Source organism: Ranitomeya imitator, chromosome 3, assembly GCF_032444005.1.
Source record: "Ranitomeya imitator isolate aRanImi1 chromosome 3, aRanImi1.pri, whole genome shotgun sequence".
In the NCBI taxonomy this organism is placed as follows: Eukaryota; Metazoa; Chordata; class Amphibia; order Anura; family Dendrobatidae; genus Ranitomeya; species Ranitomeya imitator.
In genome coordinates, this window is record NC_091284.1 from 719543844 (window position 1) to 719615932 (window position 72089).

A 72089-nucleotide genomic window follows, 5' to 3' on the forward strand; every position below is an offset into this window, starting at 1 on the left:
TTTTGAGTGTCTGCGGGCTGCTACATTTAGGCTACTTACCAGCCTGAGAATACCAGCTTCCAGCTGTTTGCTTTAGAAAGGCTGGTTGTCAAAAATGGGGGGAAAGGATGCTGTTTTTTTAAATTATTTTTTTAAATAATTAAAAAATACCCCAGCAGAATTTTTGCTTTCTTGGCCTTTTTTCAGAGAATAGGAATGATAACGCCAACATTTTTTCTCCACCCATGGTTGGGTGAGGGGAAGGGGGGGGGGGCGGAGGTGCTTCTGAGACATTGCAATGTGCAGAGTGGTGAAGATGTAGGAAGAGTTAGGAAAATGAAGGTCCACAGGCAGAGGAGAGGAGAGCAGCACACTCTCCCTAGTAGGACAAGCTGCATGAGGCAGGGTATTGGTCCCTAGAGCATAGACTTCCAGGGTCTATGCTAAACTGAAAGGCTGCTCGGTTTTCAAATAACGAGCTATAGTGTGCTTTTGCCTAGGAGCTCAGCAGCGCTTACAATCAGGGACACTGCTGCAAGAGAAAGTGGTTTTCACAGGATTTGAGATGCTTGCTCACTGGAAGGTATCACAGATCCATAACTGTTTACCTTGTACCCCTGTGGGTCCAAGGAATCATTTACCAGAGGTATAATTAACAGCAGGAAGGCTACACTACAGGGAAACTGAACTCTCACCATGCCAGCCTGATCAAAACCCTGTATGTGAATTGTATGAAAACTTCTGGAACTGATTGAAGAACTTCAGTAAAAATTACCAACTGATCTTTACCCTGTCTAATGCTGATTATTCTCTGCTGCACCATTCCTGTTCCAACTCCCCTGGGAGCCAGCCCTATTTGGGAATGGGTTAATCATCTGGCACTGGCCATCACAATCTAATTTCCAGGGACTCTCATCAGTGCCCAACCACACCAGGCCAAACATCCCAACTGGTGCCACAAACCTTTTAATTATTTTTATTATTAACCTCACAATTGACAAAGTCTAGTGTGCGCCCCCAGTCGGACTTGACCAGCACTTGGACTGCCATGACCCAATATCATTAATGCAGCGGCCTGGCTGGGGCGGCACATATACGTCACAGGAGACACTGAGGGCACATATATCACAGTAGGGCCTGGGATCACACATACATTACAGGAGGGACTGGAGACCTATATACATCACAGGAGGGACTTGGGGTCTATATAAATTACATGAGAGGCAGGGACTTCCATTGCTCTCGTGGTCTGTGGACTGGAGTGCACTGACTCTGCCGACAAATCATATCCTGACTTGATTCCACGTGTTGCAGTGTCCAGTAATGAATGCTGTATGTGTGTGCAGTGCACGCAGTATCAGTGGCAATTAAAAAGCTAGCGGCTGGCCTGAGTACAATGGTCTCTGGGAATCTGATTGAAGGCCAATGAAAATGTATGTGTGTGCAGTGCACGCAGTATCAGTAGCAATTAAAAAGCTAGCGGCTGGCCTGAGCACAATGGTCCCCGGGAATCTGATTGAAGGCCAGTGAAAACTACAGAGGTTCCCCACCCTTGCTGTAAGCAAATTCTGATGCAGAAGATTACTCAAAAGAAGTATTGAGTTCCTTTGAAAGGCACTGGTTTTTGGCCACATGAGGACTCCATAGTCTGGAGTAAATTACATCACATGCCTCTTTAGTACGTGCATTGTGGTTCCAAGGATGCTTGAGCACCCTGTACCCTGTGCACCACCAGCACATCAAACGATCTACGGTGAGACACTCCCACAAGGACTTACCTATACAGGACTTTTATTCATTCAGCAGCACACTGACTTTTGAGTGGTCTATTCATCATCAGTAACAAGCTTTCAATAATTGGAGATCTCAGCATATCTGTTTTATAATGCAGTGTCATTGTTCACTGTTCTATCAGGCTCCTTTCCGGCATTGCTCAGTGGCTGTGTTAACAGGTACGGGGATGCAACGGCACAGACAATGAGGAGGCAGTAGTATCCAACCAACAACTATTTTATTAGCTAACACAGAGATATATATTATATACAAGATGGTGGCCCGATTCTAACGCATTGGGTATTCTAGAATAAGTATGTAGTTTATTTATGAAGTTTTCAGAATAATGCAATTTATACACAGGATTTGGCCGGGCGCGACCAATTAGCGAAGCGTGGTTCAAATTCCGCCCCAATTCGCGGCCAGACTGTGCCTGTCGCTGATTGGTCACGCCTGGCCGGCCACAAACAATCAGTGAAGTCAGGGCTGTCTCCAGGTTTTTGAGGGCCCCGGGCAAAAGAGTCTCAGTGGGCCCCCCTTTTTAAACACATACCATGATTCATGATGCACAGATACAACAGAGAAATATACCACAGCCAAGTAGCATATAACAGCCCACATAGCATAGAGCACAGCCACGTAGCATATAACACAGCCCACATAGCATATAGCCCAGCCACGTAGCATATAGCACAGGCCACATAGTATATAGCACAGGCCACATAGTATATAATACAGCCCATGTAGCATAGCACAGCCACGTAGCATATAACACAGCCATGTAGCATATAACACAGCCACGTAGCATATAACACAGCCACGTAGTATAAGCACAGCCACGTAGTATATAGCACAGCCCACATAGTATATAGCACAGCCCACATAGAATATAGCACAGCCCACGCAGTATATAACACAGCCCATGCAGTGTATAACACAGCCCACATAGTATATAGCACTGCCCATGCAGTGTATAACACAGACCACGCAGTATATAGCACAGCCCACGTAGTATATAACACAGCCCACATGGTATATAACACAGGCCACGTAGTATATAACACAAGCCCATGTAGTATATAACACAGTCACGTAGTATATAGCACAGCTCACGCAGTATATAACACAGCCACGTAGTATACTGCCCAGCCACGTAATATATTGCACAGCTACGTAGTATATAGCACAGCTCACATAATAATAATAATAATTTTTATTTATATAGCGCCAACATATTCCGCAGCGCTTTACAAATTATAGAGGGGACTTGTACAGGCAATAGACATTACAGCATAACAGAAATACAGTTCAAAACAGATACCAGGAGGAATGAGGGCCCTGATCGCAAGCTTACAAACTATGAGGAAAAGGGGAGACACGAGAGGTGGATGGATATAGTATATACATAGTATATAGCACAGCTCACATAGTATATAGCACAGCACACGCAGTATATAACACAGCCACGTAGTATATTGCCCAGCCACGTAATATATTGCTCAGCCCATGTAGTATAAACGCAGTATATAACACAGCTCACGCAGTATATAACACAGCCCACGTAGTATATAGCATAGCCCACGTAGTATATAGCACAGCCCACGTAGTATATAACACAACCCACATAGTATATAGCACAGCCCACGTAGTATATAGCAATGTGGGCACCATATCCCTGCTAAAAAAAAAGAATTAAAATAAAAAATAGTTATATACTCACCTTCCGGTGGCCCTCGGATCCAGGCGAGGCATTTAGCAATGCTCCTCGCGACGCTCCGGTCCCAAGAATACATTGTGGTCTCGCGAGATGATGACATAGCAGTCTCACGAGACTGCTACGTCATCATCTCGCGAGACCTCAATGCCTGGCCCGGAGCATCGCGAAGAGCGGGAAAGGCGCCGGAAGGTGAGTATATAATGATTTTTTTTTAATTATTATTTTTAACATTAGATCTTTTTACTATTGATGCTGCATAGGCAGCATCAATAGTAAAAAGTTGGTCACACAGGGTTAATAGCAGCGATAACGGACTGCGTTACACCGCGGCATAACGCAGCCATTAACCCTGAGTGAGCGCTGACTGGAGAGGAGTATGGAGGGGGCACTGACAGAGAGTAGGAAGGGGCAAATTGCCGGCCACGACCAATCAGTAACGCGGGATTTTCATGACAGAAAGACAAACAGACAAACAGACGGAAGTGCCCCTTAGACGATTATATATATAGATAGACACACACATGCACATAGTCAAGGGAAAAAGTGAACAATGACATTACAGTAAATTGTGGCACAATCAGAACATGGTAATACAACTAAACAGGATATGTACACAATGTTATATACAGTTATATGAAAAAGTTTGGGCACCCCTATTAATCTTAAGCTTAATGTTTTCTAATAATTGTTTTTTTTTTTTGCAACAGCTATTTCAGTTTCATATATCTAATAACTGTTGGACACAGTAATGTTTCTGCCTTGAAATGAGGTTTATTGTACTAACAGAAAATGTGCAATCTGCATTCAAACAAAATTTGACAGGTGCATAAGTATGGGGACCCTTATCATTTTCTTGTTTTAAATACTCCTACCTACTTTTTACTGACTTACTAAACCGCTTTTTTTGGCTTTCTAACCTCATTGAGCTTTGATCTTCATAGCCAGGTGTATGCAATCATGAGAAAAGCTACTTAAAGTGGCCACTTGCAAGTTGTTCTCCTGTTTGAATCTCCTCTGAAGAGTGGCATCATGGGCTCCTCAAAACAACTGTCTAATGATCAGAAAACAAAGATTATTCAACATAGTTGTTCAGGGGAAGGATACAAAAAGCTGTCTCAGAGATTTAACCTAAAAAAGTAAAAAAGAGCAGTAAGACCGCACCCTACAATCACAGCATCTCTGTGGACATAAGGGTGCACGTCAGTACCAGGGGGTCCATCCCAGATAAAAAGTCCATATCCAGAGATTTAACCTGTCAATTTCCACTGTGAGGAACAGAGTAAGGAAATGGAAGAACACAGGTACAGTTCTTGTTAAGGCCAGAAGTGACAGGCCAAGAAAAACATCAGAAAGGCAGAGAAGAATGGTGAGATTATTATTATTATTATTTATTTATATTTATATAGCACCATTAATTCCATGGTACTGTACATGAGAAAGGGGGTTACATATAGAGTTATAGATATCGTTTACAGTAAACAAATTTACAGTGACAGACTGGTACAGAGGGGAGAGGACCCTGTCCTTGCGGACTTACATTCCATGGGATAGTGGGGAAGAGACAGAAGGTAGGGGCGAGGCTGCGGCTCTGGCGATGGCGAGGCGGCAGAATGGTTATTGCAGGCTGTAGGCTTTCTTGAAAAGATGGGTTTTCAGGTTCCGTCTGAAGGAGCCGAGGGTGGTGGATAGTCGGACGTGTTGAGGCATGGAATTCCAGAGGATGGGGGATATTCAGGAGAAATCTTGGAGGCGGTTGTGTGAGGAACGAATAAGTGTGGAGGAGAGTAGGAGGTCTTGGGAGGATCGGAGATTATGTGAGGGAAGATATTGGGAGATTAGTTCAGAGATATAGGGAGGGGACAGGTTGTGGATGGCTTTGTAGATCAGTGTTAGTAGTTTGAACTGGATTCATTGGGGAATTGGGAGCCAGTGGAGGGATTTGCAGAGGGGAGAAGCACACGAGTAGCGAGGAGAGGTGGATTAGCCGGGCAGCAGAGTTGAGGACAGACTGGAGTGGTGCAAGAGAGTTAGCGGGGAGGCCACAGAGGAGGGTGTTGCAGTAGTCGAGGCAGGAGATGATAATGGCATGCACAAGAGTTTTGGTAGATTGTGGACTGAGGAAGGAACGGATTTTGGCAATATTTTTGAGTTGGAGGCGACAGGAGGTGGCAAGAGTTTGGACGTGCAGTTTGAAGGACAGGGCAGAGTCGAGAGTTACCCCGAGGCAGCGGATTTCAGGTGCGGGAGAGAGCGTGATGCCATTTACCATAATAGATAGGTCAGGTAGGGGGGATACGTGAGATGGGAGAAAGATGATGAGTTCGGTTTTGTCTACATTGAGTTTTAGGAAGCGAGAGGTGAAGAAGGAGGATATGGCTGACAGACACTTCGGGATTTTGGACAGCAGAGAGGTGACATCTGGGCCAGAGAGGTAGATCTGAGTGTCGTCCGCATACAGGTGGTACTGGAAACCGTGGGACTTTGAGTTGTCCTAGGCCAAGAGTATAGATGGAAAAAAGTAAGGGCCCTAGGACAGAGCCCTGAGGGACTCCAACAGAGAGAGGGCGGGATGAGGAGGTGGTGTGGGAGTGGGAAACGCTAAATGTGCGGTCGGAAAGATATGAGGCAATCCAGGACAGGGCAAGGTCTTTGATGCCAAAGGAAGACTGTGTCGAAAGCAGAGGACAGGTCAAGAAGGAGAAGGATGGAGAACTGTCTGTTAGCTTTGGCTGTGAGTAAGTCATTAGTAATTTTTGTCAGGGCAGTTTCGGTGGAGTGGTGGGGGCAGAACCCTGGATGCTTGTCGAAGTTATTTTGTGAGATTGTTATGCCAAGGTTGCCTTTTGGTTCGTCGCACTGTGCCATGCATGAGAGGGGCGACTGAGTCTATGGCTGATGTGAGGGTGGAGTTATAGAAAGCGGTGGCACTGTCCGTGTCGTGGAGTGAAGATATGGAGGACAGAGGTAGGAGAGAGTCTGAGAGTCTGTGAATGTCTAGGTGTGCGAGGTTTCTGCGAGGATGTGGTAATGGCTGGACATGGGGGGCAGGTGAGGAGGACAAGGATGAGAAGGTGAGTAGATGGTGGTCAGATAGGGGGAAGGGAGAGGTCGTGAGATTAGATAAGGAACAGAGGCGGGTGAAGATGAGGTCTAGTGTATGTCCCTCTGTGTGGGTGGCTGTGGAGGACCACTGAGTGAGTCCAAAAGATGAAGTAAGGGCCAGGAGCTTGGAGGCTGCTGGCTGGCAGGTGTCAGTAGGGATATTAAAGTCACCCATGATGATGGTGGGGATGTCAGCAGAGAGAAAGTGAAGGAGCCAGGTGGAGAATTAGTCAATGAAGGCAGTGGCTGAGCCCGGTGGTCGGTATATGACAGCCATTTGGAGATTGGAGGGAGAGTAGATACGGACAGAGTGAACCTCAAAAGAAGGGAGGATAAGGGAGGGTGGGGGTTGGATAGGGTTGAAGGAACAGTTTTTAGAAAGAAGGATACCCACTCCTCCACCATGTCTGTTGCCAGAGCGAGGAGTGTGGGTAAATTGGAGGCCACCGTAGCTCAGTGTTGCAGGCGAGGCCGTGTCAGGGGGCGTCAGCCAGGTCTCAGTGAGGGCCAGGAAGGAAAGGTTTCGGGAAGTAAAGAGATCGTGGATCACATGGAGCTTGTTGTATATAGAGCGGGCATTCCAAAGTGCCCCAGAGAGAGGAAGCAGGTGGGTGGGGGTCAGTGGCACAGATTTTAAGTGTGAGGGGTTGCGATAGTTTCTCATAGTGTGAGAAGGATAGGGGTGAGGATTAGTGATGAATGAGGCGGGGGGGCAGGAATGGGGGATGTGTCACCAGCAGTGAGAATAAGCAGAGAAAGGGAAACAGGTGGGTGAAGGAGAGTGATTGGCTTATATTATATTTTGGTGGTAGAAGTCTGAGGTTATAGAGCAGGTCTGCAGATGAAGCGAGGTGGGGGGTAAGAGAGAGGGGGAGATAGTTATGTGGTTTGAGGGTGCAAAGGTATGGGGTTAGTGGAGGAGAGTGAGGATTAGTGGAGAAAAAACAGTGGGGGAAATGTGAGCATGGTTAAAGAGTAGGGGAAAAAAGGAAAGGCAAGTAAACTTAGAAGACAGTGTTTAGTCTTACTATCTGGCCGATTTCTGGACCATTTCTGGTATATTTCAGATGACACACTTAAAATATGTCACTTGAAATTATGTCACATCTGACTGAAGTCAGATCTGACCCACACCATGCAACTTATACCATTCAAAATTAGTGAGATCAGTCAAGGACAATCCTCAGACCACCCCTAGAGAGCTGCAGCATCAACTTGCTGCAGATGGTGTCACTGTGCATCGGTCAACTATACAACGCACTTTGCACAAGGAGAAACTGTATGGGAGAGTGATGCGAAAGAAGCCATTTCTGCAAGCACGCCACAAACAGAGTTGGTGGAGGTATGCAAAAGCACATTTGGAGAAGCCAATTTCTTTTTGGAAGAAGGTCCTGTGGACTGATGAAACCAAGATTGAGTTGCTTGGTCATACAAAAAGGCGTTATGCATGGCGGCCAAAAAACACAGCATTCCAAAAAAAAAACACTTGCTACCCACAGTAAAATTTGGTGGAGTTTCCATCATGCTTTGGGGCTGTGTGGCCAATGCCAGCACCGGGAATCTTGTTAAAGTTGAGGGACGCATGGATTCCTCTCAGTATCAGCAGATTCTTGACAATAATGTTCATGAATCAGTGACAAAGTTGAAGTTACGCAGGGGATGGATCTTTCAGCAAGACAATAATCCAAAACACCGCTCCAAATCTACTCAGGCATTCATGCAGAGGAACAATTACACTGTTCTGGAATGGCCATCCCAGTCCCCAGACCTGAATATCATTGAACATCTGTGGGATCATTTGAAGAGGGCTGTCCATGCTCAGCGACTATCAAACTTAACTGAACTGGAATTGTTTGGTGAAGAGGAATGGTCAAAAATACCTTCATCCAGGATCCAGGAACTAATTAAAAGCTACAGGAAGCGACTAGAGGCTGTTATTTTTGCAAAAGCAGGATCTACTAAATATTAATGTCACTTTTCTGATGAGGTGCCCATACTTATGCACCTGTCAAATTTTGTTTGAATGCAGATTGCACATTTTCTGTTCGTACAATAAACCTCATTTCAAGGCAGAAACATTACTGTGTCCAACAGTTATTAGATATATAAAACTGAAATAGCTGTTGCCAAAAAAACAATTTTTAGAAAACATTAAGCTTAAGATTAATAGGGGTGCCCATATTTTTCATATAACTGTACAAATTATCTTCTATAATTACAGTCAAATGGCTATTACCATCAATGGAGTGTTGTCCTCATACTCAAATTAATGGACGTCACTCTCACTACTGGTCCTGTCACCATCGTCCCTCTCTATGCTGCACAGAACATCACACAGGCCCTAATAGGAGTTGACAATACTACCTGCTAGTCCGGAAATCTCAAATTGGTGAGTTACTCGGTGTATGGTACACTCGTTATAATGGCCATCTTCGTTCTCTGAAGCACGGCCCCGATTTAACTCTGTACCATACTAACTAACCTGAAAGAAACGGCTCACACAAATGTCTTTCCTCTACGGCAAGCTCTCACTCACATTTTCTGGATTTCGTCTCTCATCTATGACCTTGGCTCGGCTCACATCACCCAGATCTGGTTTTTCGTCTCTGGCTTTGGCTTGGCTCACTTGACTCGGATGTCCCAGATCTGGCTTTAGCTCAACTCACTTGGCTCAGATCTCCCGGATCTGGTCTCTCATCTCTGGCCTTGCTCACACGGATTTTTTCTCTCTGCTTTTCACTCACATCTGACTATTCGGGTCAGCTCTTCACTCATATCTGGTCTCTCATAATGGCAGCTGTAAGCCAGCTCACTATACCTCATGTCCATCTTGCTACATGGCTGAGTACCAACTCCTCCCCTTAAAGGGAACCTGTCACCCCCCCCAGGCGTTTTTAACTAAAAGAGCCACCTTGCGCAGCAGTAATGCTGCATTCTGACAAGGTGGCTCTTTTAGTTCTGGGTGTGTAACTGCCGAAATAATCAGTTTTGTAATTTTTCCTAAATACCTTCTCTTCAGTCAAGGAGGCAGGTCTTTCCCTCCTGCTGCAGACGCCACACAGCCGTCACTCAAATCTTCTTGGTGCCAGGCGCCGCCTACTCACCACTGTTTTGAAATGGGCCGGTGCCTGCGCTCTTTTCTCCTGCCTTGGGCAGGCACAGTGAGCGCTGCCCGTCTGTCCTCGTATGCAGTCCAGCTGACTGCGCCTGTGCGGACGCCATGCCTGTGAATCCCAGCCCCGCAGTGTCTTCTTATTTATTCATACTACGGGGCTGGGATTCACAAGAAAAGAGCGCAGGCGCCGGCTCAGTTCAAAACAGCGCTGAGGAGGCGGCGCCCGGCGCCAAGAAGATTTGAATCACAGCTGTGTGGCATCTGCAGCAGGGGGGAAAGGCCTGCCTCCTTGACTGAAGAAAAGGTATTTAGGACAAATTACAAAACTGATTATTTCAGCAGTTACAGCACCGAGAACTAAAAGAGCCACCTTGTCAGAATGCAGCATTACTGCTGCACAAGGTGGCTCTTTTAGTTTCATACGCCTGGGGGGTGACTGGTTCCCTTTAACTGCACTCCTGGGCCTTTTATAATTACTAACTGCACCACAGCTCAGAGTTCCTACTAATGCAATTCTTTTTGCCTTCACCTTCTTTTTCTACTGTATGCATCTTCTCACTTGTCCATCTCCTTACAGCTGCATACACAAACCTCTTCCTCTGCTGTTAGCTTATGGTATTTGCTTTATTTTGCATCATAAATTTCATCGTGGTTGCTCCATTTACATCTAGTGCTATGCAGGGTGTCAGTGATTGATGCAGGAAGCATTTCTTTGTATTATTGCAATCTTCTGCCCCTAGCACTGGTATTCAAATTTGGATTGTCTGTGATAGTGCGGTAGTTTGTCTAGTATATTGTTTTTTTTCCCTAAAGTTGTTTCGCCAATTTTTTTTCAACACCAATCTACTGGAGAAAGAATTGCGACTTTTTCTAAAGTTGCAATTTATAAATCTGGCCTACAGCTATTCACCTGAATAACCACAGCCATTAATACACACCAAAATGGGTGAGAGCAGTGTAAAATCTGAAATTGTTGGGGCAGTATGCTGACTCAGTGGTTAGCATTATTGCCTTGCAGCACTGAGGTCCTGGATTCAAATTCCACAAAAGACAACATCTGCAAGGAGTTTGTATGTTTTCCCCTTGTTTCTGTGGGTTTCCTCTGGGAACCAATGTGATTCAATGGGTCAGTGTGGATTTTTTTTTTTCACTGACCGAAGATACATGTGAAAAATAAATAAATAAAAAATTGCAGCATGCACTAGCTTCTTCTGAGTCGCCCGCCAGGGCCGTGGGGTACTCGGTACCGGGTCCGGTGTTCACAGGGGGATGTCACGGTGGCGACCCGGTCCGTGGCCCTGGGCGCCCATGTAAAAGGAAAGGTCTTTAAAGGGAATAAAGTTTATGTTCGTGATGCCACCTGTGGTATTCGGTCACTGGGGACCGACACTGCTTTAAGGGGTCCTCTGGGGTGATGTTATGGCAGCTAGATGGTATAACTTCCCACAGGTGAAGTATGTCCCCAGAGGGCTCCCAGTGTGTAGATGGAAGTTGGTGAATGGTGCAGTAAAGAATAAGGACACAGGTTTGCATTGTCTTTACCTTGTTTACTGAAGTCTTCAGGCAGCCACAGTCCAGGGCACCAGATCACAGGGCAGGCAGGGTCCGGCCGGCTTGGAGGCAAGTTAGGAGTCCCCTTATCCAGGTGGAAATCAAAGCCTTCCTCTAACGCGGTGGTGTTGTAGTCCCTTACTGCCTATGGCTTTAGATAAGGTCCTCACAGATGTTCTCTCTGTCCCCGTATAGGATAGGACACAACCCGTATGACTGGTGACTTGAGCCTGTTTATAGGGACTCTAGCATGCCACGGGCTCTATGTCACCGTGCCTCCTGGGTATTAAGGCAGACAGGTAACTTGGAGTTCAGCTGTCCTGCCGGTCTCTGATGTAAGTCATAGAGGCCCTTACAACCTCGGTGTCCGGCTACCGGTCTCTTTGCCTCAGAAGGAGGCAGCCTGCTCGGGGCAGGTCTCTCGCTGGTATCCTCTCCTGTGCTTCGCTCTCCTACACGCTCACTGCAATATATTCGGCTTTCTGTATAATCTCTTCCCAGGAGCTGCAGCACTGCAGCTACACAGCTCCGTAAACCCTCTTCTGTGTCAGACTGCTCCAGTCTGTTTCCTGGCAAGAACTAACTTTCCCTACAAACTACCATATATATGGGGAGTCACCTAGTGAATAAGATCAAAAGCTCCCCCCGGTGGCCTGGAGTGTGAATGTGTTGCATGTTTGTGTTTACCTGGTGGCAGTTATCTGTCTTTGCCTCCAAGCGTAATATCACTCTCACCGTGTGGAAAGCAATGTTACTGTGATGACCAGGACCCTGGGGCGCCACACGTCCATAAGACAAATGAGATTCATTAATTCAAGTCTATGGGTTAGCAAAAACAAATTGTATGCCTTATGGAGACACAGTATAACAACAGGTTTTTACGTATAGTTTAGTTCTATAATATAGAAACTGTAACTGGTCTTGTAAATGGTTAATAGCAGCTACTGTAAAAAACGGATTGTATACAGACTGCACATGGATCAAAAGTGAGAGAAAAAAATGTTTTCTGGTGAACAATATTTTATACATTCGTATGAAAAGCGGTAATGCTTATAGTGGCCTCCCAACTCTCCCCCGACAGATGACATTGGGTGAGAGAAGGATCGGCACACTGCATGTCATTCCTTTTATTCTCCAGAAGATAAAGCTGCTAATAGCGGAGTCTGGCAGTGGCTCCCATAGAGAACACAGGAGCTGCTAGCCAAGCCGAACATTCCTGTATATGGGGGAGTCGGACAAGAGAGACCTTCAGCTTACAGCTATCCAATATATTCGGGAACCTTTAACCTCAGTTCTAGACCAATTTCATTCTTTCATTCGCACTTTGCTTTAGGCTTTGCACCCGGGATGTTTTTGATGTTGTGTATTTTTGCTGCATCAAAAATAGCAATGTGAATTGGATTTATAAAAATATACTGCCCACTGTGCATTTTTCCACTCAGTGTAAACTGACCTGCGGTGCGAGTTTCAAATCGGCAACATGTCAATTTTTCTTGCGGGTACGCTTAGTTTTAAGTGGAGATGTTTCCAATAGATTTGCATTTAGTGTGCAAAAGCAGGTAAAAATCTGTTTCTGCACATATCTTTTTAGGACATAATCCATGACAGAGACGCATTAAAAGTGCATGTAATTAGCACATGACTGAATCAATAAAGTTGTCAAAGCCAATACCAGGAAATATAAAAACGCAATGAAAAAACGCAAGCAACCGAATTTAAAGAATAGGTACAGATTTTGTGCGACACTTTTGGAATATTAAAAACTCACCAAAAGCTCATTGTGGGAACATAGTCTTAGGATGTATAAGAGCAGTCAAACCTTTACCAAAATGTTATGTAAAAGTGGCCATAAACATGAAGAGAAGAAGAATAGTGATGAGCGAGCATGCTTGTGTCCTAATTGAATTTATTTGGTGTGCTCGAAAAATATGGTCGAGTGCCGCGGCTCCATCTCTCGCGGCTGCTTGACAGCCGCCACACATGCAGGGGTAGCCTGTCCAACAGCCGAGAGACCTGCAGCCGTGGCCACTTGAGCATATTCTTCAAGCACATGGAAAATGCTCGATTGGGACACGAGCAAGCTCAGATAACACCTTACCCAAGCACAATCGCTCATCACTAATGAAGACCTGAGCTAAGAGACAAGACCAGTAATCAGGAATTTCCCCATCAACATCCCCTCCCCAACCCCTTCTATAACCTCTATCTGCCCCTTAGCCAGAAACTGGTTTACAGTCAGACAGGGCCGAGTTATGCAATACGCCATTAATGCAGCACTTCACCTTCCTGTCTAAAGAAGACTGAAAGCTTCAAAATAAGTTCCTTGAATTTCCCAAGTTGTGAGTCAGATAAGACGGCACTACACGCCCTGTTGTATAAGGTGAGCCTTCCATACCATCACTTCCTGAAACTGAATGGGTTAATGATGTGGCAACATAGTTTGTCTCCATTCCAGATTCTGTACCTGCCCATTACACTGAGGTATTGGAAGTATTTCCTCCCACTGTCCTGCGGGAAGGCAGAAGAAGAGCAGCAGGACAGAGAGCGCCTAGGACTCGCCTGTCTGTGATCTGGTGAGTCTTATGGGGATGTGTGAGGTGTGTATGGAGTCTGCAGCTGGAAGGAAAACGGAATTACCTTCAATTATTGTATTTTTTTTTCTTAACACTTTGTTAAAGAATACCCAAATTACAAGGGGGATAAAAAATCCTACTACTTAGACCAGGAGTCCACTGGGACATATTGATCCCAATAATCGCACGAGTGTGCACCCGGGAAGACACATTGTGAAATTGTATGTAATTTTTTTCTATGTAATTGGGTGACATCAAGTGTATACATGTGATGCCACACGTCTGCAATATTGTGCTTGTACTTATCACATAAGACAATTATTTTCCCCATCTTAGAACTATCCCCATCTTGGCTTTAACATTGTATGAAGTCACCGTTGAGAATTAAGGGCATGTTCACACCGGCTTCTCTTACATGGCTTTAGAAGTGAATGAAAAATCTACATAGAACAAAGATCTTACCGCACTGCACATATCTGCCATCACAAAATCATTAATGGCACAAAAGTGATAATCTCCCATTCCCCCATTACTTTGTGAAATTTGAAAAAAAAATTCTCATAATTCCATCAAATTACCTCGTGCCCTAAGACATAATTTATCAAAAGTATGGACCGCTTGGAACACAAGTTTTCCTCCATATCTATCTAAACAGTTTTTCTTTTCTTTGCCAGACTTCATGTTAATACTATATGTCAAATATTAATACATTAGAAGAATTGAAAATTTCTCATACAATGTTTTTCTTATAATTTTCCCATGAAGATGTTGTGCTCAGATGATCCTCATTTTGTTTTCCTTCTTTTTCCCTTCGTTATTTCCTCCTTTCCCTTCCGCTTTCCTATTTTCCTTTCCTATGTCCCTTTCTTTACAGAAATCTATATTACCCTAATAAACCATCTTCTCCTATCCCCGTTCCCATACATTCTCTCCTGTTACAGCTTTTACATAAGTAATACTGCTTCAATCTTATTTATAAAAGTTGCTCTTTCATATTTTTATCCCTTCCCCCTTATATAGTAAAATTCCCCTTAATAAAAAGAATTTTGATTTAAAAAAAATCTACATAAAAAAACCTCTGTGTAAACCTACCTCTAAATAGTTGTATGTGTTCTACGAATCTCACCACAGAGGTGGCAAATTATCCATCAATGATATTCAGCTGATAACTGTCATGCTAAGGGTTCATTTAGACATCCGAATTTTCAAAGAAAAAAAAAAAACTAGACCAATTATTCTGCTCAGACTTTGATCAGGGTGCGTCCGGAGTCTGATCTGAGGGTGGTCCGAGTGACATTTGTTTTTCTCATACTTGCATTACTGATTTTGATCCGATCAAAATTGGACATGTCTGCACGTTTTTTGGTGGACTTCAAAGTCCACAAAAATTCCCAGCCATCTGAATGGCTCCATTCACTGTCACACAATACGAGTGCTAGCCATGAATATTCCGGACAGCACTCCTACACAAAAATCAGACATCTGTATGAGCCCCAAAGTAATTGGTGACAGGAAAGTTTATTCACAATCAGAACATATATTTACGGGTCCGTGCCACGTTCAGTAATTGGCAGCACATGTCTGCTGCTTCCAAAGAGCAGGTGATTCTCCATGTGTTCATTGAACCGTGCGGAATAACTGAGTCCAATATATTGTACGGGTGACATTTATCTTGTGGAGACTCGCGTCTTCGCAAGATAAATTGACCTGCTGCAGTCTGGAAAGACGCGACACATGTCCGTCTCTGCAGGTGATCCGCGGGGCTCAGTGCACACATAGTGGACATGGGGTTTCTTGAAATCCCATTCACTATTCTGTAACATTTGGATGCTGCGACTGTACACAGCGCCAACCCGCAGCGTTTACTGACCGTGGGAACATGCCCTAAGAGTTTTGCCCTTTGCAAGTTTCCTGCTACTAACTGCTTAATTACCTTCTAATATATTCTGTGCATGATATCTAGTGAAAATATATTAAGGAGGTTTTTTTTTCTCTTTAAGTAAATATTAGCACCTGACACATGTAGCCTGCGGAGTACCAAGATGCATGGAGACCACATGATGCCCAAATAGTCTCATGCAAGTACGCGACTATGGGCTCGCACTTCTGTATAACACGGCGAGTGCTACCTGATGTTTTATCGGATAGCACTCGTCCCAATGTTATTCTATGGGGCAGTAGGGCCCGGTTCCGCATATGAAAACAATGGCAGCATGCTGCAAGTGCATCTGAGAACCAGATCACACACACCCATAGACTTGTATGAAACAATGGACTGCACTCGGTTGGCGTCTGAGTGCAGCCTGATAAGTCAGCAATGGAGAAATTACTTTCTCCTTCTCATCCGCACCTGTGCTGCAATGTTCTCATGTGAGAGGATCGCAGCACAGTGAACTGACACTCAGCTCACGCCTGCAGCAGAGCTGGAGCCGAGTGTCATTAGCATATCCAGCCCAATTCTCTCACATGAGAGAACATACGGCAGTGTGAGCCAACGCACATAATAATAGCACCCTGCATGTGCCAAACAGTGCGGTACATACATTCTCCTTTCCACAACAATCTCAGCCTCTTGTTTTTTCCTAATGCCACATGCATCAACAAGGCGTGTGCCCTTATAATTAGTGTGGCACATGGAGCACAGCACTTGTCAATCTTCTCTTTGTTTCCATGCCTCACCATTTTCTAGATCTCTGCTTGCTGAAAGTTGTTTGTGTTTTCATCCGTCTGTTAGGCCGGGAGTTGTTTTTTTTTTGTTTTAATTTTTTCAATTTGCTAGATCAAGTTTTGATTCAGTTTTTAAATTTCTTACTGTATAAAAAAAAATGTTCTTAGTGGTTTTCACTTATCAAACTGTAAAACATGGCGAGTTTGATCAGACAAACACACGACCGAGGTGGGCAATCAGTCTGCAAAAAAAAAAGGGAACTTGAAAAGGCCCAGTGATTGCAATATGACCATGATTTAATTGTAAAAATAATAAGGATAGCACACCTACCAAGAAAACAAATGATTGAAAGAGACGTTAATTTGCAACGATCTATGAAACAATTTGCAATGTTTTCTAAATCTATCAGTGTCGAGTTCAGACAGCGGCTCACAGGTGATTATCCAGACTGGATACAACTATGTCTATCTTCCAGCTGGTAAAAAAGCTTTCAGCCTGGATGTCCACAAGCGTGTCAAGCATCCACTGACCGCAATCAAAGACCTAGAAAATGGTTAGAAACTAGAACACGAAGGGCCAGATTTCTATGTATCTGTTATTCACTTCGTGCCACTATTTTGACAGCCTTGAAAAGTGTCCACGAACATATAAGGTCTGATTCAATGCTGCATTTTTTTTTTCTATTTTTTTTGTGTTTTATTTTTCATTTGCACTTTAGTTAAAGTCTATTTTGTGTTTTGTTTTGTTTTGTTTTTTTTGCTTGTGTTTTTTATTCTTAGGGTATGTGCACACGTCAGGATTTTTAGCGTTTTTTTTGCGGAATTTCGCCATAAAAACGCTATAAATCCGGTAAAAAAATGAAACGCTAACATTATGCATCCTATCTTTTAGAATGCATTCCGCATTTTTTGTGCAGATGTTAGCTTTATTTCCGCAAAAAAAAACGCATACCGCAAAAACCGGACATGCTCTATCTTTTTCCGGATTTTTTGCGGATTTCCTATCAAAAAGGTCATTCCGGGAAAAAAAAAAAACGCAAAAAATCCGCAAAAAATCAGCGCAAAAAACGCGCAAATTCCGCGCGAAAAAAGCACGCGGATTTCTGGCAGAATTCTCAGGATTTTGTCAGGAAAAAATCCTGACGTGTGCACATACCCTTATCATTGCGGTTGAGATTTCAAGATATTTTGGATCGATTCATTAATTGCACTTTCTAAAAAAGTTACAACAATTTTGTACAAATTTACTCCAATCTCTCCTGGAATAATTTTATGTACACTAGAAACTTTTGTGCAAATGTTGTGATATTTAGCAAAATGTGCGACTTTCTGAAATTCGCAAAGAAGGCTGAAAGCAATGATAAAGAGCTCTTTTGATTTTGCCCAACGTTTATAAACTTCTTTGCTATTTTTAAGAATTTGACTCAAAAAAAAGTCAATGAATACCACAAGACAAAAACTGTAAAGTGACTTTAAGAAAATGACAAAACAAGCCCTTAGTGCCCTACAGTATTCAGTTTCTGGACACGGGCGCAGTCTGTAATAGGGCTCCCACCTAACTCATGCCATAAGTAATATTAGTGTTATGAGTGACGGGATTTTTCTCTTTTTGCTTACAAGGACCATAGTGTTTTGTTCTTATATATATTAGGGTATAGGCATGCTTTGAGGTTTCTTTCAGGAAACAGTGGTATTTTTTTTTCTCCCAGAAGTGTAATTTTTGGTGTCTTTTTCGGCGACTTGTTTTAAATTTTAATAGCATAAACTAGTAAGCAGCTTCCAAGTATAAAGGTCTGAAGAATGGGCAGGTCAATATTTTAAAAAGTCGTGGGTCCTATTAGTCATGAATGGCGTTGTTCAAACCAGTCTTGATTCGGAGGTGTGCTGGAGTCAGACGCTCCTGATTCAGGAAGCGGTGCACGCCTCTTCGCGAATCTGAAGCATCTGACTAGAGTTGTTTGCCTCCGTGTGCTACTCCAGAAATCTCTGACCGGAGTTAGACCTCTGACGTATGGACACCACAGTGTGTAACGAATTAGGCGAGCTGCGCTTCATGACCCCGGGCGCCCCAGCTCCATCCATTTCACAACTGGGAAAAACTATTTTGACGTTGCCAAAGGTCTCAATTTCTGCACAACTCTGAGTTGCGCCTAAATTTTGTGGCTCTTCTACAAAGAATTCTGGCATGAAAGCTTTGATGAATTGGGCCCTTAGTGTCCACGGAAAAATGAAGCTCCAAAACTGAAAATATGCACAGCAAATAATTAGATCCGAGACACATATATGAGTCCTCAGATGGACAGAACAACACTCCAAAAATAGTATATAACATCCGAAAAAAGGAGTCACGGAACTGCCACTTCAAGTATATAAAAATAACACCATTTATTAATAACCTTTAAAAAGCTCAATACACATACACAAATATAATCATAAATAGAGTAATTATTGTGAATCACGAATAGGGTAACAAGACCAACAAACACAACCAAATCAACGGCTTGAGGTCTCAGGTTCACTAGAAGCACATGTGTAATGAATAGTATTCCATAACTAGTCCAGCTAAGGACCCGTAGAGACATATAAATCTAAATAATCATACTGCCCCCGGAAGAAGCCTACGCGAAACGCGCGTAGGGGCTGGCGTGACTACCTACACAACTCAGCTGACATGGGTGAGGTCGAGTCTTGTATGTTTATTTAGATTTATATGTCTCTACGGGTCCTTAGCTGGACTAGTTATGGAATACTATTCATTACACATGTGCTTCTAGTGAACCTGAGACCTCAAGCCGTTGATTTGGTTGTGTTTGTTGGTCTTGTTACCCTATTCGTGATTCACAATAATTACTCTATTTATGATTATATTTGTGTATGTGTATTGAGCTTTTTAAAGGTTATTAATAAATGGTGTTATTTTTATATACTTGAAGTGGCAGTTTCGTGACTCCTTTTTTCGGATGTTATATAAAATATGCACAGCAAGTAGCTTTACCATTGCAGTACAAATGTTATATTTTTTTGTGTTTAGAGCTTTTTCAGGTGGATCAGAGTGTACCCACTTGAAAGACATTGTGTGCACGTATCCTTTAAGACTCATTCAGACGAGCGTGTTTACATTGTGGAAAACATCCAGATATCACATGGACCAATCGTAGACAAATTACTAGGCATTTTTCCACTCAACAATTTACAATGATCTGTGTGTAAATAAAAGAAGTTGCAGCATGCATTATTCTGGTCTGTTTTACTGACCTCATGAGTGTATTCAATAGAAGGAAACTCCTGCACTTGTCCGCAATATGGACGAGTGTAAGGCCGGGATCACACATACGCGAGATACGGCGGAGTCTCGCAGGTGAAAACCCAGCTCTGGCGCCGGCACTCCAGCTGCACAGCAATACATGGAGCTGCACGCTCCGCTCCGGAGTGCCGGCGCCAGACCTGGGTTTTCACCTGCGAGACTCGGCCGTATCTCACGTACAGTGGGGCAAAAAAGTATTTAGTCAATCAGCAATAGTGCAAGTTCCACCACTTAAAAAGATGAGAGGCGTCTGTAATTTACATCATAGGTAGACCTCAACTATGGGAGACAAACTGAGAAAAAAAAATCCAGAAAATCACATTGTCTGTTTTTTTAACATTTTATTTGCATATTATGGTGGAAAATAAGTATTTGGTCAGAAACAAAATTTCATCTCAATACTTTGTAATATATCCTTTGTTGGCAATGACAGAGGTCAAACATTTTCTGTAAGTCTTCACAAGGTTGCCACACACTGTTGTTGGTATGTTGGCCCATTCCTCCATGCAGATCTCCTCTAGAGCAATGATGTTTTTTTTCTTTTCGCTTGGCAACACGGACTTTCAACTCCCTCCAAAGGTTTTCTATAGGGTTGAGATCTGGAGACTGGCTAGGCCACTCCAGGACCTTGAAATGCTTCTTACGAAGCCACTCCTTCGTTGCCCTCGCGGTGTGCTTTGGATCATTGTCATGTTGAAAGACCCAGCCACATTTCATCTTCAATGCCCTTGCTGATGGAAGGAGGTTTGCACTCAAAATCTCACGATACATGGCCCCATTCATTCTTTCATGTACCCGGATCAGTCGTCCTGGCCCCTTTGCAGAGAAACAGCCCCAAAGCATGATGTTTCCACCACCATGCTTTACAGTAGGTATGGTGTTTGAGGGATGCAACTCAGTATTCTTTTTCCTCCAAACACGACAAGTTGTGTTTCTACCAAACATTTCCAGTTTGGTTTCATCAGACCATAGGACATTCTCCCAAAACTCCTCTGGATCATCCAAATGCTCTCTAGCAAACTTCAGACAGGCCCGGACATGTACTGGCTTAAGCAGTGGGACACGTCTGGCACTGCAGGATCTGAGTCCATGGTGGCGAAGTGTGTTACTTATGGTAGGCCTTGTTACATTGGTCCCAGCTCTCTGCAGTTCATTCACTAGGTCCCCCTGCGTGGTTCTGGGATTTTTGCTCACCGTTCTTGTGATCATTCTGACCCCACGGGGTGGGATTTTGCGTGGAGCCCCAGATCGAGGGAGATTATCAGTGGTCTTGTATGTCTTCCATTTTCTAATTATTGCTCCCACTGTTGATTTCTTCACTCCAAGCTGGTTGGCTATTGCAGATTCAGTCTTCCCAGCCTGGTGCAGGGCTACAATTTTGTTTCTGGTGTCCTTTGACAGCTCTTTGGTCTTCACCATAGTGGAGTTTGGAGTCAGACTGTTTGAGGGTGTGCACAGGTGTCTTTTTATACTGATAACAAGTTTAAACAGGTGCCATTACTACAGGTAATGAGTGGAGGAAAGAGGAGACTCTTAAAGAAGAAGTTACAGGTCTGTGAGAGCCAGAAATCTTGATTGTTTGTTTCTGACCAAATACTTATTTTCCACCATAAAATGCAAAAAAAATGTTAAAAAAACAGACAATGTGATTTTCTGGATTTTTTTTTCTCAGTTTGTCTCCCATAGTTGAAGTCTACCTATGATGTAATTTACAGACGCCTCTCATCTTTTTAAGTGGTGGAACTTGCACTATTGCTGACTGACTAAATACTTTTTTGCCCCACTGTATGTGTGATCCCGGCCTAAGAAGCCAAGCACATTTTGCAGAAGTTACTGTTTGATTTATATATTTTTTTAATTTAATACAGTTGTCTGAACCCAGCCTTAAACTGGAGTTAGCCATATATAACATACACATCATAAAGTAAAGACTAAAGTACACAGCTACATGCTGAGACTACTTTACTGTAGTGCCGCATACATGGAGTCTGTACTGTATGATGGCACATGGAATCCTTCCAGCTCCATACTGCAGAGCTATAGTGGTGATGCTAAAAGATTCCCCTGTACAAGATGTCCGTAATGACCTAAGGTCCCCCAACCCAAGCTTACAGCCTTCTTTGTTCCATGAGGGGGTAAACTTGAGTTACGAGATTTGCAGTTATTTTGGCCATTGTGGTCCATGTATAGATGAAACCTGCCCACACAGTGATGGACTATGCCTCTATATATTTTTTTTCTTTCTCCCATGTTCCAACAAGAAAAAAACTCTGAATGAATTCATAGATAGGCCATTTATTTCTATGGGTGCCATATTATACTGCCAGACGAAATAATAGCTACAGTATGTGCATGAGATTTACTAGCAAATACTAAGGGACTATTCATTTCTTACAGTCAAGATAAGATTTTGGCCTTGACTTTGTCAAAACTGCCCTATATTTTTTAATGTGTTTTTTTGCCAAATTGTTTTAGTTGTGGCAAAATTGTGCCGTCTTGATACCCCACAGTTTTGCTGTCATTATGATTATCGCAGGAAAAAAGTGTGACAAAATCAGAAAGAAAAAAATTCTTTCAAGTACACCCATACTGAGTGTATCATGGTGTTGGGAGTTTTAACATGGTGTAATCACAATTTACTGTCTCACCCATTTCCATGTCCTCTTCGACAGCCTGCCACACACTTTGAAAATCTATGAATCACCAAATAATCATGCCTCTTTAATCTACTTTTCTGTTTCTGAAAAAGTCCTTAGGTTTTAAGTTCCCATGAGTTTTTAATGCTGTGTGTCTTCACTGCGCCAAAAAGGCAGCGTCTTACAGTTCCAGCAAAGTGGATAGGATTTATAAAAATCTCATTCCTCTTGTGATAAATCTATATCACAGTGTAATCTAATCTGTGGTTTTTGAAATCCTCAACATCTCAAGCTCTCTTATGGTTGTGCTGATTTTTATATGTAGATTTTCTCCATAGAATTGCATTAGATGCTGAAAATTTGCAGGTAAAAAAAAAATCATATAATCTGCCCAAGCCTGTATCAATAAAGTTTTGACAAAGTCAGATTTCAGGAAGTATTTCACGTGCACATGTTGAGTATTTGGTGGTTTTTTTTACCTCAATATTTGTAAGCCAAAATCAGGAGGGGAACAATCAGAGGAAAAGTATAATAGAAACACATCACCACTTCTGTATTTAACACCCACTCCTGGCTTTGGCTTGCAAATACCTAAGTAAAAATGCTCGCCAAATACTTATAGTGGGGGAAATAAATATTTGATCCCTTGCTGATTTTGTAAGTTTGCCCACTGACAAAGACATGAACAGTCTTTAATTTTAAGGGTAGGTTAATTTTAACATTAAGAGATAGAATATCAAAGATAAAATCCAGAAAATCACATTGTATAAATAATATAAATTTATTTGCATTTTGCAGTGAGAAATAACTATTTGATCCCTCTGGCAAACAAGACTTAACACTTGGTGGCAAAACCCTTGTTGGCAAGCACAGCAGTCAGTCTTTTTTGTAGTTGATGATGAGGTTTACGCATGTCAGGAGGAATTTTGGTCCACTCCTCTTTGCAGATCATCTTTAAATCATTATGATTTTGAGGCTGTCGCTTGGCAACGGAGCTTCAACTCTCTCCATAAGTTTTCTATGGGATTAAGGTCTGGAGACTGGCTAGGCCACTCCATGACCTTAATGTGCTTCTTTTTGATCCACTCCTTTGTTGCCTTGGCTGTATGCTTTGGGTGATTGTCTTGCTGGAAGACCCAGCCACAACCCATTTTTTTATGTCCTGGCGGAGAGAAGGAGGTTGTCACACAGGATTTTACGGTACATTGCTCCATCCACTCTCCTATTGATGCGTTGAAGTAGTCCTGTACCCTTAACAGAGAACCCCCCAAAACATAATTTTCCACCTCAATGCTTGACAGTGGGGACGGTGTTCTTTGGGTCATAGGCAGCATTTCTCTTCCTGCAAACATGAGTTCAGTTAATGCCAAGGACCTCATTTTTTTTACTCATCTGACCACAGCACCTTCTCCCAATCACTCACTGAATCATCCATGTGTTCATTGGCAAATTTCAGATGGGCCTGCATATGTTCCTTCTTAAGTTGGGGGACCTTGCGAGCACTGCAGGATTTTAAACCTTTATGGCATAATGTGTTACCAATGGTTCTCTTGGTGACTGTGGTCCCAGCTGCCTTGAGATCATTAACAAGTTTCCCCCGTGTAGTTTTAGGCTGATCTCTCACCTTCCTCATGATCAAGGATACGCCACCAGGTGAGATTTTGCATGGTGCCCCAGATCGATTGACAGTCATTTTGCATTTCTTCCATTTTCTTACTTTTGCACCAGCAGTTGTGTCCTTCTCACCCAGCGTCTTACTTATGGTTTGGTAGCCAATTCCAGCTTTGTGCAGGTTTATAATCTTGTCCCTGACATCATTATAAAGCTCTTTGGTCTTGCCCATGTTGTAGAGGTTAGAGTCTGACTGATTAATTGAGTCTGTGGACAGGAGTCTTTTATAATGGTGACTATGTAAGACAGCTTTCTATAATGTAGGCAACGAGTTAATTAGGAGCGTCTAACTGGTCTGTAGGAGCCAGAACTCTTAATGGATGGTAGGGGATAAAATACTTATTTCTCACTGCGAAATGCAAATAAATTTTATATTATTTGTACAATGTGATTTTCTGGATTTTATCTTTGATATTTTATCTCTTAATGTTAAAATTTACCTACCCTTAAAATTATAGATTGTTCATGTCTTGTCAGTGGGCAAACTTACAAAATCAGCAAAGGATCAAATACTTATCTCTCCCACTGTAACATGTAAACATGGCAAATCAAAACCACTTTATTTAAATCAAACAAACCAAAAATAGATAAAAATTGTAAAAGAAAATTATTCTGCCATACAAAGTGTGCTGTGTGCTCATCTAATGTCATTTATTAAGCTGAAACAGATATACTGAGAGCTGGCATAGGAAGATAGGCAAGTGAAAAGACTCACACAGTTAATGCCTAAGGCTAGGGTCACACTGCGTTATGGCGGTACGTTTAACGGACTACGTTACACCTCGGCATAACACGGTGTAACGTAGTCCGTTAACGCCGCCATTGATTGTAATGGTGAATGCATTGCTAGCGCACACCCACATTGGGCGTGCGCTAGCGATGTGCCGTAATTTGAGTGACGGACCGCGAACGCTGTTTGCAGCGTTCGCGGTCCGTTCCTCGCTAGCGCAGATCGGGATCTGCGCTAGTGGGATCGGCAAACGCGATCCCTTTTGGGACATTGCGTTAGAGCAGTCCGTAGCGCTATGCGCTAAACGGACTGCTAACGCAATGTGCCCTAGCCTAACTGAGTGCCTGCAAGAGTACACCTCCAACTGCTTGTCAAAGATGATAGGAAGCAAGAAAGTAATTGCATAAATAAGAACTGAAGAATGAAGTGCATGTTCCCTGAGGGAAGAGATTGGAGGTGGCACCAGGTCAGGTGGCAGCTGTTAATTATAAAAGGCCCAGGAGTGCAGTGAAGGAGAGGTGTCAGCACTTGAACCTGTAGCAGGATGGACATGTGGTACAGTGAGGTTGGCTTATAGCCGCCATTACGAGTTTACAGACCAGAGGGACTGGGAACAAAGCTAAGTGTTGGGGGCCAGAACTGAGTGATTGAGAGCCAAGAGAAACGAGCAGATCATGTTGGGGGACATTCTTGAGATCGGCAATGTGAGGGGCAGAAGTACGGTACACAGGGGACCTGGGCCACGCTTCTGAGTATGGAGGCAGCTAGAGAATGTATGCTAGAAGGGACCCACCAAGAAAGGCCATGCAGACTAACGGTTTATTAACAAAGACTCCCATTAGGGCCTGGACAGCGTGTGTCATTACCACCAGAGTGACCTGGTGATTGATAAGAATCTGACTGTGACCCCAAATGGAACTGAGTGACAGGATAAAGAGGATTATATCTAAATGTTCATTGCTTGGCATCATTGGGTTTAATTGTTATAACTGTGAATGCTGCTTCTTACCAAAGAAGTAACTTATGTTTAGATTGCAAAACAGTTTGTTGGTCTCAAAATCTACTAACCTTGTTTAATTTTGTATCCTAATCATTCAAATTCCTATGTCAGAATAATAATTATCAATCTTTGGTTAAGTTATCACTGCGTCCTCATCTTCTGCGATGTTACATTTTAAATACCTTTTCACAGATATATTTATATTTTTATATATTGTTTAGTGCAGGGGTGTCAAACTGCATTCCTCGAGGGCTGCAAACAGGTCATGTTTTCAGGATTTCCTCGTACTGCACAGGTGATAATTTAATCAACAACTCATTATTTGTGTAGGTGATTAAATTATCACCTGTGCAGCATAAGGAAATCCTGAAAACATGACCTGTTTGCAGCCCTTGAGGAATGCAGTTTGACACTCCTGGTTTAGTGTATATTTTTTGCGATGGGTGGATGTCATAGCATCCATCCACTCTCTGAGCAGCCGTATATCTTACGAGTGTCCATTTTTACTCATGCATATTATTGCAAAAGTTTGGTAAGGAGTTGTTCCCCATCAATAAGCTGCTTATCATTGCCTTAATAGATTTGGTTTGTATTGTAGCATCTCTGCTGTCATTGGCATGTTAAGGCCTAAGGCTACGTCCCTACGATCAGGAATGGCAACGTTTTGCAAGCGGTGTATTTTCGCTGTGTCCAAAATGCTGCATTCTAATTGCCGCACTTCTTTGTCAGTACATGCGGATTTACATGTAATGACATTCAAGTGGTCAAAATCTGCAGTGGAGACTAGCGTCTCTGCTACAGAAATTAACATGCTGCGGCTCTGAAAATAGCACCGCGGGTCAGTTTATGGAGTGTCAAATAGACGCACAGTGGGCATGGGATTTCTATAAATCCCATCCACTGTGCTTATGTAGAACGCAATGAAAATACACTGTGTCCAAAACACTACTGTTCCTGATCATGGACATGTAGTGATAAATGTTATTAGAAGATGATTCAGTTGTACAATATTGAAAGTCAGGAGCAAAGATCATTCATAAATATTTTGTATCTAAGCTACATTCACACGATCAGTATTTGGTCAGTATTTTACCTGTAAACCAAAACCAGGAGTGGGTGATAAATGCAGAAGTGGTGACGTGTTTCTATTATACTTTTCCCCCTGGTTTTGGCCTACAAGTACTGATGTAAAATACTGACCAAATACCGAATGTGTGAACGTGGCCTAATAGGAATACTGAAGCGTAAAGAAACTGGAAACCAGAAATTGCAGTAAATAGCCAGATTAGTGAGATTAGATTAGCCAGATTAGTCATTTGGTTTGAAATAATCAGTGCTGTGTCACATTTGAGACAAATTGTACTCCAGTACCCTAGTGAAGTACAAAATCTGCCTGATGTTATTTAGTATATTACTTAGTTGAAGCTTAACCTGTGATATTTTAAAAGTTCATGCTACTTTTATATTAGAAAAGTCCAAAAAAAAGTAAAAGTCACAAAGAAGGGAGCATCCTTTCATTTTGCGCAATATTCATCAACCACCATGGATCATTTTGAAGAATTTGGAGCAAAACATGCAACAACTGCCAAAAGACAAAAATAAAATTTACTTAAAAAAAAAAAGCAAATAATGAATCGTGGTCTAACTTGTAAAAATGTTAAAGATTTCAAAAATATTAAAGTTTGCTCTTTCAGCAGATACTTTGCTTCCTTATTTCCTGCCTTCCAGTAATACAAACAAGTCACAAACAAATCTATATATTGTTGTTTGTAAGAGCGGGTGGCAAACTGATGACAGTGTGGAAATCCCAATAAGGAAGAGTGAAAGTTGTGAAAGTTCCTCACGAGGATGCCTATGTAGTCATACCTCTGACAAAATTATAGGACGCAATACTTTATGTAGATCAGGGATGCACAAACTTTTCTGGTTAGAGGGCCACTTTGTCAGACTGAACCACACCTAAGGGCTACAATTATTAAACTTAAATGGATACCAATATTTGACAATTATTGCATGTCAAAATATATTCTATAAATGTACAAAAGGTTTAATTTCCAGGGCTCCCACCTTTTAGAGAATAAGGAGTCCCCATTTCTTATGCCCACAGTTCAGAAATGAAGATATGAGATATTACTTGCATGAGTTTCTCCTCTGTGGTTCATGTGAGTTGAGGAAACAGCGTTGATGAACCTGTGCTGAAAAGATGTTTCACGGCCCCCATGAAACCAATGTAAAGACAGACACCCATTTGAACGACCACATATCTGTTCCCGAGTGCAGCAATGTATTCCGAAGATACCATTTCTGTAGATGTACCAGAGATGACCCCAAGGACCACACGTGGAGCATGCACTGGTCTGTTTTTTGGACCAGTCGGTGCCAAGTTAAATGGCAGATAATTCCTGCACAAACCACTGAAGGAACAAAGTTCATTTTACAAGTGACTTGTGCCAGAAATGCTACTCCAGTCACGGACCTTTTGATGAATATGTCAGGTGTGCCATGCCCCATGCCAACTCCTCCCACTGGGCAAAACTATGGTGAAAATGCAAGAATTCTGACAAAAACACCTTCATAAATCCGGCCTCAAATATTTAGTATGAAAGGAAAAAAATGTCCTTTTAAAACAAGGTGGAATACACCGTCTTCATGTTCTTGTCGACCAAAAGGCTTATTTCTATGGCGAGAGATGCTTGGCTCAAGGAATTTTACCCACTCCTGATTTTGGCTTACAAATACTGATGTAAAATACTGAATGTGTGAACGTGGCCTAACAATTGTGAGACTTGCTTATAAATACCAAGAGATACGACCCTCAACTAACCTAAAAAGTTGTCCTGCCCCACAATTGAGAGGTGCTCAGATCACACTCTGAGTATTTGCAAATCACGTCTTTTTCAAGCAAGTGAAACAGTTGAGGTTCTCAAAAGGAACATTCTTACGAAAATGCTGGTTTATTTTTTTCTGAAGCATATTTTTTTTTTTTTTTTTTTTTTTTTATAATTTATTTCCTGATCACTTTTTGATGCTTGTGTGTTTGTTTTTTTACAGCATTTTTGTGCCATTTTATTTTTCATTATTGTTTAGAGGTCATATGTTTAAAGTTTATGCAACAATGAAGAAACCACATGCATTTTTCAAGCAAAAATGTTGACAAAATGCTCAAAAAGATGCCAGGGCGTCTCTTGAGACTTTCAATTGATTTGTGTTGTAAAGCATAGATCATCTTCAGAGCAGAAAATGCCAGAAAAATGGTTAGGTCACTTTTTTTTTAACCGCTTGGTGATTTTTGGAAACTTAAAAGCTGTTAATCGAAGCTCAAAAGTTAATCATATGATGAACAAGTGTTTTTATGTAGAAATGTATATGATCATGCTTTTGAGCATTCAGCTAGCACTTTTTCAGGCTGTTTTCAGAGTCAGTCTGCCTGAAAAACATGTTGTGTGAACATATCCTTAGGCTTTGTTCGCATGATGAGTATTTTATATTTGATGATTTTTTGATGTTGACGATTTGCTGCAGCGTTTCTGCGCCTTTTTTGTCTCTTTTTAGTATCGCATGTTTTTAATAAAACTGCTTTGTTTTTGATACTTCCTGGTATTTGGCTTTGACTCAACTTAATTGATATAGTCATGTGCAGATTACATGCGTTTTTAACCCCTTCCCGACCTGTGACACAGCGTATGCGTCATGAAAGTCGGTGCCAATCCGACCTGTGACGCATATGCTGTGTCACAGAAAGATCGCGTCCCTGCAGATCGGGTGAAAGGGTTAACTCCCATTTCACCCGATCTGCAGGGACAGGGGGAGTGGTAGTTTAGCCCAGGGGGGGTGGCTTCACCCCCTCGTGGCTACGATCGCTCTGATTGGCTGTTGAAAGTGAAACTGCCAATCAGAGTGATTTGTAATATTTCACCCATTATAACGGGTGAAATATTACAATCCAGCCATGGCCGATGCTGCAATATCATCGGCCATGGCTGGAAATACTAGTGTGCCCCCACCCCACCCCACCGATCGCCCCCCCAGCCCCCCGATCTGGCCGGTACACTGCTCCGGCTCCCCTCCGTCCAGTGCTCCGCTCCCCCCGTGCTCATGTCCGCTCCCCCCGTGCTCCAATCACCCCCCCGTGCTCCAATCAACCCCCCCTGCATTCAGATCCACCCCCCCGTGCTCCGTTCCACCCCCCCATGCTCCGTTCCAGCCCCCCCGTGCTCCGTTCCACGCCCCCCGTGCTCCGTTCCACGCCTGCCGCGCTCCGATTCCCCCCCCCCGTGCTCCGATCCCCCCCCCCGTGCTCCGATCCCCCCCCCCGTGCTCCGATCCCCCCCCCGTGGTCCCCCCCACCCCATCATACTTACCGATCCAGCCGGGGTCCCGTCCGTCTTCTCCCTGGGCGCCGCCATCTTCCAAAATGGCGGGCGCATGCGCAGTGCGCCCGCCGAATCTGCCGGCCGGCAGATTCGTTCCAAAGTTCATTTTGATCACTGAGATAGATTATATCTCAGTGATCAAAATAAAAAAAATAATACATGACCCCCCCCCTTTGTCACCCCCATAGGTAGGGACAATAAAAAAATAAAGAAAATTTTTTTTTCCACTAATGTTAGAATAGGGTTAGGGTTAGGGTTAGGGCTAGGGTTAGGGTTAGGGGTAGGGTTAGGGTTAGGGCTAGGGTTAGGGCTAGGGTTAGGGTTAGGGCTAGGGTTAGGGGTATGGCTAGGGTTAGGGGTAGGGTTAGGGCTAGGGTTAGGGTTTCGGTATGTGCACACGTATTCTGGTCCTCTGCGGATTTTTCCGCTGCGGATTTGATAAATCCGCAGTGCTAAACCGCTGCGGATTTATGGCGGATTTACCGCGTTTTCTTCTGCGCATTTCACTGCGGTTTTACAATTGCGATTTTCTATTTGAGCAGTTGTAAAACCGCTGCGGAATCCGCACAAAGAAGTGACATGCTGCGGAATGTAAACCGCTGCGTTTCCGTGCAGTTTTTCCGCAGCATGTGTACAGCGATTTTTGTTTCCCGTAGGTTTACATTGAACTGTAAACTCATGGGAAACTGCTGCGGATCTGCAGCGTTTTCCGCAGCGTGTGCACATACCTTTAGAATTAGGCTATGTTCACACGGTGCGGATTTGGCTGCGGATTGGCCGCTGCGGATTCGCAGCAGTATTCCATCAGGTTTACAGTATCATGTAAACATATGAAAAACTAAATCCGCTGTGCCCATGGTGCAGAAAATACCGCGCGGAAACGCTGCGTTGTATTTTCCGCAGCATGTCAATTCTTTGTGCGGATTCCGCGGCTTTTTACACCTGTTCCTCAATAGGAATCCGCAGGTGAAATCCGCACAAAAAACACTGGAAATCCGCGGAAAATCCGCAGGTAAAACGCAGTGCCTTTTACCCGCGGATTTTTCAAAAATGGTGCGGAAATATCTCACACGAATCCGCAACGTGGGCACATAGCCTTAGGGTTAGGGTTGGAATTAGGGTTGTGGTTAGGGTTGTGATTAGGGTTATGGCTACAGTTGGGATTAGGGTTAGGGGTGTGGGGGGGTTAGTGTTGGAGGTAGAATTGAGGGGTTACCACTGTTTAGGCACATCAGGGGTCTCCAAACGCAACATGGCGCCACCATTGATTCCAGCCAATCTCGTATTCAAAAAGTCAAATGGTGCTCCCTCACTTCCGAGCCCTGAAGTGTGCCCAAACAGTGGTTTACCCCCACATATGGGGTATCAGTGTACTCAGGATAAACTGCGCAACAATTACTGGGGTCCAATTTCTCCTGTTACCCTTGTGAATCTAAAAAAATGCTTGCTAAAACATCATTTTTGAGGAAAGAAAAATGATTTTTTATTTTCACGGCTCTGCGTTGTAAACGTCTGTGAAGCACTTGGGGGTTCAAAGTGCTCACCACATATCTAGATAAGTTCCTTGGGGGGTCTAGTTTCTAAAATGGGGTCACTTGTGGGGGGTTTCTACTGTTTAGGCACACCAGGGGCTCTGCAAACGCAATGTGACGCCCGCAGACCATTCCATCAAAGTCTGCATTTCAAAAGTCACTACTTCCCTTCTGAGCCCCGACGTGTGCCCAAACAGTGGTTTACCCCCACACATGGGGTATCAGCGTACTCAGGAGAAACTGAACAACAACTATTGGGGTTCAATTTCTCCTGTTACCCTTGGGAAAATAAAAAATTCTGGGCTAAATAATTATTTTTGAGGAAAGAAAACGCATTTATTATTTTCACAGCTCTGCATTATAAACTTCTATGAAGCACTTGGGGGTTCAAAGTGCTCACCACACATCTAGATAAGTTCCTTTGGGGGTCTAGTTTCCAAAATGGGGTCACTTGTGGGGGGTTTCTACTGTTAAGCCACATCAGGGGCTCTGCAAACGCAACGTGACGCCCACAGAGCATTCCATCAAAGTCTGCATTTCAAAACGTCACTACTTCACTTCCGAGCCCCGGCATGTGCCCAAACAGTGATTTACCCCCACATATGGGGTATCAGCGTACTCAGGAGAAACTGGACAACAACTTTTGGGGTCAAATTTCTCCTGTTACCCTTGGGAAAATAAAAAATTGCAGGCTAAAAGATCATTTTTGAGAAAATAATTTTTTTTTTTATTTTCATGGCTCTGCGTTATAAACTTCTGTGAAGCACTTGGGGGTTCAAAGTCCTCACCACACATCTAGATTAGTTCCTTTGGGGGTCTAGTTTCCAAAATTGGGTCATTTCTGGGGGATCTCCAATGTTTAGGCACACAGGGGCTCTCCAAACGTGACATGGTGTCCGCTAATGATTGGAGCTAATTTTCCATTTAAAAAGCCAAATGGCATGCCATCCCTTCCGAGCCCTGCCGTGCGCCCAAACAGTGGTTTACCCCCACATATGGGGTATCAGCGTACTCAGGACAAACTGGACAACAATATTTGGGGTCCAATTTCTCCTACTATCCTTGGCAAAATAGGAAATTCCAGGCTAAAAAATCATTTTTGAGGAAAGAAAAATTATTTTTTATTTTCATGGCTCTGCGTTATAAACTTCTGTGAAGCACCTGGGGGTTTAAAGTGCTCAATGTGCATCTAGATTAGTTCCTTGGGGGGTCTAGTTTCCAAAATGGGGTCACTTGTGGGGGAGCTCCAATGTTTAGGCACACAGGGGCTCTCCAAACGCGACATGGTGTCCGCTAACAATTGGAGCTAATTTTCCATTCAAAAAGTCAAATGGCGCGCCTTCCCTTCGGAGCCCTGCCGAGTGCCCAAACAGTGGTTTACCCCCACATATGAGGTATCGGCGTACTCGGGAGAAATTGCCCAACAAATTTTATGATCCATTTTATCCTACTGCCCATGTGAAAATGAAAAAATTGAGGCGAAAAGAATTTTTTTGTGAAAAAAAAGTACTTTTTCATTTTTACAGATCAATTTGTGAAGCATCTGAGGGTTTAAAGTGCTCACTAGGCATCTAAATAAGTTCCTCGGGGGGTCTAGTTTCCAAAATGGGGTCACTTGTGGGGTAGCGCCAATGTTTAGGCACACAGGAGCTATCCAAACGCGACATGGTGTCCGCTAACGATGGAAATAATTTTTCATTCAAAAAGTCAAATGGCGCTCCTTCCCTTCCGAGCCTTACCATGTGCCCAAACAGTGGTTTACCCCCACATGTGAGGTATTGGTGTACTCAGGAGAAATTGCCCAACACATTTTAGGATCCATTTTATCCTGTTGCCCATGTGAAAATGAAAAAATTGAGGCTAAAAGAATTTTTTTGTGAAAAAAAAGTACTTTTTCATTTTTACGGATCAATTTGTGAAGCACCTGGGGGTTCAAAGTGCTCACTATGCATCTAGATAAGTTCCTTGGGGCGTCTAGTTTCCAAAATGGGGTCACTTGTGGGGGAGCTCCAATTTTTAGGCACACGGGTGCTCTCCAAACGTGACATGGTGTCCGCTAAAGAGTGGAGCCAATCATTGATTCAAAAAGTCAAATGGCGCTCCTTCCCTTCCAAGCCCTGCCGTGCGCCCAAACAGTGGTTTACCCCCACATATGAGGTATCAGCGTACTCAGGACAAATTGGACAACAACTTTCGTGGTTCAGTTTCTCTTTTTACCATTGGGAAAATAAAAAAATTGTTGCTAAAAGATAATTTTTGTGACTAAAAAGTTAAATGTTCATTTTTTCCTTCCTTGTTGCTTCTGCTGCTGTGAAGCACCTGAAGGGTTAATAAACTTCTTGAATGTGGTTTTGAGTACCTTGAGGGGTGCAGTTTTTAGAATGGTGTCACTTTTGGGTTTTTTCAGCCATATAGACCCCTCAAACTGACTTCTAATGTGAGGTGGTCCCTAAAAAAAATGGTTTTGTAAATTTCGTTGTAAAAATGACAAATCGCTGGTCAAATTTTAACCCTTATAACTTCCTAACAAAAAAAAATTTTGTTTCCAAAATTGTGCTGATGTAAAGTAAACATGTGGGAAATCTTATTTATTAACTATTTTGTGTCACATATCTCTCTGGTTTAACAGAATAAAAATTCAAAATGTGAAAATTGCGAAATTTTCAAAATTTTCGCCAAATTTCCGTTTTTATCACAAATAAACGCAGAATTTATTGACCTAAATTTACCACTAACATGAAGCCCAATATGTCACGAAAAAACAATCTCAGAACCGCTAGGATCCGTTGAAGCGTTCCTGAGTTATTACCTCATAAAGGGACACTGGTCAGAATTGCAAAAAACGGCAAGGTCTTTAAGGTCAAAATAGGCTGGGTCATGAAGGGGTTAATGTTGATTTTCCTAATCTAATGCAAGTGTATGGGGGGAAAAATAAATATACACACAATCACTTTGAATAATTAACCCCTTTTTCCCCTGGTAAAGGAACACTGATGAGCATAGCACTTGTACCAAGCAGCAATTGTTTCTTTTAACTCTTTGTAACGCACTGCCGGGCTATGATGCGGTCTCTGAGCTCCAGGTTTGGCATTAATGTTGTCATATTGCATTTGGTCAGTTATTGCAGGTTAAGTAAAGGTTGCAGTGTTGTAAAGTTATTGTGTAACCCTAACCTAAATGTGACTGAAAGGAATAAAGGGGAAATCGGGCCGTTACAGCAGAACTGTCCTTTTTACTGTAGAGTCGCAGTGTAGAACAGAGCAATAAGGGGTTTGTTTAGAAATCTAATCAATGGATGACTAACAATACACAATCCAAAGATAGCGATCCTTAGAAAGGCTTTCCCCACTACAACCTGAATAACTGATTCATACCTGTACTCTTCTCTTTCTAGGAATAAGAGCAGGAGGAACATATTTTCCTTTATCAGTCATAAGTAAATTGTATGCCCAACGTAAGACATCACCTGACCATCCACTAAAAATTTTTTGTCATCTTAGTCACCATTCCAATCTTAAACATGTTAACCCTAAAAGATCTGGCAAATGGGGGTCTAGTCACTATGGTCACCATATAATCCAATAAAATGTATGTCACGAATGATGACAATGGGAATACCTTCTTAAAGAGGATCAGTCAATAGATTTCACAATACAAACTGTTTTTTTTTTTTTTTTTTAAAAAGGACTATGTTAGCAGATTTTTGTTATTAAATCTGAGGGCAGTACAATGTAGTGGCAGAGAGCCTGATTCCAGGGATGTATCACTTACTAGGCTGTGTTCTGTGGTTTCTATACATTCAATACATCTGTAAAACCCCACCATCACCACTGATTGGCAGCTTGCTGACAATGTACACAGGAAATAGCCAATCAGGGGTGTGGGCGGGGTTACATACGGCTCCGCATTCTGACAACTGAGAAAAAAGGGATTCTATCAAAACTGCATCAAGCAGTCCACTAAGTGATACATAGCAAAAATCTGCAGACATATATCCTTTAAATAAAACTCTTAGGCTGTGTGCACATGATGCAGATTTGGTGCAGAAAAATCTGCTGCAGTTCTGCACTAAATCTGCATCTCCTGGCAGAATCTGCAGGTGCGTTTTTTATGCGTTTTTTATGCGTTTTTGATGCGTTTTTGATGCGTTTTTTGAGCACAAATCTGCACAAAAAACGCATCAAAAACGCATCAAAAACGCACCTGCAGATTTCTATTATGGAGGGGTGCAGAAACGCTGCAGAACTGCACAAAAGAAGTGACATGCACTTCTTTGAAATCTGCAGCGTTTCTGCGCAGATTTTTCTGCACCATGTGCACAGCTTTTTTTTTTTCACATTGATTTACATTGTACTGTGATCACAGTGCAGTTCTGCAGCGTTTCTGCTGCAGAAAAATCTGCTGCAGTTCTGCACTAAATCTGCATCGTGTGCACATACCCTTAGACCAGATGAAACTGGTGTACTTATTTTGAAAATACATCTCAGAATGGCTGTATAATCCTTGCTGAAAGTCTTCCGGTCAGATAAGATGAGATGAGCTAGTCTATCTAGTCCAGGTAGAAAGAATCTCTACAGCACTTCTGACGTGAATTTTCAAAGTGTGTACACAAGTCTCATCAGGTCTAAGAGCTGTTTATTAATATACTAGATGGCAGCCCGATTCTAAAGAATCGGGAGTCTAGAATCCATATATACTTGAAATTCGGCAGGAGCTTGAAGAGCAACGTCACTGGGCCCGCCTCCACGCAGTAGAAACTTGCTGTGAGGTAAAAATTCAAAAATCACACCAAAATGGCGGGCGGAGTGTGTCACAGTACGGCACGTTTCTGATTGGTCGCTCGCAGCAGGCGGCAACCAATCAGACACTGGACACTGTTGATGTCACTTATCTCCGGACATTAGCTCCGGATATTAGCTCCGGACATTAGCTCCGGACGGAAGTTGGCACAAATTGCAGGAAGTAGTATTCTAGGCAATTATATATAAGATGTAATGTATATTGTGAAATCTGGTGACAGACGCTCTTTAAAAGTCTTCTGTTGTTAAAAACTTGGTAAAGGTGGGTGACTATTGGCAGAGCTGCCATTACAACTGTGCCTGGCACAGTGACCTTCTTCTGTTGTGCCCAATGAAAAACACTCTTTACTTCTGTATCTTGGCAGGTGTTGTAGTCATCTATTCAGGACTGCAGAAAAGTTGGGTTACCATTCCATCTCTGGTTAAAAACAAGAATTCACAAATTCTATCTTATGATGATTCCTTTAATTGTAAACCGGATTGTAAATATAGCTCATTACATAAGAGTCATCTCAGGTAAATGAAAAGCCTCCTACAAAGTGTTATTAGGAACCTTAATGGAATGTGAATACTGAAAATCCTTCACGTAATAAGCTGTAATGATAGACTGCAAAGCAAAAAATGTCACCTGGATTTGAGCCATCTTGCCTTCACCCATGATCATCTTTCATGTGTTGGCAAGCGATCCAGGAAATATACCGTGTGCTCAAATGTAGAAGATATTTACTCCTAATTTACTTGCCCAACTATATTAAAATTAGATAATATAGTGACCATAAAAAGTATAGACTGGGCACTGTTACTGGTTAGATCTATGCTACATGTATGTGTTGTGCAGGTTTGACCAAAACCAAACCATATTTCTACTAACAAAACACTAATACATATATAATCTGTTCAGCACATTGATATCAGGGTTAGATGGAAAGTCTTATGTCGGCCATTATGGCTCCCTCACGGGTTGTCGGACAGCTATTTCAGAATCCTAATTGCTAAATGGAAAATTGTTTATATCTCCTAGTCCATTACTTCTGTGCAACAAGACAGTAATGCTGATTACTAACATTAATCGTCTTTCGGATAGAGTCAGACGGCGGTGTAAGTTGGACGAGGATCATAACACAATGCTCGGACTGACCGTCAGCTCTCTCAATCCGAGCATGACATCATGTATTTCTTTTTCATCAGAGGGCACTATTGTATTTAGAAGCAGTAATGCTAGGTGTTGGCAGCTTTGTCTTGTTTCAAGTGAATAGAATAAAATCTGTAATTTCCAGTATACCCTGTTGCCTCCTCCCCTGCCCGGGAGATGTTGTATGATCAGACCATGTCCCTGTACGGTCAGACACCGCCATTACACAGTACATAGCAGGGGCACATTTATAAGATTATCTCAGCATAGGAACATTTTATCTAAACACATCCAATTGTGGAATTTATTATTATTCCAAGATCTATTGTTTAAAATGAACTTTTGTTCACGGGAAAACTCCTTTGAGTTTAGCCAACATATGATCTCGCTCTAACCCCAAGACTGTTATTTAGTCATGGCCAATCATGTTTGTATTTGTATCATTGTGATCATTGTGATCTAAATGTTATATGACTTCCCATAGGTAGCATAGCATGACAGATGATATCACTGTCTTAATTTATTAGTTTAATAATTGTGGTAAATTTATATAGGAACTTGCATGAGAAAAAACAAGCAACACAAAATAGTCCAGAGAAGCGAGAGTTAACAGTAGATTCAGCAAAACCACTACAAGTTAAAACGAGAACTAACGTTCTTACGGAGCTGATGGGAAATTATTGAGCAAGGTGGGGCTTTTAAGAAAATGCATTATATAAAGACAGCCTGGCCACACAAAATCAGATCATCAGAAGTGTGACACTGTATCTGGTGAGTACCGTATTTTTCTGACCACAAGGCGCACTTTGTAACAGAAAGATCATCTTGCGAAAATGTATGTGTGTCTTAGTCCATAGTCAATAAGGTCAGCACTGTCGGACCACCCTGCTACCTTTTTCCTGGTATTATATAGGGCTCTATCAAATTAATGCCCTTCTCTGGCTCTCTCTTGACCTGGGGTGCACAACTCCGTTCTCAAGGGCCACCGACAGGGCATGTTTTCAGGGTTCTGTAGTATTGCACAGGTGATGATTCCAAGACTAAGGAAATCCTGAAAACATGCCCTGGTGGTGGCCCTTGAGGACAGAGTTGTGCACCCCTGGTCTAGGCCTATTTAGTTTGGTCTATATTCTCTGTTTTGAGGGGTATAGTTTTTAATGCATCTCTAATAAACTATTTCTTAGGGGTTTTATATGTAAGACTGGATTATTGGAGAAGCACAAAGATTGTGTGTTCTATGACTTATTAAGAAGCAAGGAGCCCATTTACTATTATTGTCTGGGGTACCACTACTGTCTGTGTCTGACCCAGGGTAAAACAAAAAAAAAATTATTTCCGTAATCTAAAGCCTGGTAAAATGGGGTATCAGAAAGCTGATTATGGGGGTCTTTGACTCTGAGTGGGATTGTTTCTTTACACGTTAGCCGTTAACACATAGATATATGACAGGTTTCAAACAAATTTCCAATAATTTAGCACATAATTTCATAGCTAGGCAAAGTTCTATAGAGAATTTAGCATCTGAATTAGTCATGGGGGGTGTTTGGTGAAAAGTATTTGATGATCTCCTAATTCAGAAAAAAAACCCACATAACTGCATAAATAGATAATTTTATGCAATAATTAAATTTTATGCAATTACAGCCACATTACCGCCAAACTGCTTGACCTTGCTCAATACACTTGCATTCAGCAAGGCTGGACGTCTAATCCGCACATGACATCATGTATACAAATCGCATGCACGCGGTCACGCGCCTACCGCTTCTGACATCGGAGAATCCTCACAGTGCACAGTGCAAATAATGTGAGGATTCACAAGTCTACAGTCACATAGAGTGACTGCAGACTTGTACCCCAAGGCCAGACAACCCATTTAACCCCTTTCCGACACTGGGAGTAACAGTCTCTGACATGGGCTCCGGCACTGACATGTGCCTCTAACAGCAGTGGGTGGGATCGCGATCCACCCGCAGCTATTAACCTGTTAAGTGCCACTGTGAATCTCTGACAGCGGCATTTAGCTCGTGCTTCTGGAAATCCCGCCCATCGGTGTCCCCATCACATGATCGCTGGTTACCGATGGCTTGGCATGACAACCAGAGGTCTCCAGCAGACCTCTACGGTTGTCATAGCTGGATTGATATGAGCCATCGCCTGTATGTAGCAGAACCGATCAGACAACTGCAGCTTCTAGTCTCCAATGGAGACTATTGAAACATGCAAAAAGTTTTCAAAAAAATTCAAAAACATTTTTTTTAAAAATGTAAAAGTTCAAAAACGATTAAAAAAAAAGTCAAACATGCACATATTTGATATCACCACGTTCAGGGTCACCCGATTTATCTATATAAAATAAAGAATTAACCCGATCGGTAAACAGAGTCTTGAGAAAAGAAATCAAAACACCAGATTTAAATTTTTTTTGGTCGCCGCTACATTGCAATAAAATGCAATAACGGGCAACTAAAAGATCGTGTATATACACCAAAATGGTATTAATAGAACCGTCAACTCGATGCACAAAAAATAAGCTGTCTCCCAGCCCCAAATCATGAAAAATAGAGACACTACAAAGTCTCGGAAAATGGCATCATTTTTTTTTTTTTTTACCAAAGTTTGGATTTTTTTACCACTTAAATAAAAAAGAAGCTAGACATGTTTGGTGTCTATGAACTCGTAATGACCTGGAGAATCATAATGGCAGGTCAGATTTTGCATTTAGTGAACATGGTAAAAAAAAAACTGCAATTGCTGGAATTGCACTTTTTTTTGTAATTTCACCGCACTTGGATTTTTTTTGCCGATTTCCAGTACACAATATCTTAAAACCAATCCTGTCGTTCAAAAGTACAACTTGTCCCGCAAATACAAGCTCTCATATGGCAATTTTAACTGAAAAAAATAAAAAAGTTATGGCTTTGGGAAGAAAGGGAGCAAAAAAGAACACAAAAACAAAAATACCTCCGGGCGTTAAGGGGTTAATGGTCTTTACTTTGAATAGGCCATCAATGAGTGATCAGTAGGGATGATCAACCTAGAAATGCAAAAACGCTATGTATCTGCCAGTTTCTCTGTTGAGCAAAAAGATTCACAAGTCCACTATTTATTTATCCATCTGTCACATTTTGGGAGCCGAGGCTCCATTACAGCTAATTTTAGACTACACACATGTGTAATTATTACAATAATCCTAATGACTAAGGTTTTCTATATTTTTATCCAGCGTGCAGTGCTGAATTATCTCACCCTGCAGGAAATATAATACAGGCTTCAACTTGCTGCACAGGTAGCCAAGAAATTCACCTTCTCGCATATAAAGCTAGCCAAAAAAATCAACAAAACATTCCACACCTTAACGACATCACTATAAAATATATGTTCTGTTTCCAGTATGCAATTACTCTACTACTAAATGTGTATTAGAGGGAATAAAAACAAATGGACATTACTTTTTTTTTTTTTATAAAATACTGTATTTCGAATTTGCACTTTTCTGTACCTACCTGTCTTATATGTGTTGAGGTGGACAGATAAGTTAAAGGGGGGAGGGGTTAAGGTAATTTGGTATTGATGGTCTATCTTCAGATGGGCCATAAATATGAGATTGGCGCAGGTCTGACCCCATTTATCAGCTGACTGATGGAGCTTTAATGCTCTGGATAGTGCTCTATCCCCTTAAATGGTTTACAAAATTTTTTTATGTTTTGCATTTTTAATGTTTTGTATTTATGTAAAAAAATGTTTAACTGTTAAAATTAAACTGTTTTTAATATTTTTTGTATTAATTCAGCCACTTTCTCCTATCTAATGCACTCTAACTGCATCAGCTGTGAACTGTGCACACCCCTTGTCAAGCCCAGTTCTCTGCTATAGATAAAGCCCGATGCCTTGTGCTGCAATTTCCCTCTGCCACTGCGACTGTGATCAGAGAGAAGGATTGTCAGCTGCACTGCTCAGATCACAGTCATTACCGGTGAGCGGTGAGCACATATCCGGGCACCAAGGCAGCAGTGGTCCCTTTATCCAGGTGTGAGAACAGCTCACTGGATAAAGTCATCACCACAGCCCTGGTGCCCAAACCTGAGTTTACCACTCGCTGATAATTGTGATCAGAGCTCTGCAGCCGGCAATGTTATGATTGCTCCACTTTGTTCACTGTAAGTATCGGTGAGTGAAGACCCAACCCAGTGCACACGACACCACCCCTCTCGAATGGCTGTGCCTATGTTCAATTGCTGTTGGTTGTTTTTCTTCCTGGGAAAGCTGGTTGGCAAGTTATCGGGGAACAGCTTTCCCAAGAATAGAAACAGTGACTGAAGAAACTGTCAACATAGGAGGAGGCATAAGAGGGGGTTGTAGTATGCGCCTGCATCCCCCACCCCTAAGGCCAACTCTAGTCAATGCCGATCGCCGGGAAAAAAATTACATTTAAATACCATCCCCTTCTCTAAATTGGGGTTCAATTTAGAGGCATGTTAATTTCTGCCTGAAGCAGGTTGGTGTGATAATGTACATTAAAGCAACTAACTTTAATTTTTTTTTTTTTTTTCATAGCAATTAGAAAGAAGATCTGCAGTAGAAGAGACCATACATCACCATGAATGACTCAGATTCTGGGATGAATAATTCGGATCCGTTCTCCTGCTATCACCCATCTATTGTAGACTATCGTTACTTTGCAGTGACATGGGGTATCATCGTGTCTTTGGTGGGGACAGTCGGCAATGTGCTAACAGTATTTGCCTTTGCTTTGGATAAAAAGCTGCAGACTCGTTTCAATCTACTCATCATCAATCTAACTTTGGCGGACATCTTGTACTGCACGTTCCTGCAGCCTTTCTCTGTAGACTCCTATCTACACTTATACTGGAGAAGTGGGGCCTGTTTCTGCCAGATATTCGGAATGCTGTTGTTTGTGTCCAATTCTGTATCAATTATGAATTTGTGCCTGATCGCCATCAGCCGTTACATTCTCATCACCAACAATAAACTCTTTGATCGTATTTTTTCCAAGACAGGTGCAACACTCATTCTCCTGGGCACCTGGGTGGCAGGCTTTGCTAGTTTTGCACCACTTTGGCCAGTCTACGTGCTAGTTCCTAAAGTCTGTACTTGTAGCTTCCATCGAATAAGAGGGAGACCTTACACCACCATTCTGATGGGATTTTACTTTGTGGTGGGCCTAAGCTGTGTTGGAATCTTCTATTTGCTCATCCATCTAAAAGTTAAATCTGCTTCCAAAGCCTTGGACCAGTACAAACTTACCAATGTCAAAAGTACAAAGGCAAATGTTTCCAGTGCTAACTCTGCCGTAAATAGTAAATATCAGGAGGTGGAAGACAGTGGTGTAGACACAGGGGCCTCCAGTGAGATCATCTCGGAACATGTTACTACTTCCAAATCTACAGTGATCTCTTATTCTACTGATTATGTTAGATCAGCCCCTGCCACAGTGCCCCAACCAAAGGATTCTGGATCCGATTTCAAAAAAGTCACTCGTATGTGCTTTGTGGTTTTTCTATTCTTTGTGGTTAGTTATATCCCCTTTTTGTTGCTCAACATATTTGATGCAAAAAATGCTGCACCCCAAGTTATTCATATGATAGCAGCAAACCTCACCTGGTTAAACAGTTGTATCAATCCCATACTATACGCAGCCATGAACCGACAGTTCTGTGAGGCATACAAAAGAGTGCTCTTTTTAATCATTAATAAATTCAGAAGGACATAAGGCTTCCAAGAACTGTACTGTGAACAAACATTAGAAATCTGAAGAACAGGCATCACTAAGGGACTGTTTCTTTCAAGAGTCGCTATTAAAAACATTTTTTTCATCTAAAGTATTTCTGAATGAATTCAAACACAGATCAAAATGTGGAGACAAAAAATAATATATTGCATGGCATCTAAAAAGACATTTGCATTCATTTTCTAACATTTACCGGTATTTCCAAAAAGAACAGTTGAAATATACAGTAACTCAAAACTTGACATTTTAATTTTTATTTTCTTTCACATGAACCTGTTTGTATATAATATATTTATAAAGCTATTAAATGTATATAGTTAATAATAAATGTTTATATTCTTATAACTGATGAGAAAATCTGTCTTTATTATGACCACATGTCTTCGTTTTCTCTATATTATGTCTACCTGCTGAGTCGCACCTTATTTTACCTACAGTACCAAGGAGAGGAAAGTGACAACAGCACTGATAATCTAGGCTCAGACAACTGGCTCTTACGGCCATGGGAATAAATACTATAAATTTGGTGGTACCTGGGTCTTCAATGCCTGCAGCTTTTGTTTTAAGACTAAGTTTGAGTTAAGACGGCGGAATAACACTGGGGTTTAGATGGCACGATCGCAATCGTTAAACAATCGCCAATCAGCTACATGCAAGCCAAATGACGGTTGTTCAGTAGCCGGTTCGGATGTGCTGACCACATCCCCATGTGCACAGAACGATCTTTAACATGATATTCTATACACACAGAACAATTGATTTATCAGAAGCACACATTGCGCTTTCACTGGATAAGCTTAAAATTCATTACACCTAAAAAGTGTTTTTACTCTTTTGTTGTGTGTTTACCGGCCAGTTTAGATAGAATACTCGCTCTCGATCAGCCAAACAAACGGTTATTTCATGTTGATTAGACTGTCTAAATGGGCTCAAAAACTTTCCTTAAATAGGACCTGTCATCATGTAATACTTTGGCCAGTTTTTGCTCTTATTAAGGGGAGAAGTGGGAATAAAGTATTGCTCTTTTTTTCCTTAGGCTGCCATCACACTAGCAGTATTTGGTCAGTATTTTACATCAGTATTTGTAAGCCAAAACCAGGAGTGGAACAATTAGAGGAAAAGTATAACAGAAACACTGGTGATGAGGAGCAAAAAGGGGGGCCCGAGCGAGCACGCTGGCAGCCGGTCCGGTCCGTGCTCTGCTTGGGCCCCCCTTACATTTTTATTCAGGCTGCGACTGCGCGGCTGCCACTGTGCCTAAATGAGCCCTGTAGCTTTAAGGCGGCCGGGCCCGCGGTGCATCATGGGCCGCAAGTTCGTGATGTCACACGCTGCCCTGCTCCACTTCCTCATTCCGGAGCAGAGCAGTGTGCGGTGTGCCACCACGTGGCTGCGCCTGCGGACGGCGGAGGAGCAGATGGCGGACGGAGGGAGCAGAAGAGGCAGGCGGCAGCGGGGGACCGGCAGAGGACCAGACGGCGGAGGAGAAGAGGCAGGCAGCAGCGGGGGACCAGCGGAGGACCAGACGGCGGAGCAGAAGAGGCAGGCGGCAGCGGGGGACCACCGGAGACACTGGGGGCAGAATGCTGGAGACACTGGGGGCAGAACCTCAACCACTTCTGTATTTATCACCCACTCCTGGTTTTGGCTTACAGATATTGATGTAAAATACTGACCAAATACTGCTAGTGTGACGGCAGGCTTATTGTGGTTTTTTTTTTTTTTTATTATTATTATTTAAACCAGACATACGGTTACGGAGATATAGGACTTTGTAATTAGTGCTACGTTTTCTAGTCTTTGGAACCAAATGGTGAATTAAAAAAAAAAAAAAAATCATACTCAGGAGAGCAGTAAAAATAAAGTAGGAGCAAGAACTTTTAACTTTTTACCTGCTAATTATGCAAATTGTCTCTTCAGAGAGGAAGAGAACTAGAACTCTAGTGCCACCTATTGGAAGTAGCAATCCTACAAGTCAATGTCGACCCTTTAACGAGCCTTGTCACATGACTTAGGATAATAGCCAAACCAGAATCTCAATTTGCAGACATTGACTGTTAGGATTGGTACTTCCAATAGGTGGCACTAGAGTTCTAGCTATCCTCCTCTCTGAAGAGACAATTTGCATAATTAGCATATTTCCCAGAGGAGCATTGCGGCTTTAAGACTCCTCATCTCGGCATGCTTAGCATATCATTCTCCGCAAGGAGAAATTATACTTCTTGGATAACTTTTTACCTGGTAATAGATCCTCACTCTAAGCCTTCTGTCATTGTGCATCTGATACCAGATTGGATAATGTTTACCTGCTAAATCCTCTTTAATTGACTCCAATAGGGTAATTCTTTAATCTGTGACTATACCGTGATGAGGTTGTCCATGAATTAAAAGCCTAGGCCCTCCTAAACCCTGAATATCTTAACTATGAGTTGGTTAACACTACAATTTCAGCATGATCGGTGGAACATCTAATATAAATGGAAGAATCCTTACTTTTCACAGCGACATTAACTGGTTGGGAAGAACATACAGTTTTAATGAACTTCAAAATTTAATCCCTTAAATTTCAGACAAAAATACTCCTCTGAGGTCTGGCTCAATCCTCTTGCCAGTGAAAATGCAAGAATGCTTCGTAAGTATCCTAAGTATGGGAGTACAGTATAGAGATATAGCTAGCAACCAAACTCGTTATTTAAGGTGTATAGAGACTTTAAAGGCAAAAATGTGCTAAACTGCCCCCAAAAATGTAGCCATACATTGGTTTTAATGTTACTCTCTCCTTACTTTGTGAACATGACCACTGCTGACAATCACAGCCCAATGAGGTTACATAGATGGGCCAGGGGGCACAGATGCATATGCTCCCAAGGACAGTCCTCTAGCTGCCTCTTAGGGCCGCTCAGCCACACATTGCTTTGGCAGCTTCACAGTACCTTTTACATGCTCTCAAGTTTTTTTAGCAGGAATAGTTTGTATATTTAAGCTGGATCTTTCATGTAGCTTTCTCAATGCTTCCCACATTCCCTTTGCTGTGTTCTCATTCCTTATGTGGATTAACTGATCATCCTCCACTAATAAGCGGGTAGTAGCTCTTGTTTTTTATGTTTTTTACCTCCCATAAATCATCTTTAGACAATAACATCTCCAAATTGAATTTACATAACTGATAGTTCTCATTGTTCAGCTTAGCTACTGTGAGTCTCAGCTCTGAACTGCTGCTCATTGTAACGCTCATGCCCAGACTAGTTTGTGCGGGGGTGTGGACCCACTGGACCACAGACCAGAATTCCCTGGAAGGGGATTAACTAAGTAGCTTCCTAGGTGTTTGCTGGAGCCTCAGATGGTGAGGTCAGACTTGTGCGGCAGGTAGCTTCAGGGTGGTGTTTGGCTGTGGATGCTGATCCCACCAGGGAACAGGACACAGACAGGCAGTCAAGACTGTGACACGGACTGACGGACGGGTGCAGCAGAGGCCCTGACGGGTAAACTGGTTTGACAGAGACACAGACTGGCAGACGGGTACGAAAGAGACACGGGCTAATGGACAGATACGGCAGAGGCCCGGACGGGCGGATTGGCTTGACGGAGATGCAGGCAGACGGGCACAGCTGGCATTCAGGCAGGACAGGAGGACTGAACTGGAACACTGGCAGGACCAGTATTGACCGGTATACAGGTAGGCATGTCAGATGCTTAGGAACAGGTAGAGAGCTGTTCCAACAGGAGGAATGGAGGAAGGCAAAGACCGCAAGAGCGGAAGCAAAGCAGGAGCACAGGAGGAGGAGCCAAGGGCAGGAGCCGAAGCCAAGAACAGAGATGCAGGGGGTGGAGCCAAGAGCGGGAAGCGGAGTAAAGTTGGGGAATGCAGGAGGTGGAGCCTATAGCGGGAGGCGGAGCTGAGAGCAGAGAAGGAGAAGACAGAGCTAGGTAGAAATGCAAGAGCAGAGCCGCAGAGCGATAGCTGAGCGGAGCCACAGAGCAAGACCACAGAGTGTAGAGCAAAGCAGAACCACAGAATGCAGAACTTTGAACAAGCAGAGCCACGGAGTACAGAGCCAGGAGCAGAGCAAAGCAAGACACAGGGTGCAGAGCCAGGAGCAGAGCAAAGCAAGACACAGGGTGCAGAGCCAGGAGCAGAGCAGAGCAAGACACAGGATGCAGAGCCAAGAGCAGAACAAGGCACAGAGGGCAGAGCCGAGAGCAGAGCAGAGCAAGACAAAGAGGGCAGAGCCGAGAGCAGAGCAAGACACAGAGGGCAGAGCCGAGAGCAGAGCAGAGCAAGACACAGAGGGCAGAGCCGAGAGCAGAGCAGAGCAAGACACAGAGGGCAGAGCCGAGAGCAGAGCAGGACACAGAGGGCAGAGCAGAGCAGAGTGGAAATGGTTAACAAACAAAGAGACAACAGGAATGGACATAGACCAGAGTGCAGACAGGAACTGACAGATACCAAAACTGGATATGGATACAGATTCAGACCAGGGTACGACGCCCCACTGGGTGGCGAACACAGAACACAGACCAGGGTAGAATGCCCCACTGGGTGGCGAACACAGACCAAGGTACAACACCCCACTGGGTGGCGGACACAGAGACAGAACCAGACACTTCAGCAGCTAAGTACTGACTGAGGAAGTAAGTTTGCTCAGGCGTCCTCCAAATGGGTGAGGATGCCTTAAGAATCAGAGGCCTTTAGGCTATTGGCCAGGGACTCCTTAGGGAGGTGCACACAGATTGAATAAGAAACAGGAGTTGCTGGCACCGCCCCCCTATGCACACAGACAGAAAGAGTACACAGAGCAAGCGGCCATGGAGCCGGCAGCAGACAGATCTCACAGCATGGCACAGGGTGAGTGAGTTGATATATCAGGCAGGTGGGGGATGGAAGGCCATGCAGTTATGCTGGCAGGGTTGTTACACTCATCTTTCACTTATTTGTCTTGCTTGTTTGTAGAGAATTGCTCTGAAGTATTCTTTTGCATTCCCCAAGTCCTTTTTGTCTTCTATGCTCATAACCTGTTGCATAGTTTGGTAGCAGAAGAAACCTGTGAAAGTAGATTATATGGGGTAATTCAACTTTTATCTACACAGAACATGAGGTACATGCATCAGCTTCTTAATATAGCATAACAGGAAATCTAAAGGACCTTTTTACCAGAGAGAAAGTGAAACCAAAGTACAAGTATATGCATTACATTCAACTTAGTATATAACAGTAACAACATCGCCATCTACTGTCAGAAAAGTGTAAACTACTCCTGCAAAAATAAGTCTGTATCTGTTACATATCTGCCAACAGAAAGACACCAGACACAACAATGCAGATGAGATGAAGGCTGCTATCAAAGCAACCTGGGCTTCCATAACACCTCAGCAGCGCCACAGGCTGATCACCTCCATGCTACGCCACCAGGGCTGCCACTAGAAATTTCGGGGCCCCATACTGGCAAAATTTTCGGGGCCCCCTTGAGACTCCACCCAGGCTTCACCCCAGCCCCGCCTCCACGCTCCACCCCTCGAACTGTCCACAGTCCCACCGCTCTCTCTTGGAAAAACTCCACTTCTCACCTATCACACATTAACAGTTCCCATCACCAGATCACATATATAGCCAGCAGCTTTTGTTTTGGCCAAAAGATTTTTTAAGCCGCCACCATAACACGGTAGACACTTTTGGCCGGGCCCTACTCTACTGTAACCTATTAAATATTTGTTAAAATATGCAATACAATTTAGGTATATTTTTATTTATTTTTCAATTTTTAAAATGACCAATAATATCACATAAAAAGAACAAATACCGCTACACCATGACCAGATGACATATTACCACTACAGTGATCGAATAATATCACATACAAAGAACAAATACCGCTACACCATGACCAGACCGCATATTACCACCACAGTGATCGAATAATATCACATACAAAGAACAAATACCGCTACACCATGACCAGGCCACATATTACCACCACATAGTGACTGAATACTACAATTCTGATCAGTAATAAAAAAAAGCACCATACTATCACCATAAGTGCCATTATACACAGGAGATATGTACTTAGTATGCAGTGTCTGTGTACAGATAATACAGTGATCACTAGTGAAATTATACACAGGAGCTCTGTATGCAGTATACAGTGTATGGTGTCAGTGTATAGGTAACACACTGACTCACCAGTGACGTCTCTAGGTGAAGTCCTTCATCTTTCATCCAGCACAGACCGCCATCATTTCATCCAGCCAGGACTTCTCTCTGCAGGAAATAACACAGTTATCTCGAGCTCCGCTTGTAGAATACATTACTTAATTTTTCCTAACTTCTACATTACACCACATGAAGAAAAAGAGGCGACATAGTGTCACTCTACACAGTAACAGGACCGCCCCCCCCATTTAAAAAAAAATAAAAATAAAATAAATACATCACTGCAGTAATAATATCCCTAAATTAGCCCCTATGGTAATAATATTCCTCATCCTGGCCACCGTGTGTCTCATTCCTGGCGTCAGCCATATGTTCTCCCATCCTGCCCTCATGAGTATCCATTCTGCCCCATATGATCTCCCCATCCTGCCCCATATGATCGCCCCATGTAATCTCTCCATCCTGCCCCATCTGTCTCCATCATATCCATCCTGCCCCATGATCCTGCACGATCTGTCTCCAATTCTGCCCCCAGTGTCTCCAATCATGCCCCATGTCTCCATTCTGCCCATGTCTCCAACCATGCCCCCGTGTCTGCAATCCTGCCACTTGTCTCCAATTATGCCCCCTGTGTCTCCATTCTGCCCCATCTGTCTCCAATCCTCCCCCATCTGTCTCCAGTCATGCCCCCATGTCTTTCATTCTGCCCCGTGTCTCGCATTCTGCCCCAATGTCCAGCATACTGCCCCTGTCACTGTGTCCAGCATTGTGCCCCTGTCACTGTGTCCAGCATTCTGCCCCGTCACTGTGTCCAGCATTCTGCCCCAGTGTCTCCAGCATTCTGCCCCAGTGTCCACCATTCTGCCCCTGTGTGTCCACCATTCTGCCCCTGTGTGTCCAGCATTCTGCCCCTGTGTGTCCGTCATTCTGCCCCTGTGTGTCCGTCATTCTGCCCCTGTGTGTCCAGCATTTTTCCCCAGTGTGTCCAGCATTCTGCCCCTGTGTGTCCACCATTCTGCCCCTGTGTGTCCAGCATTCTGCCCCAGTGTCTCCAGCATTCTGCCCCCAGTGCTCCAGCATTCTGCCCCAGTGTCTCCAGCATTCTGCCCCAGTGTGTCCACCATTCTGCCCCTGTGTGTCCACCATTCTGCCCTGTGTGTCCACCATTCTGCCCCTGTGTGTCCACCATTCTGCCCCTGTGTGTCCAGCATTCTGCCCCTGTGTGTCCAGCATTCTGCCCCTGTGTGTCCAGCATTCTGCCCCAGTGTCTCCAGCATTCTGCCCCCAGTGTCTCCAGCATTCTGCCCCAGTGTCTCCAGCATTCTGCCCCCAGTGTCTCCAGCATTCTGCCCCCAGTGTCTCCAGCATTCTGCCCCCAGTGTCTCCGGTGGTCCCCCGCTGCCGCCTGCCTCTTCTCCTCCGCCGTCTGGTCCTCTGCCGGTCCCCCGCTGCTGCCTGCCTCTTCTCCTCCGCCGTCTGGTCCTCTGCCGGTCCCCCGCTGCCGCCTGCCTCTTCTCCTCCGCCGGGTCCCTCGTCATCCGGTGGTCCCCCGCTGCCGCCTGCCTCTTCTGCTCCCTCCGTCCGCCATCTGCTCCTCCGCCGTCCGCAGGCGCAGCCACATGGTGGCACACCGCACGCTGCTCTGCTCCGGAATGAGGAAGTGGAGCAGGACAGCGTGTGACATCACGAACTTGCGGCCCATGATGCACCGCGGGCCAGGCCGCCTTAAAGCTACAGGGCTCATTTAGGCACAGTGGCAGCCGCGCAGTCGCAGCCTGAATAAAAATGTAAGGGGGGGCCCAAGCAGAGCGCGGACCGGACCGGCTGCCAGCGTGCTCGCTCGGGCCCCCCTTTTTGCTCCTCATCACCGGGCCTCATACTGCAGTGATGCCTGTAATGCCCTGATGGTGGCCCTTTACGTCGCATTGATGCTGTAATTGATGCAAAAGGAGCCCCGACCAAGTATTGAGTGCATTTACTGAACTTACATTTCAGTAGGCCAACACTTCAGATTTTAAAATAATTTTTCAAGCTGGTGTTATAAAATATTCTAACTTACTGAGATAATGACTTTTGGGTTTTCATTGACTATAAGCCATATTCATCAACATTAACAGAAATAAACACTTGTAATAGAACACTCTGTAATGACTCTATATAATATGAGTTTTACTTTTGTATTGAAGAACTAAAATAAATAAACTTTTTGATGATATTCTAATTTTGTGAGAAGCACCTGTATATTATAGGTGCCTGCTGCCCTATGTGGGCCAGGCTCTGCTTCCATGCTCTCACCAAAATCCCTGACCTGTTCCATCACAGATATATGCATCATGGGGTGAAAAGGGGTTAAGGCCATGACTGGCAACCAAGCAGTGGAGACTTCAATGCATTCAATGGCGCAATGTCCAGCAAAAAAAGACTCTTTCAAAGTCTGGCTTAATCCTCTGTTCCCAATGAAAATACAAGAATGCTTAGCAAGTATCCTAATTATGGGAATATAGAGATATAGATAGCATCCAAACTAATTATTAAAGGTGTACAGAGACTTAAATGTAAAAAATGTGCTAAACTGCCCCGAAAAAACGTAACTTGTTAATTCCAATGCATTACTGGTCCCTGTTAATCTCTCCATACTTTGTGTACAAGACCACTACAGGACCAGGCTCTGTTTCCATGATCTCACCAAAGTCCCTAACATGCTTTATGACAGACATATGCAACATGGGGTGAAAAGGGGTTAAGTCCTCAACTGGCAACCAAGCAGTGGAGACTTCAATGCTTAAAAAAATATACATAAAAAATATAGTTTTCTTGAAACATGAAGACTTTCTTCAAGCAGTGTTGCAGGAAAAAAGTGTCTTCTAAAAACTTGCAGTAAGTTTGGAAGTTGATTTCAAGTCTATCTTCAGCTCGAAAACATCCAACTAGCTCATCTTTAATAATACCAGCCCATAGCAGTGCCCCACCTCCATCTTGCTAGCATCTGAGTCAAAGTGGAAGTTTGTGCCCATTATTAATCCAGCCACAAGCCCATCCATCTTTTCCATCAAGAGTCACTCTTTCTCATCAGTTCGTCAGTCTATAAATCTTTCGAAAAATTTGTCTTCAGATATTTCTTGGTCCAGCCTTGATGTCTCCACTTCTGTCTTGTTCAGTGGTGGTCAGGTTTCAGCATCCCTTGCCTTGGTCATGTTTCTGAACACTGAACACCTTGGGCTGCCGTCACACTATCAGTATTTGGTCAGTATTTTACCTCAGTATTTGTAAGCCAAAACCAGGAGTGGGTGATAAATGCAGAAGTGGTGCATATGTTTCTATTATACTTTTCCTCTAATTGTTCCATTCCTGGTTTTGGCTTACAAACACTGAATACTGACCAAAAACTGCTAGTGTGACGGCAGCCTTGTACTTCACCTCGCACTCAGTGAATTTAATAATGTTTTAAGTTTATTTGCTTGGAGATAATAAAAACTAATGTTGCAATACAGTTTAACAATGTGGGAAGCCACTATATGCTGAAACCGCCACAAGTGCAATATTATCTTATGGTGTACAAAACACTTCATGATTGACACTTGAACAAAATGATTGCTGTCTGTACAAAGCGTTCAGGACAAAAAAAGCTGTTTTTTATTTGTCTCTGCATTCTGTCTGCCATAACGTTAATAATTTCATAATAACATATTTATATGAAGCCCAGTTTTTGCAAACCAGAAGTTCTTTCGTTTGGTACAATTTTCAGGTATGTATATGTTTGTATTTAACTCATATTACATTTATATTGTAATCGAAATACAGAAACAAAGTTTGTTTCCTTCCGTTATATATATATATATATATATATATATATATATATATATACATACAATGCCTACAAGTAGTATTCAACCCCCTGCAGATTTAGCAAGTTTAATAAGATGCAAATAAGTTAGAGCCTTCAAACTTCAAACAAGAGCAGGATTTATTAACAGATGCATAAATTTTACAAACCAAAAAGTTTTGTTGCTCAGTTAAATTTTTATAAATTTTAAACATAAAAGTGTGGGTCAATTATTATTCAACCCCTAGGTTTAATATTTTGTGGAATAACCTTTGGTTGCAATTACAGCTAATAATCGTCTTTTATAAGACCTGATCAGGCCGGCACAGGTCTCTGGAGTTATCTTGGCCCACTCCTCCATGCAGATCTTCTCCAAGTTATTTAGGTTCTTTGGGTGTCTCATGTGGACTTTAATCTTGAGCTCCTTCCACAAGTTTTCAATTGGGTTAAGGTCAGGAGACTGACTAGGCCACTGCAACACCTTGATTTTTGCCTCTTGAACCAGGCCTTGGTTTTCTTGGCTGTGTGCTTTGGGTCGTTGTCTTGTTGGAAGATGAAATGACAACCCATCTTAAGATCCTTGATGGAGGAGCGGAGGTTCTTGGCCAAAATCTCCAGGTAGGCCATGCTATCCATCTTCCCATGGATGCGGACCAGATGGCCAGGCCCCTTGGCTGAGAAACAGCCCCACAGCATGATGCTGCCACCATGCTTGACTGTAGGGATGGTATTCTTGGGGTCGTATGCAGTGCCATCCAGTCTCCAAACGTCACGTGTGTGGTTGGCACCAAAGATCTCGATCTTGGTCTCATCAGACCAGAGAACCTTGAACCAGTCAGTCTCAGAGTCCTCCAAGTGATCATAAGCAAACTGTAGACGAGCCTTGACATGACGCTTTGAAAGTAAAGGTACCTTACGGGCTCGTCTGGAACGGAGACCATTGCGGTGGAGTATGTTACTTATGGTATTGACTGAAACCAATGTCCCCACTGCCATGAGATCTTCCCGGAGCTCCATCCTTGTTGTCCTTGGGTTAGCCTTGACTCTTCGGACAAGCCTGGCCTCGGCACGGGAGGAAACTTTCAAAGGCTGTCCAGGCCGTGGAAGGCTAACAGTAGTTTCATAAGCCTCCCACTTCCGGATGATGCTCCCAACAGTGGAGACAGGTAGGCCCAACTCCTTGGAAAGTGTTTTGTACCCCTTGCCAGCCTTGTGACCCTCCACGATCTTGTCTCTGATGGCCTTGGAATGCTCCTTTGTCTTTCCATGTTGACCATGTATGAGTGCTGTTCACAAGTTTGGGGAGGGTCTTAAATAGTCAGAAAAGGCTGGAAAAAGAGATAATTAATCCAAACATGTGTAGCTCATTGTTCTTTGTGCCTGAACTACTTCTTAATTCTTTAGGGGAACCAAACAAAATTCTGGTGGGTTGAGGGGTTGAATAATAAATGACCCTCTGAAAAGACTTTTCACAATTTAAAAAAAAAATAAACAAAGAAATAACATTCTTTTTTGCTGCAGTGCGTTTCACACTTCCAGGCTGATCTACAGTCCAAATGTCACAATGCCAAGTTAATTCCAAATGTGTAAATCTGCTAAATCTGCAGGGGGTTGAATACTACTTGTAGGCACTGTATATATATATATATATATATATATATATATATATATACATACATATATATATATACAAGTGGTTCTCACTAAATTAGAATATCATCAAAACGTTTTTTTTCAATTCTTCAATACAAAAAGTGAAGCCAGGTGATAAAACCTTCATTGTAAGTAAACACCAGCACACAATCTGACATGTGACACGCCTTTTTAAACTGTGTTTTAATCCCTACCTCACCCTCAGATTACATAGCAAAAACCCTCTTACATATTCCTTTTTTTTGGTGAAGTGTTTCAGGTGACAGACTAGTGGAATGCCCATAATGTCCTTTTGTTCAGACCCCAGAGTCTACTCATTTATTGCAAATCTTGAAGTCCAATGGTTTATTGACCTCATTCAAGGTGTTCAATGGTTTGCTTGTCATTTTATTTGTGAGGCGTGAGATAAAACTGTCCCAATAATTAACTGATTTATGTCTTACCAATGACATTTCTCAAACATTATTTTTCGACGTATTTCGTCTTGCATTTCTAGATTTCTCAATTTTTCATCAAGCATGTACAATCATTTCCCCCTTAAAATGAAAGACAGTTCCCAAAGGTTTATAAAAAGGAAACATTTTGATGTCATTTTCCTGCTGACTCTCAAGTCTAATTTCCATAATTATGGAAAAACCTCAGGGAACCCAAACAGAAAATGATTTGTGTTTCATATTGCTACAAATGCAAAAAGAATAACAGTAAAGTCGTTTCAAAGGTTGTAGGAACCTTGATTTGTTACAGAATGAGAAAATGTAATTTCACATGATGGAAGTGTAGTATTGTGATGTATCATAGTAAAACAATCAAGACTCTGACTCACACCTATACGTTCTTTCACCCATGGCAAATGTTACATCAGCTGCCCTAGCCCTTTGTAAACCCTGGCCAAATCCGATTAATTTGGGGTGATCCACTGGCATTTAGCACTTGGGCCCTTACAGTCAGCTCCTCACCTCACCTGTATTTCTAAATACGATATCACTAAGAATGCATTTTTGTATTACAAAATGTTCATATTCCTGTGTAAATTAGCTCTCTCTGGCCAAGGGAAATAAAGTATTTTGCAAGTAATACCAAGAAAAGGTAGATCCTAGTGATGAATAAATGTGCTCAGATAAGGTGTTAGTAGTAGCTACCCTATAAGTAAAGCTCAGACACTTTATGGAACCTTACAACGTGACCAAGAGTAAATGCCAAGTCAGAAACTCATCTGTAGACAGTAGGTAGCTTTTTGGGAGATGTTCACCCCTCATCAGTGTAGAGCAGGCTGAATGCAATGCTTTTAAGGCAATGTGGGGGAAGTACTGCTCCTCCTTAGAGATCAGCTGAGTATGACCATGTATGTTTGCAGAAATAACCAAAAACATAAATACAGCACCAGAACCAAGGTCAGTACAGAAATCAATCCACTTACCTATTTAAGTTTAGGTATCACGTAAAGCTACGCCTACCAGTATGACCGTAGCAATGGTGCGGGAAGGTTAGTAGTTGTTGCTTCACAAACAAGAATTCTACCATCTACCTTCACTCTGTAGAGCAGGCATAACTACAGTACTGATGAGATGCTATCATTTACAGAGTAAACTATGACATTCTGAAATTCACAGGTGACATCTTCTCCAATTACAGTCACTCTTTTTTTTTCTCTCTCATTTAGTCTAGACTAGTGATGAGCAAGTGTACTCGTTGCTCGGGTTTTCCAGAGCATGCTCGGGTGATCTCCGAGTATTTGTAACTGCTCGGAGATTTAGTTTTTGTTGCCTCGGCTGCATGATTTACAGATTCTAGCCAGACTGAGTACATGTGGGGGTTGCCTGGTTGCTAGGGAATCCCCACATGTAATCAAGCTGTCTAGTAGCCGCAAATTTCCATAATTTCCCACGGGATCAATAAAGTGTATTGTATCGTATCGTATCGTAAATCATGCAGCTGTGGCAAGGAAAACTAAATCTCCGAGCAGTCACAAATATCCGGAGACCACCCGAGCGTGCTCGGGAAATCACTAGTCTAGACCATTACTATGAATTCTCCTAGCTGTGACGTCAGCTCCTCGCTATCTCAGCTTATGCACACATACACTGTCTTCCTGAAAAAACAAATGTCACAAATAGGGTACCTGAAAAAAATAAATGAATCACATTGTATCCCAGAATAAAAATACTCCCTACATTATGTCCCTGACCAAAACGATGTCCAACACTGTGCCCCGTGAATAGAAATTACTCAACACTGTGCCACTGAATTCAAATGTCCCATAATTTTCCTCTATGAAGAAAAGTATATAGTACTGTAAGTACCCAAACACCTCAGTAAATAATAGCAAACAGCCAATGATCAGTTGATGCCAGGGAGGCAAGGCCTGACCTCTTTTGGCCAGGCTCCTATGGAAAGACACAAGTTGTGCTTGGTACTGTGACTTCTCTGTGGTTGTTATACCTGTGCTATGATATAACTCTGGTGATTTCCCTGTATTGTGAAATTTTTGTGGTTATTATCCATGTGCGATGACATTACTGTGGTTTTGATCAGTGTACTGTGATATCATTGTTTATTTCCCTTTACAGTAGCACCAATGTGTTTCCCTCTGTGCACTGTGGCTTTATGTTGATTCATGTGTCTGTGGTTTAGTATCATTTTGTGCCTTATGCATGTTCTGTGACCATTCATTGACACTACAAATATATTTTTAGGAGTGTACGTATATAAGGTGCAATAGTAATATTGATTCCCAATGGCAGATTGTATTCACATCATTGGAAGGGCTCTCCACATTTGAAGGGGGCTCAGGAGTTGAACACCCCTCCACACGCAGCAGGTACCAGCTATATTGCATAGCATCTGTCTCTAGCAGCCACGACTGGTCCCAAATCCCAGATACACCTGTTAGACATTTAAATGCTGCTGTCCATCTCTGACAGTGGCATTTAAATGGAACATGCTAGACCGATGGGTCAATGTGACAGCCGCAGATCGAGGGAGATTATCAGTGGTCTAGTATGTCTTCCATTTTCTAATTATTGCTCCCACTGTTGATTTCTTCACTCCAAGCTGATTGGCTATTGCAGATTCAGTCTTCCCAGCCTGGTGCAGGGCTACAATTTTGTTTCTGGTGTCCTTTGACAGCTCTTTGGTCTTCACCATAGTGGAGTTTGGAGTCAGACTGTTTGAGGGTGTGCACAGGTGTCTTTTTATACTGATAACAAGTTTAAACAGGTGCCATTACTACAGGTAATGAGTGGAGGAAAGAGGAGACTCTTAAAGAAGAAGTTACAGGTCTGTGAGAGCCAGAAATCTTGATTGTTTGTTTCTGACCAAATACTTATTTTCCACCATAATATGCAAAAAAAATGTTAAAAAAACAGACAATGTGATTTTCTGGATTTTTTTTTCTCAGTTTGTCTCCCATAGTTGAGGTCTACGTATGATGTAAGTTACAGACGCCTCTCATCTTTTTAAGTGGTGGAACTTGCACTATTGCTGACAGACTAAATACTTTTTTGCTCCACTGTACATGAAATTGGTATCAATAATGATGTCAACTGACCGCTCAAAATGCAGGCCCTCATTCAGCCTCATTAGAAGAAAAAGAAAAATATAACGAGATTCAGAAAATTACAACACAGAGCAAAAAAACTAGGCTTTTACAATATTCTGAATTTTTGTTTCATCACTTAAATAAAATTTAAAAAAATTGACACATGTTTGGTATCATTGCAATCGAACTCATCTGAATAAAGAAGTTTCCTGTTCATGTGGCGCCCCAGGGTCCTGGTCGTCACAGTAATGTTGCTTTCCCCACGGGGAGAGAGATGTTACGTTTGGAGGCAATGAAGGAAACACAATGCATGCAACATGTTCACACTCCAGACCAGAAGGGGCAGCTCTAAGCCTGTTTAAGGTGAACTCCCCTATAAGAACATCCTGACCTGGAGGGAAAGGGGTCAGTTCCTGTCAGAAAGGCAGAGGGAAAGGAAGCAGAGGACCCGTGTAGCCGGAAGTGCTACAGCTCCTAGGAAGAGACATTCAGAAGGCAGAACTGTACTGCAGTGAGCATGAAGGAAGTCAGAGCAAAGGAGAGGATACCAGAAGGGGACCAGCCCTGCACAGTCTGCCTCCTTCTGAGGCGCAGAATCCCGGTAGCCGGAATACAGAGGGAGTAAGGACCTTTATGCTATACTCCAGAGACCGGCAGGACAGCTAATTGCAGGTTACCTGTCCGCACCTACACCAAGGAGGCATGGCGGCACCCCTCAGAGGCCGGGGCGGGCGAGAGTCCCTATAAACAGCCTCAAGCAACCAGTCATACGGGTTTTGTCCTATCCGTCTACGGGGGACACAGAGGGAGAGACACCACATCTTTGAGACACTTATGAGAAGCCACCACTACAGAGCAAGGGAAGGCTATTGATTTTCACCTGGACAAGGGAACTCTGGACTTGCCTCCAAACCGGCCAGACTCTGCCTGCCCTGTGATCTGGTGTCCTGGAGTGTGGATGCTGAAGTCTTCAGCAAAGGTAAAGAGACTGCAACCTTGTGTCCTCGTACTTCTCTGCGCCTCTCACCATCCACCATCTACACACCGGGAAGCCCTGGGGACATACTTCACCTGTGGGAAGGTATACCATCTAGCTGCCATAACATCACCCCAGCAGACCCCTACCCCTTAAAGCAGCGTCGGTCACCTTGACCAAATACCACAGGTGGCGTCACGAACACAAACTTTATCCCTTTAACACTAGAAGTCCCAGAAATTTCGAGCTCCAAAGGTTCCAAAGGTAGAAATGTTAAATGACCCCTCTCTGGGACTTCTAGTGTTAAAGACTTTTCCCCTTTTCACGGACGTCCCAGGGCCACGGACCGGGTCAGCCATCGTGACATCCCCCTGTGAACCGCAGGACCCGGTATCGAGTACCCCACGGCCCCATGGGGGCGCTCCATTAATTTTTACTTGTGCAATGAACGTCATAACAACAAAACCCATTAAACAATGACGGAATTGCATTTCTTCTAACATTTCATAACAGCAAAAACCACAACAGGAGGAAAAAAGGAGGAAAAAAACTCCACTATTATAGAGAAAACACTACAAAAAAACAGGCAAAGATGCTTACCTGCCTAGGCCTCAAGTCAAAAGCACTATCATGGTGCAGCGGGCCCAAGTAAAGATGGCAAATACACAGGTGCTGTAACACCAAATGAGACAGCCAGCCTGCAATCAAGGATTGGCCGCTTGGCACACCAGTGCAAATAAATAATCTGCAGCAGTGTTCACACAGAGTATGCAAAGCATCTGGATCTTAGCCTATTAGTAATGCCCTGTGGTGGGCTGCCCAATGCTGACTGTAATGCGTCCTGTGTGAACAGAGGCTACAACTTACAAAGCCATCAGGCCCCAACTGCACCTCAAAAAGTAAAACTAAAAAAGTGCACAAGAACATATCAAAATATGTCAGGTATTAGTTAATATTATGGCCATAATACGTAAGCTGGCAATCCATGTCACAGGTCCTCACACTTGCCAGTCCTACTCTAACAGCAAAAACCACAACAGGAGGAAAAAAAACAGGAAAAAACTCCACTATTCTAGAGAAAACACCACAAAACAACAGGCAAATGTGCTTACCTTTCTAGGCCTCAAGTCAAATGCACTATCATGGTGCAGCGGGCCCAAGTAAAGATGGCGACTACACAGGTGCGGTAATACCAAATGAGACAGCCAGCCTACAATCAGGGATTGGCCTCTTGGCACACCAGGCAAATAAATAATCTGCAGCAGTGTTCACACAGAGTAAGCAAAGCATCTGGATCATAGCCTACTAGTAATGCCCTGTGGCGGGCTGCCAAGTGCTAACTGTAATGCGTCCCATGTGAACAGAGGCCACAACTGCACCTCAAAAAGTAAAAGTAAAAAAAGTGCACAAGAACATATCAAAATATGTCAGGTATTATTTAATATTGCAAAGCAAAAAAAGGGAGGAAGCCAGCATTGCTTATGGTCAGAACGCAATAACTGAAGTGCAATTGCACATAAATTCTAACTGCATTTCAAATATGAGACATTTAGCAAACAATTGATCAATTCTTTGAGCTACCCCGCCACTTCACGGCAATCTCATAATGGGGCAGTCCTAATCTTCGTATTTTATTTGCATTGTGCCATTATGGCCTCCTGAATGTATAAAGAGTATAGAAAAAAAAAAAAAGGACCACATTAACTGCAAACTGTACCTGGAGCATTTTAAGAATCACTCCCTTGCTGCCAGGAAAGGCAAGCGCAGGTAAAGGCCGATCAGGTCCAGTGCGGACATTTCAGATCTGGCTTCCACACTGCCAAACCCGCACCAAAGATGAAGGGTGAGACAGGCTGAGACACAGGTGCACAACTAACTTGAGCCTGAGGCGGGGCAGGGCTGCTGTGTGTGTGCACAGCAGCCTATCAATCACAGTGAACACAGAAAGAATGGCGCACATAACCCAGCGTGCGCGGCAACAGTGGTGGTCAGCCACATACCAATGCAAAGCAAAAAAAGGGAAGAAGCCAGCACTGCTTATGGTCAGAACGCAATAACTGAAGTGCAATTGCACATAAATTCTAACTGCATTTCAAATATGAGACATTTAGCAAACAATTGATCAATTCTAATCTTCGTATTTTATTTACATTGTGCCATTATGGCCTCCTGAATGTATAAAGAGTATAAAAAAAAATTAAAAAAAAGGACCACATTAAGTGTGAACTGTACCTGGAGCATTTTCAGAATCACTCCGCACTGGACCTGATCGGCCTTTACCTGCGCTTGCCTTTCCTGGCACCTAGGGAGTGATTCTGAAAATGCTCCAGGTACAGTTCGCATGTAATGTGGTCCTTTTTTTTATACTCTTTATACATTCAGGAGGCCATTATGGCACAACATAAATAAAATACGTAGATTAGGACTGCCCAATTATGAGAATGCCGTGAAGTGGCGGGGTAGCTCAAAGAATTGATCAATTGTTTGCTAAATGTCTCATATTTGAAATGCAGTTAGAATTTTTGTGCAAATGCACTTCAGTTCTTGCGTTCTGACCATAAGCAGTGCTGGCTTCTTCCCTTTTTTTTTGCTTTGCATTGGTTTGTGGCTGACCACCACTGTTGCCGCGCACGCTGGGTTATGTGCGCCATTCTTTCTGTGTTCACTGTGATTGATAGGCTGCTGTGCACACACACAGCAGCCCTGCCCTGCCTCAGGCTCCAGTTAATTGTGCATCTGTGTCTCAGCCTGTCTCACCCTTCATCTTTGGTGCGGGTTTGGCAGTGTGGAAGCCAGATCTGAAATGTCCGCACTGGACCTGATCGGCCTTTACCTGCGCTTGCCTTTCCTGGCACCAAGGGAGTGATTCTGAAAATGCTCCAGGTACAGTTCGCATGTAATGTGGTCCTTTTTTTTTATACTCCTTTTTTTTTTTACTCTTTATACATTCAGGAGGCCACTATGGCACAACATAAATAAAATACGTAGATTAGGACTGCCCCATTATGAGAATGCCGTGAAGTGGCGGGGTAGCTCAAAGAATTGATCAATTGTTTGCTAAATGTCTCATATTTGAAATACAGTTAGAATTTTTGTGCAATTGCACTTCAGTTATTGCGTTCTGACCATAAGCAGTGCTGGCTTCTTCCCTTTTTTTTTTGCATTATTTAATATTATGGCCATAATACGTAAGCTGGCAACCCACGTCACAGGTCCTCACACTTGCCAGTCCTACTCTAACAGCAAAGACCACAACAGGAGGAAAAAAAGGAGGAAAAAAACTCCACTATTCTAGAGAAAACACCGCAAAATAACAGGCAAATGTGCTTACTTGTCTAGTCCTCAAGTCAAATGCACTATCATGATGCAGCGGGCCCAAGTAAAGATGGCGACTGCACAGGTGCGGTAAAACCAAATGAGACAGCCAGCCTGCAATCAGGGATTGGCCTCTTGGCACACCAGTGCAAATAAATAATCTGCAGCACTGTTCACACAGAGTAAGCAAAGCATCTGGATCATAACCTATTAGTAACGCCCTGTGGTGGGCTGCCTAGTGCCCACTGTAATGCGTCCCATGTGAACAGAAGCCACAACTTACAAAGCCATCAGGGTCCAACTGCACCATATTTCATTACAGTTGGAATTTTTTCCCCATGCTTGAGTACATTATAAGGTAAAAAGAATAGTGTCATTCAACACTACAACTTGTTCCGCAAAATAAACAAGCCCTTACATTCTTTGCAAATGGAAAAAAATAAAATAAAGTTCTGGTTCTTGAAAGAAGACGATGGAAAAAATGAAGATGCAAAAAGGAAAAATTCCCTGGTCTTGAAAGGGTTAAAGTTGGGGGGCCTATGTTTTAGATTTTGTATCTTGACCCAAGTTGGACCTCTGCTGGAGAGCAATAGTCTGCGTATACTGAATGGATTTACTGTTAGCAGTTGTGGTTAAACGGCCATTTGCCTTTCCTACAGTAAACCACCAATGTTATAGTTCTCTTTTATTTTGTAACTTTAGTTCGGGGATACATAGCAGCTTTGGCCTCAACAAACTTTGTGCATCCAATGATTACAGTATCCGATGCCACTGATCACAATAGAATTACAGATTTAATTTCAAGAACACAAGACTTTATACTGTATACAGTATATGCTATGATGCTGCACTACTGGAAAGCATTTATTACCAGTGAATGGTATATTGTAGATATGTGTAACCAACAGTAACATATAATTATGTTTAACTCACCGCCATTTTTCATTATCTCTTACAATGGCAATGTTGGATATAATTAAACAATCAATAAATTAGGATATATGTTTATTTTTCTTATGTTCCAGCTGTGGCATTACGGAGCCCTGAATGGCTTTTCCCCAATAGGTAGACATTAATCTCCGTATTATAATGTACTTCATAAAGGGACAATGCTGTAAAAATTGCTTTACTTGTTTACCTGGCAGAGTTCTGTGAGACACTTTGAGTCACATAAAACCTGTTCCCTTGGCTACGCTTTTATGTGTTAGTGCTCAGAGTTTCTATCATTCCACATGCCAGCTTTACAAGGATGTATATTTATATATAAAGTCATTAAATGTACAACTCATTCATTTTCTTGTGAAAGGCATAAAATCAGTCTAACTCCATAAAACTTGTCATATTGCAGATATATTTGCCATGATAATATTGTATTTGTGACTAGTGTGCGCAACAGAGCAGGAAGAGACAGCAGACCGGTGAACAATCCAACAAACTTTATTGCGTCCCTTGGAGAATATTAAAAAAAAACAGATATAGTTCCCCAGGGTCTATAACACGGCATCAGGGACAAATCCAAGGGTGTCACCCATTTATTCGGTGCTAAGGAGAATGCAACCATAGTCCTTAGACTAGCTCCTAAAACCCAGCAGGGTGGACAAGACATCACAATACCATGTGGTCGATGATCCCCAATATCTAATAGTCCATACACTGGCAGCAGGACCAGGCGGCAGCAGCAGATCCTAGCCCTTCCAAGAAATAGTGTGAAGGGTTAAACTAAGAAAAATTAAAGCAATCTTCATTTTGTGCTTTTCCACTCCATCTTGCTGTTTTGAGATAAATTTTTGTTACTAGGTAAAATTCACAGCTGTTATGAGACCTTAATTGTTTCAACCTGGACAGGACATGAGACTGAGGGTGTATTGTTCTATGAGACTTTGACGTACAGACTGTTCCTGCATTCTTATAGGTTAAGAACTGTGAGCGTGTTCTTATGCTGATTGGTTGAAGTATAACTTCTATGATTATGAAAAGTGATACACAATAAACGGGGGCCAGAGATCTGCGCGATCCCCCCAAACAGAGACACATGTCTCCGTCTGGTCATTTTCAGTTGCCGGCAACGCTTTGTAGATCAATTTGAAAATCACTGAGTCAACCGTGAAGGTTCACTTTAGATGCTCCCTCAACAATAGCACCAACTGCCCGAACCCAAACATATCTTTCTTTTTTTACCTGCTTCTTGAAGGAAGCCTCCTTGTTTTGAAGAGATACTCACGCCCCACCCCGTTAACCATGAGGTACATTTAATTCAAAGAGTCAAACGAGGTTCCAGAAGTCTGTTTCTGGCCAGTCTGAAAAGTTGTGTATCAGCAAAACCCTCTGCAGAGAGGAACAAAGACACACACTCCCCCTCCAGATGGAGGACAGGGAATGCTAACGGTGACCTAATTACATTATGGTTCATGGAGGCCAACTTGGGGTGACACATTGTTGCAATGCACATTCCTTTAATATGGTCTCTGTAGGCAATGTAGGCAGTGCCTTCACCCAAGTCTTGCTGGGTGTTCTATAAGAACAATAGATGAGATTAAAACTCCTTAACAGGTTTATTTGAAGTGGTCAAATATTGAAAAAGGCAGGAGATGAAGAAGGAACAATAAATCATGCAAAAGAACAGGCATAATATACCCCTAGAGATAATGGATGTGCTTAACAACAGGTTGAGTTTGAGGTGACCGCATGGGTGATGTACAGTCTGTCGATATGGACAGCACTTTCCCAAACCTCTTACACTTCTGTGCCACGGTTGATCACTAGAGATGAGCGAATCCAAAATTAAATGTTCGGTTTGACAGTTAATGTCTGGTGTTAAATGCCAAAACATGGAATTCTCCTGCAAGTCCGATGCAATGTTTGGAGTTCCTGGGGGAGAGGAAAGAGAGATTTCCAGCTCAAAAGTTTGCATTTCTATTTTTTTCAATGGGGTTCTGGGTACACTTTGGAATAAAGTTTGGGTCGGGTACCAGAACTCGAAATTCGAAAGTCTGCTCATCCCTATTGATGAAGATTACACTCAAACATCATATGGGCTTATGCACATGACCATATATTCAGTCCAAGTGCTATCTATTAAAAAAGATCCCCACTCAGATGTTATTCAATGGGGCAGTGCAGATGAACTTTTTTTTTTACTGACTGAATATGCGCGTGATAAAGAAACCCACAGTATGCACCAGTAAATATATAAATCGGATGAGACTCAGTCATTCAAATCTATGGGTGAGAGAAAAATAACAGATGTCATACAGTGCCTCAGTACAGCATCTGATTAGTACAGATGCCTTGCAATTTTTTAGCTTTGGAAACGCTAAATGGTCTTGTAAATGCTGCTGTAAATAAAGGATTGCATATGGATGACAGGATTTGAACAGCTAAGCCTCTCTGATACTCTTTTGGAGGAAATTATATTGTATATTTACTCTAAGTACCAAATGTAAAGCTGAGGTCTAAGGAGCAATGGGAGGAAGACTTGGGGATCTCTCTTATTATAGGTTGATGATCTCACAACTCAACAGTGGAACAATTTCAAAAGAGAGTAGTCAAGTGTAATTAACAGAAACATCTCTTAAACTTTTTCATTGAACCTGTTATGTCCCTGCATATCTACTGTACATACGGTATTGACTATTGTCTTCTGCCTCTCATTATGTCCCTGGATATCTACATAAAATATTCCCTTGCTTTCGACAATGTGATAGCCTTGGAAACATCTTACATGTATGGTGGACATGTCCAGTAGTTCGCTCATTGTGGAATAGAGTGGTATCCCTTATATCCTTAATTACTGGATAGCACATAGCTCTACAGTTATTTTGCTAGGGGACGGACCACCTATGACAAACAATAAAACCCATCGCATTATATGGCAACTAGAAACCACATTGCCTCCCAATGGAAATCTCCCTACCTCTCCCTTATTGCTGTTAAACAATGTATCAATCTAATAATGCTTTTTGAGAGAATAGAAGCCACTCGATCTGATAAAGTGAAACAGTTTTTTAATACTTGGGACCCATGTCTTCATATTTATACTGACCCGAATCTTAGAAGAGCTACAGTATCTTCCTTCCTCCATAATATCACTAATGGAAATGTTATTGCTCTATGGTCATTAAGCTATCTCTTTAGGAAATTGTAGAAAACTGTTGTTTTATACAGTAGGCACAGAAAGTATTCAGACTCCTTTACATTTTTCACTCTTTGTTTCATTGCAGCCAATGAATGAGTAGAGCCATCTCAAGGAGGATCACAAGGAAATGGACAACATGTGACTTAAATATGAGTGTCTGAGCAAAGGGTCTGAATACTTATGACCATGTGATATTTCAGTTTTTCTTTTTTAATTAATTTGCAAAAATTTCTACATTTCTGTTTTTTTTTTCAGTCAAGATGGGGTGTAGAGTGTACATTAATGAGAAAAATAGGAACTTTTTTGAATTTACCAAATGGCTGCAATGAATCAAAGAGTGAAAAATTTAAAGGGGTCTGAATACTTCCGTACCCACTGTGTATATACAACATTATGATCTCTGCTCTCCCCCTCATGCAGTGGACAGAATCATTCATGCAATTGTAGACACATATGGACTTAACTGTGGAGAAGCAAGAATACCACATCAGACAATAATGGGACAGCAATCTCTCCCCAAATTCCAGGAATTGGTCTCCTCACTTCCCAGACATTTACAAACTGTTGTTTAAAAGAAGAGATTTAAATAAAAAATAGTTATATACTCGCCCTCCGGCATCCAATGAAGCTGTCCCGATGTGCGCGATGCTGCCGCCAGCTTCCGTCCCCAGTGATGTATTGCAAAATTACCCAGATAACTTAGTGGTCTCGCAAGACCGCTAAGTCATCTGGGTAATTTTGCAATGCATCACTGGGAACGGAAGCTGGCGGCAGCGTCGCGAGCATCGTTGGATGTCGGAAGGTGAGAATAGCACAATTTTTTTATTATTTTTAACATTATATCTTTTTACTATTGATGCTGCATAGGCAGCATCAATAGTAAAAAGTTGGTCCGGGATGGGGCGACACACTGCACTGACTGGAGGGGAGTAGGGAGGGGCCAATTTGCGGCCTGACTAAGCCTGTGGCTGATTGGTCGCGGCCTGCCGGCCGCGACCAATCAGCGACACGGTATTTCCGTTGCAGACAGACAGAAAGACAGGCAGACAAACAGACGGAAGTGCCCCTTAGATCATTATATAGATAGATTAGAAACTTCCACCACTGTTTACCTTGTTTCTATGCACTGTAATCTGCCTCTACATTAAAGATCATATTTTTTTTCTCATTTGCTATCTATCTATGTATTGTGTGTTCAAGCAGATGTAATATAATAGACTACATACACATATTGTGTAGAAGCAGACTGGTGACGAATGGCTCAGACACATGTTGAATAGTTAATATATTTTTACTTCTGGTCTGCACAGAGGTATAGTGCGGTACCTCTCTAATGGTGTCTGGTAACTTCGATATATTTCTGCTCAGCCCTCAGTTTGTGCTGTGCTACACTTGCGCATGTGCTGCTATCTGCGCCTGAGTTATTGCATGAAACTTCCAATTCAGCTTATGTCTGTGGCCTACAGCCTAAACCTTCGCACTCACAGACCTTGCTGGCATTCCAAGTGTCCAGCCGACAAACACTTAAAACTCCTTGATACTGAATACGTAAAACTGTTTGAATGTTGCATAATTTCGATTCCATTCGTAGTTGTGCAGGAATGTTGTGACTTTTGATGCTTCTATGCCAGAAATGAGCAAAGCTTAAGTGTGAGATGGCATGGTGGAGCACGGCCTTCCGTTTTTTAATAATTTACAACACAGAAAGTAGAATCTTGCATTGATGCATGGCAGCTGAGCTGGCAGGGGCATAATTCTTACTGTGGTGCACGGCAGCTGAAGGATCCACCAAATAAGAGGCGACTCATATTGAATTTGAACATCTTACTCCAGAACACACTCTCTTACGCCAGAGTAACTTTTAATATACAGGGTGGTCCAAAAGTAGGTGGATAGTATGTGTAATAGGAATATGAAGGGGAAGATTTATCAAACATGGTGTAAAGTGAAACTGACTCAGTTGCCCTTAGCAACCAATTAGATTCCACTTTTCATTCTTCACAGACTCTTTGGAAAATGAAAGGTGGAATCTGATTGGTTGCTAAGGGCAACTGAGTCAGTTTGACTTTACACCATGTTTGATAAATCTCCCCCTTCATAACCCTAGTACACAAACTGTCCACCTACTTTTGGACCACCCTGTATTTCCCACGCCTCATCCTACACATGCTCCGCTAATAATGGCATACCTGGCCAGGATTGGAATGAAAACTTAAAGAAGTTATCCACTACTATAAAGTTTTTTGTTTTTTTTCATAAATCTTGCTATTATGTGCCACTGAAAACATCTACTGTGTTTATTTTAGCAATATTAGCTGTTATCATGCTGTAGCAGCACATCTTCAGTTCTGGATTCAGCTCTCATGGGGTTAATCGACAACTTCCTTATTGTGACCTAATACTACAAGTTCCATGATGCTTTGCACTGCCACTAAGCCCGAACCTAGCACACCCACTCCAAAAACACACCCAAACCCCTCCTTCTCTCCCTCCTCTCTCTTCAAAAAGATGTGTGGTGTCATTTCTGTCCAACTCGTCTTTTACATTTGTCCAACCCACACTCCATTACACACAGAGATAGATAGATAGACAGACAGACAGACAGATAGATAGAGAGAGAGAGAGAGAGAGAGAGAGAGAGAGAGAGAGAGATATGGGATAGATAGATATTAGATAGATAGATAGATAGATAGATAGATAGATAGATAGATAGATGATAGATAGATAGATAAATATAAGATAGATAGATAGATATTAGATAGAGAGAGAGATAGATATGGGATAGATAGATAGATAGATAGATAGATAGATAGATAGATAGATAGATATTAGATAGATAGATAGATATTAGATAGAGAGAGAGAAAGAGATATGGGATAGATAGATAGATAGATAGATAATAGATAGATAGATAGATAGATAGATAGATAGATGTGGGATAGATAGATAATAGACAGACAGATAATAGATAGATAGATATGGGATAGATAGATAGATAGATAGATAGATAGATGATAGATAGATAATAGATAGATAGATATGGGATAGATAGATAGATAGATAGACACAGACAGACAGATAGATAGAATTAGATAGATATGGGATAAATACATACAGATAGATCTATATATCTATATGTCTATTTCCATAGATATGTCCATATCCATGTTTCTAAACCCCTTCACCCCTGGAGCTTTTTTTCGTTTATCGCTCCCCTTCTTTCCAGAGCCATAATGTTTCCGTCAATATGGCCATGTGGGGGCTTATCTTTTGCGGGACAAGTTCTACTTTTGAACGACACCATTGGTTTTACCATGTCGTGTAACAGAAAATGTGAAAATAATTCAAAGTGCGATGAAATTGCAAAAAAAGTGCAATCCCACACTTGTTTTTTGCTTGCCTTTTTGCTAGGCTCACTAAATGCTAAGGCTGTGTGCACACGTTGCCGATTTGATTGCAGATCCGCAGCGTTTTTTGCCGCACAGAATTGCAGCAAATCCGCAGTGTAGTGCACAACCAATGCAAGTCTATGGGAGCCTCAGACTTGTTGTGCACATGCTGCGGAAAAGACCGCACCGAAACGCAGCTTTTTTTTTCTCCGCAGCATGTCACTTCTTTTGTGCCGAACTGCAGCGTTTCTGCACCCTTAGGCCGGGATCACACACAGCGAGATACGGCCGAGTCTCGCAGGTTAAAACCAAGCTCTGGCACCGGCACTCTGGAGCAGAGCGTGCAGCCGCACAGCAATACATGGAGCGGCACGCTCCGCTCCGGAGTGCCGGTGCCAGAGCTTGTATCTCGCTGTAGTGTGACTCCGGCCTTACACTTTCATTGAGATGTAACAAATATCTCCAGTTTTGCTGCGGATGTGGGTCCGAGAAACGCTGCAGTTCAGGAGGAGGGAAGTGTGTGGGTGGTGACAAGGGCCGAACTGGCCATCGGGCACTTCTGGCAAATGCCAGAAGGGCTGGTGCCAGTAGTGGGCCGCTGCACTCTTTCCCCCTCCTTCCGCCAGTGCCGCCGCCGCATTCAACTATACCGGCGTCTATGACGCCGGTATAGTTCAATGCAATGATGCAATGCAATGCAATGACGCTCCCTCTCCCATCATTCCCCGCTCTGCCTCTGACACTGCGGGTGCGCGATGACGTCATATCATCGCACACCTGCTGTGTCCCGGGCAGACTGCAGCCGCCGAGACAGGAGCAGCGCAGGCAAGAGGAAAGGTGAGGAGAGTGTGGAGCCATTATCGGGGGGATGAGATGTGGGTTGCGCTGTATATACCACTGTGTGGGCTGTGCTGTGTATGTACCACTGTGTGGGCTGTGTATATACCACTGTGTGGGCTGTGCTGTGTATATACCACTGTGTGGGCTGTGCTGTGTATATATCACTGTGTGGGCTGTGCTGTGTATATACCACTGTGTGGGCTGTGTATATACCACTGTGTGGGCTGTGCTGTGTATATACCACTGTGTGGGCTGTGCTGTGTATATATCACTGTGTGGGCTGTGCTGTGTATATACCACTGTGTGGGCTGTGTTGTGTATACTACTACGCGGGCTGTGCTGTATATACTACTACGCGGGCTGTGCTGTATATACTACTACGCGGGCTGTGCTGTATATACTACGACCCGGACTGTGCTGTATACTACTACACGGGCTGTGCTGTATACTACTACACGGGCTGTGCTGTATATACTACGACCCGCGCTGTGCTGTATACTACTACATGGGCTGTGCTGTATACTACTATGCGGTCTGTGCTATATACTATGCAAGTTGTGCTATGTTATATGCGGGCTTTGATATATACTATGGGAGGTATATTATATTCTATGGGGGAGGCCGTGTTATATACTACTAGCTATTGAACCCGTTCTACGCCCAGGTGGCGAGCATTTATAATGGTATATGGTCTCCATCCTGTTATGTGCTGCTCCCATCCTGCGCCCCCGTTCTGCCATGTGCTCCCATCCTGCGCCACCGTTCTGTAATTTGCTGCTCCCATGCATATGGCCGGTACACTGCTCCATTATGGTTCATGGCCCCCATAACATGCTCCATAGTATATGCCCCGTACACTGCTC

The 72089-nt window shown here is 42.9% G+C and overlaps 1 protein-coding gene across 2 annotated transcripts; it reads left to right on the forward strand.

Moving 5' to 3' along the window:
* Positions 1–13727: 13727 nt before the first annotated feature.
* Positions 13728–43751, forward strand: GPR84 (G protein-coupled receptor 84). Of its 2 annotated transcripts, none has more exons than XM_069758719.1 (2): positions 13728–13810; positions 42212–43751. In XM_069758719.1, the coding sequence occupies exon 2, from the start codon at positions 42255–42257 to the stop codon at positions 43386–43388; it is 1134 nt and encodes a 377-aa protein (XP_069614820.1). In that variant the 5' UTR covers positions 13728–13810; positions 42212–42254; the 3' UTR covers positions 43389–43751. The 2 variants fall into 2 exon arrangements, with proteins under 2 accessions (XP_069614820.1, XP_069614819.1); XM_069758718.1 differs by lacking the exon at positions 13728–13810 and adding an exon at positions 38389–38425.
* Positions 43752–72089: the final 28338 nt, after the last annotated feature.

Bases quoted from the DNA above. Each gene is read 5' to 3' on its own strand.
- GPR84 (XM_069758719.1), top strand. From the start codon at position 42,255: ATGAATGACTCAGATTCTGGGATGAATAATTCGGATCCGTTCTCCTGC.